The following is a 70,865-nucleotide window of genomic DNA, read 5'->3' on the forward strand; positions in this document are numbered from 1 at the left end:
GCTGAATTTCAGTTTCACGTGCTAGGAAATTGAGTTCCCCATTGTCAGTCCCCGTAATACACGAGGTTCGAAGGGATGCCGGAAAGGATGAGACCACAACTGGGGGTATCAAAAAGCACAAACTGATTTTATTTTGATGACGCCAGACAATCATCAGAACAAAAATTAAACAGATTGCCAGACAACACAAAACAATTCCCTGAGGCTTTTCTAAATCACAATAATTCCCAATAACTGCCCAGGGGTTAGGAACAGTTGAATTAACACTGGTATTGTCCATAGGGCTGATTATTAGCACAACTTTATACAAGGAAACAGTAAAAACCCTAAACCACAACTATTTATAAACTAACTTAGTAACTTTTTAGCCACTGTCACTTGACAAGCAATAAGGACAACTAAAAAATCAATTAGGATAGGGTTGATGGTGGTGGTGGTGGTGGGGGGGTTATACCAGTTCTGGAGACAGCAGGAACACAAATACCGGTCGCATGCTCATAAACTGTCTCCACTCGGGTCGACCAACTCGGAGTATGCTCAGTAAGACTCGAGAGCGGGGGGTGCAAGGCGTCTGGGTGATCAGGCCAGGCGTTCACTCGATGCGAATCCCCCGTGAGAGAGGGGCTGCCTGCCTGTTTTATTGCCTGTGAACTTATCACCCCATAGGTTGGTTTTTGCTGCAGTGGGTGGAGTAGCAGGCCTGAGCACAAGTCAGCCCATTGGCTGATCTTTCACTGCAATGGGTGGAGCGAGCAGGGGAAGATTATTAATTTACACGCCCTTATCTGGAAAACACTCCACCTCACAGACAGAGCCCCCTATACCAGCCTTAGAGGTATTACAGGCTATGGCTCCCTGCGACGGGCAGCCATTGTTGTAGTTCTGACTCGGACACCCATGAGCCTGAAAGAGGAACAGACACGCAGGGCATACTGACACTAGGGATGCTGGAGCGTTACAGCTGAAGCATTGAAGTGATGGCGCAAAAAAGCTCTTTCTCCCATCACTGAGGAGTTCCACAGTGCTCCTTCGGGTGCTGGTCTGATCCGCTGGAGCTCTCAGTCAGCGTCTCCCAGCTGGCTCCTTTCAAACTTAGTCCTGTTACCTGCGGGACAGGACAGGTCATGGGGAGGTTGACATGCAGGTTGGCCTCCATCTTGTCCCCCTATTAACAGGGAGGAGGGAGGTTTTGCTGGGCTAGTCCTGGTTGGATGAGAGAGGGGAGCTTTATCCAGCTCTACATTGCAACACTCATTCCCCTGTGTAGTTAAAGAAACAGTTGCAAGACTTTCCCCCAAACACCATTATTTCCCCAGGACCCGCTTTCCTATTTTCCAGTGTTTGTTTTTGCCATTCCCAGTACCCTTGTCTACACCAACCCCTGGAATCTGAAGAGGCCATTTATGGACCAGAAGTTGGTTGGCCTCTAGAACCTACAGACGACCTCTGTTCCAGGGAGCAAGAGTTATGGACATCCTGAGAGGATCACCTTGTTCCTGGACACCCCCCTTCATCTCCTAGGGCCGGACTGATAGTTGTGTGTCCTCATGGGTATTGATGTGAAGTGACTTTACTTTGCCTTGCATGATGGAAAAGAATGAACACAAATGAAGAAATAAATGAAGAGGTCTTGCCACATTCATTTGCTTTTCATTTTTGGAGAGTTTGTAAATTTGATTGAGAAATGGAGCTATGTTGATATAAGATACTTTGGATGTTCAGGTCACCCAACAAGGCAGAGGAGGAGAACTTAGTGTAGTGGGAGGTGGAGGAGTGTGGGTTTGGGGAACAGATGTTATCAGGGATCCAAGGGTGAAGAGCAGAGGGGGTTTAGAGAGTAGGTTCTCCAAAGATTTGGAGCTAGAGGTAAGAGGTGGGGTAGCAGTGTGGAGGTCATGGAGACGGATTCTTGGGGATCTGGAAGGGGAAGGATCAGAGACAGGCAGTATGAAGAAGAAATAAATTAATAGGTAGTAGGTTTAAAACAAACAAAAGGAAATATTTCTTCACAAGGCACAGTTAACTTGTGGAACTCCTTGCCAAAGGAAGTTGTGAAGGCCACGACTTTAACAGGGTCCAGCAATGGCTATTAGCCAGGATGGGTAGGGATGGTGTCCCCAGCCTCTGTTTGTGAGAAGCTGCGAATGGGTGATGGGAGGGATCACTTGATGATTCCCTGTTCTGTTCCCCTCTCTGGGGCACCTGTCATTGGCCACTGTCGGCAGACAGGACACTGGGCTAGATGGACCTTTGGTCTAACCCAGTATGGCCATTCTTATGTAAAATATGGAGGAAACCAGGAAGCAAGTGGACTGGAAGCAGTGGTTGCAAAGGGCATTCTGCTGCTGAAAAGTGGCAATCAAAGGGAAACCAATTGCGTGTTTCTTACAAATTTCCCTTTCAGTTCTGTCCTACTCATTGTATTCCACCTTTATATCCCCAGGCCATGCCCGTGTATACAGACACGCACGAGGAAAATCACACCCCAGCGATGAAAGAGGAAGGCTCCATGCTTGGCAGTGTTTTTAGCAAAGCATCTTGTTATCAAGGGCTGTGTCCAGACTCCATGCCTCCGTCGACGGAGGCATGTAGATTAGCCAGATCGGAAGAGGGAAATGAAGCCGCGATTAAAATAATCGCGGCTTCATTTAAATTTAAATGGCTGCCCCGATCTGCCGATCAGCTGTTTGTCGGCAGATCGGGAGAGTCTGGACGCGATGCCCCGACAAAGAAGCCTTTCTTCATCGACACAGGTAAGCCTCGTGAAACCAGGTTTACCTGTGTCGATGAAGAAAGGCTTCTTTGTCGGGGCATCGCGTCCAGACTCTCCCGATCTGCCGACAAACAGCTGATCGGCAGATCGGGGCAGCCATTTAAATTTAAATGAAGCCGCGATTATTTTAATCGCGGCTTCATTTCCCTCTTCCGATCTGGCTAATCTACATGCCTCCGTCGACGGAGGCATGGAGTCTGGACACAGCCTTAGTGGGGAAGCTTGGGATGATCGTGTTCATAAAGGGCAACTCCCGACCTCACATTCCCATAGACTTTTCGAGGTCTGGGATATGCCTCAGCCGTATACAGCAGTGGGTTGCAGATGGCCATGTAACACTCACAGGCCATCATGGCCTGCAGGAGGCTTCTGTGCTTCCAGGGTACGTCTAGACTACATGGCTCCGTCGACGGAGCCATGTAGATTTGTTTGTTCGGCAAAGGGAAATGAAGCCACGATTTAAATAATCGCGGCTTCATTTAAATTTAAATGGCTGCCCCGCTCTGCCGATCAGCTGTTTGTCGGTAGATCGGGGCAGTCTGCACGCTCCCCTGTCGACATGAAAGCCCTTTATCGACCTCCCCGGTAAACCTCAACCTACGAGGCATAATGGGGAGATCGATAAAGGGCTTTCAAGTCGGCACGGGAGCATCCAGACTAGCGCGCTGAGCCGACAAACAGCTGATCAGCTGTTTGTCGGCTCAGCACGGCAGCCATTTAAATTTAAATGAAACCACGATTATTTAAATTGCGGCTTCATTTCCCTCTGCTGATCAGCCTCATCTACATGGCTCCATCGACGGAGCCATGTAGTTTAGACACACAGCCCCAGAGTGGATAAAGGAAAAAACCTCTGTGCAGCACAGCCAAGGTAGGAAACGTGGTTCCTCCCCATTAAGAAATTCACCAACATTATAGGCCTATATACCTTTATGCCTCCTAAAATTCTGCTCCATCTCACTGGAGAGAGTCCAGCAATGAAAACGATGAGTGGGCGGAGGCACATGACTTATGAGGAGAGGCTGAGGCATTTGGGCTTATTTCGTCTACAGAAGAGAAGAGCGAGGGGGGATTTGAGAGCAGCCTTCATCTCCCTGCAGGGGGTCCAAAGAGGCTGAAGAGAGGCTGTTCTCAGTGGTGGCAGATGGCAGAACAAGGAGCAATGGTCTCAAGTTTCAGTGGGGGACGTCTAGGTTGGATATTAGGACAAATTCTTTCCCTAGAAGGGTGGGGAAGCACCGGGATGGGTTCCCTCCCTAGGGAGGTAGTGGACTCTCCATCCCTAGAGGTTTTTTTAAGTAGAGGCCTGACAAAGCCCTGGCTGAGGTTATTGGCCCTACTTTTGGCAGGGGGTTGGACTAGTTGCCTCTTGAGGTCTCTTCCAATGCTCCTCTTCTGTGATTCTAAGTCCATTAGCTCCCTCTAAAGCTTTTTAGGGGGTTTTCATGCATCTAGATAGATGGGAAACCTGAGACACCAATGTCATGGGGCTCCCGTATGGTCAAATAACAAATCAACACCATAACTGTGCCTGGACATCCAAAGGTCCATGGCCCACAAGGCTGTGATTTACCCTGCTTGCTCCTCTATTTTCTCCTTCCTCTTGCCCTCAGTCCCACTTTTCCTTCCCCACGGTCTGTCTGTAGCTCCCAGTTTGGGCCTTTCCTGCTTTCTTCCTACAATGGTCCAACTTTCCTTTCCTTGATTGTGACTCCCTCTGACCCTATGGCCAACAGCTGGGGCTGTTTTGTGGCTCAGATCACAGTCAAGAAGCTGGAGCAATGTCTACTTCTTCCTCCTCTCTGAGAAAAGCCAGCTGGGTGAGCTGGGAAAGGGGATGGAGAGGAAGAGGAGGAAGGAAATACAGTAGCTCCGAAAGCCGTAGAGTATTGGAAGGAGAAACCTAGCTCAGTTCCTTGCAACCCAGCAACTTTTCCGATGGCACATGCGGCTGCCCCTCCAGATGAGTAAACTTACACAATAGTTATGTAATGACTAGTCATTGAGACTCATGCAATATAACCATTACAACACAGGCTGCCCGCAGCATACGTCAAAATACACAAAATGCTAGAGCCGTACATCAAGTCCTCAAGCAATATTTTTTCTTACTTTGCCTATCTGTAAATGTCAATCATTTTTTTTCAATGATGACATGGTGGGGGAAATTGGCATTGGGCAACATTTGCCAAATAAAAATATACACAAGCCTATGTAAATGGTATCATATTGCATCAGGCAAGTTGCATTATTCTCACATGAAGCACTCTCTTTGCTGTCTACCGGGGCAATTGAATTCCCTGGGCCACTTTTTATGTTGACATGATGGTAATAGGCAGACTTAAAAATCCTTTTAAAAAGTAATAATACCTCTTGTCCCGCACAAACAGCATTGATGCAGTTTAATTGCTTGTAGTGTGCACCCCTGAGAACAGGTGCTGTCCTATCTCACCTGGGTTCTGCCCCCAAATCCCAGACGTGTTACATATATACATACACGTAATCTCCTTGCTAACTGCAACAGATTCTGGAGTCAGGAAGAATCGCAGGCACAGGTATGTTTGAGGATATGATGCTTTGTGCAGAAAACTGAAACAATGTTGTTTTCTGGACACGCGGGTTCCCATATGAACAGCCCAGATGATGTATCCACCCAGTGGTTACTAGACACTAGTATACCATTAGCTACGTCCCCTAAAAGGAAGTAGGATTTACTTTATCTGAGTACGACATTAGCACAACTGAAGTCCAAACCAGGTCCTTTTCAGAGTAGAATAGTAACAGCTGCTTCAAGTGAACTAAATACAGTGTTTCCTGTCTCATTTTGTCCTAACCTAAAACAGGGAAGGATAGATAGATAGATAGATAGATAGATAGATAGATAGATAGATAGATAGAAGGAGTGGGTGGGGATAGATAAATAGATAGAACTAATTCTGTCTATCCCCACCCACCCCCTCTATCTATCTATCTATCTCCACCCACCCCCTCTATCTATCTATCTATCTATCTATCTATCTATCTATCTATCTATCTATCTATCTATCGGAGGTGGCACATAGGTGATTTAGGATCCCAAGCATCTCTGAAACTCACTTAACACTTTTGAAAACCCTACACCATCTCCTGTATTTAACACCATCCCAATAGTATCTAAGCTGGCAGCTAGCAGAGGGAAATATGAATACTCTTTCCATTATACATGCACACTAAACCTAATGTCACCAATAGCTGCAGCTTGTGCTAGAGAGATTTGCTTGATTAATCATTCTTATATTTTTATTATTGTTTTATTATTCAGTAAGGGGGAAAGCAGCCATGCTCAGGCACTGGGACGGTTATTCATGTTAAAAGTCAGGTGCCGAAAAAGTTACAGCTACAGCAAGCGACAACATCTCCGCAGAGCATGTACATCACGTCTTTTATCACTAGGCAGAGAGAGAGAGAGAGAGAGTCTTTTATAGAAAACTCTTGGCAACACTAACATTCCATTCACATCGTTTCCCCCCCGTTTTTTCCCCTTGGTTCCTTTTTTGTTAACCCAGGGGTGGGGAATGTTTTGGGTCAGGAGCTGCTGACCCAGAGATAAATCAGTCAGGGGCTGTGGGCTGCAGGGAGGGGACTGGAGCACCAGCAAGGGCTCCCCAATGCTGGGGGGGGGGGCTAAGCTTTGGAGGCCAGATCCAGACAATCCAAGGGCCGCATCCGGTCATGGGGACTTAGGTTCTCCCCCCCCCCCCCCCGTGTTAAACCATCAAGACAGGATGGGGAGAGGAATCGGTTGTGCTCCAAAAGACTCCTGAATCCCAAGAAGGCTTTGAGATGAAGCCCTTCCCCAGGCGGCAGTCTGTTCCTTGGTTGCTCTGGTGGTTGCGAGTCCAGAGAGAGGCTGTCATGTGGGTTTAAGGGATGAGCCCCATGCCAGCTGGGACGGAGATGCTTGTATCATTATCATGGAGGAATATCCATCTAGCCCATGTGTCACTGAGGGGTGGGGAGCCACCGGGCCCAGCCCCCCATCTGCAGCTGGATGTGACTTTCCACTGGCAGGTAGAACAGAAGGTTTATTGGTCCACAGGGACACAGCGTAGCTCAGGCCTGTCAGCACAGGCACCGGGAGCAGCAGGCACCATCCATCTCGGGGAGAGGGGCCAGGGTCCCCCTTCAGCCCCAAGCCAGCCAGCCTCCCCCACACACCCTGAAGACCAGCTTGATCCCTCTAGCTCCTCTTTTGCCCCCTTTCCCCAGGCCAAAGGTGTGTCTCAATCTCAACTTCCTCCCAGGGTCAGGATACAGGGAGCTGGCTATTGCAGCCTGGCTATTGCAACATGATGGGCAATGCGTATTCCCTTCAGTGGTTACTTCACCACATCCTCTGGCAAGGAGTTCCACAGGTTGACTGTGTGCTGAATGAAGACCAGGACTTTAACAGGGTTCAAAAAGGAGCTCGATAGATTCATGGAGGTTAGGTCCTGCTGGGCGGTGCATATTCATAGAATCATAGAATCATAGGACTGGAAGGGACCTCAAGAGGTCATCGAGTCCAGCCCCCTGCCCTCAAGGCAGGATCAAGCTCCGTCTACACCATCCCTGACAGATGTCTATCTAACCTGTTCTTAAATATCTCCAGAGAGGGAGATTCCACCACCTCCCTTGGCAATTTATTCCAATATTTGACCACCCTGACAGTTAGGAATTTTTTCCTAATGTCCAATCTAAACCTCCCCTGCTGCACTTTAAGCCCATTACTCCTTGTCCTGTCCTCAGAAACCAAGAGGAACAAATTTTCTCCTTCCTCCTTGCCTCTGTGAGTCACCGAAATCCCCCCTCTCCATCTAGATAGTGGTTCAGCGCCCAGGGAAACTGAGGTACGCACACGGGGTTACCACAGGACAGTAGAAATCACACATTACGCAGCAAAGCAAACAAAGTGAAGCCGATCCCCACTTCCTCAACACTCTCCCTGCTTCCAGACCCAACTGAGCAGGGTCGTTCGGCCAGGGGCCTGCGGACATTCAGACCCGCTGCTCCGGGATAAAGCATCAGCTGTGACGTTAGCCCTCCCCTTCACACAGACCCACCTCCAGGTCGTAATCCTGCAGAAGCAGACTCCACCTCAGCAGCGTGGCGATGGCCTTTTTCATCTGGTGCAGCCAGGTCAGGGGAGAGTGGTCAGTGTCTACCATGAAATGCCGCCCAACTAGATACGGCTTCGTCACACCATGTCCGTTAGCACAGCTCCATTGACTTCAGGGCTGCGAGGCAGATCTGCACCATCAGAGTATCCCAGTCCTTTATCTTTATGGTGGGAAAGAAAGCAACCTAGGACCAGAGACTCAGATGGTGCAAACTGACATAGCAACACTGACTTCAGTGGTTACTTCATTCAGCACACAGTCAACCTGTGGAACTCCTTGCCAGAGGATGTGGTGAAGACCAGGACTTTTACAGGGCTCAAAAAAGAACTCGATAGATTCATGGAGGTTAGGTCCATCAATGGCTATTAGCCAGGATGGGTAGGAAGGAATATTTGGAGGGAATATGCACTGCCCATCATGTTGCCATAGCCAGGCTCCTTATAACCTGACCCTGGGAGGAAAGTGAGACTAAGAGGCACCTTTTGCCTGGGGAAAGGGGAGAAAAGAGGGTCTAGAGGGATCAAGCTGGGCTGCAGGGTGTGTGGATGAGTCTGGTTGGCTTGGAGTTGAAGGCGGGCCAGGGCCCCTCTCCCCAAAATGGATGGAATGGTGTCCCTAGCCTCTGTTTGTCTGGAAATGGGCGACAGGAGAGAGATCACGTGAGCATTCCCTGTTGTGTTCCCTCCCTCTGGGGCATCTGATATTGGCCACTGTCGGCAGACAGGATACTGGGCAGGATGGACCGTTGGTCTGACCCACTATGGCCATACTTATGTTCGGCTGGTAGAAATCATAAGATCTGGCACAGCGAGTTTCTGTTAGATGGGAATAATTAACTGGGCATGTGGTCAAATCTTCACAGGCTCTATTGTTTCTTCTCACTGATGCCGGGGAGCCTTCAATGCCTTTTACCAGCTTTCCACGTCTGCTCAGCCCATACGGCCCAGCTTCTCTCTACCTACAAGAAAGGAGTCATCACTAGGAGATGCTTCCCACCAATGGCACCGCCGTGACGGAATTCATACTCCTGGGGTTCCCCAGCCCCCCTTCGATTCAGATGGTCCTCTTCCTCACCTTCACGGCGCTGTACGGGATGATCCTGCTCGGGAACATCGGGCTGATGGTGCTGATCCGGTCTCATCCCCGCCTTCACACCCCCATGTACTTCTTCCTCAGTAACTTGTCCTTTGTCGATCTCTGTTACTCCTCCGTCATCGTGCCGAAGATGCTGGCCAACTTCCTGTTGGACAGACAGGCCATTTCGTACGCCGGCTGTGGGCTGCAGTTTTACTTCTTCTGCACCTTCGCTGACACGGAGTCTTTCATCCTGGCCACCATGGCCTATGACCGGTATGTGGCCATCTGTAACCCTCTGCTCTATACGGTCATCATGTCCCCCAGGGTCTGCATGCTGCTGGTGGCTCTGTCCTACATAGGGGGCACACTGAGCGCGCTGGTGCACACCTGCTTTGCCTTCAGACTGTCCTTCTGTGGACCCAACGTCATCAACCACTTCTTTTGTGACCTCCCTCTGCTCCTCAAGCTCTCATGCTCCGACACCTCCCTCAATGAGCTTCTGCTCTACACCTATGGCAGCTCCGTGGAAATCATCTCCGCCATCATCATCCTCATCTCCTACCTCTTCATTGTCATCTCCGTCCTGAGGATGCGCTCCGCGGAAGCCAGGCGCAAAACCTTCTCCACCTGTGCCTCCCACCTGACGTCTGTCATCATCTACGAGGGGACTTTGCTCTTCATCTACTCCCGCCCCAGCTCCTGGTACTCACCCACCTCGGACAAATACATCTCTGTCTTCTACACCATCGTGATCCCTGTGCTCAACCCCCTGATCTACAGCCTGCGGAACAAGGACGTGAAAGAGGCTCTGAGGAGAGCCTTAGACGCCAAAGTCCTTGCTCAGTCAATCTCTTGATGGCAAAGAGTCACTAGTGAGGAAGTGCAGAACAAGGAGGAGACCAGCTCAGCCAATGAGATACAATGAGAGCAACAGACATGGATACTTAGCAGGTGTAAGGGTATTGGGGCAGGCATGTGTTTTGGTCTGGGGCATTAAATTTGACCTGATGTGTATTTCTGTAAAGATTTCGGGTCACAGCATTACAGATTCTTTTGGGTTGGAATGGAATGTTTTAATCCATCTCTCCCTGACCTATGGAGGGCAGGTGTTCTATGGGACTGAGACTCAGCAGTGCTGAGTTTATTCCTCTGCTCTGCTATAAAATGGGCATGTCACTTAAACTGCCCCATACCTCAGTATTTCCTTAACAGTAATATCAAGTTAAAGAAAGTCTCTCTCTTCCCCCTGATGTGTTGTGTTGTGTGCCACAGGATTAAAGCAGAAATTTAATTGAAGAGCAATGGGGGTTAGCAGGGATACAGAATAAGGACTTTAATGAAGATAGTTTAGGGGAAAGGGAATGGCTCAAGTTTTACAGGGAGAGAGTGCGGGATTGGTATTCATCTGCAAATTTGACACTGTTTTCCTGGACTTGAACGAAGACATTAACTGGATGTCCCTTTATAAAGCCAGTCCCCTCTACCTTGAACACTTCATTGTTACATCAAAAGCTAAGTAGGGGGACACTTCCAGCACACTTGATTAGCCTCATTAGCACCAGTCCTACAATTGACAGGTACCTTTTTTGTTATAATTAGCTCAGCTTTAGTTATTCCTCTCCAGTTCATCTCGGGTACATCTAGACTACGTCTACACTGGCATGAATTTCCAAAAATGCTTTTAACGGAAAAGTTTTCCATTAAAAGCATTTTCGGAAAAGCACGTCTAGATTGGCAGGATGCTTTTCTGCAAAAGCACTTTTTGCAGAAAAGCATCCATGGCCAATCTAGACCCGGTTTTCTGCAAAAAAGCCCTGATCGCCATTTTCGCAATCGGGGCTTTTTTGCAGAAAACAATACTATGCTGTCTACACTGGCCCTTTTGCGCAAAAGTCTTTTGGAAAAAAACTTTTGCCTGAACGGGAGCAGCATAGTATTTCCGGAAAAGCACTGATGATTTTACAGGAGATCGTCAGTGCTTTTCCGGAAATTCAAGCAGCCAGTGTAGACAGCTGGCAAGTTTTTCCGCAAAATAAGATGATTTTGTGGAAAAACTTGCCAGTGTAGACACAGCCCTAGACTACAGGCTTTTGTTGACAGAGGCTTTGTCAACAGATAGGGTATGTCTAGACTACAGGGTTTTGTCGACAGAAGTTTTGTCGACACATAGTGTCGACAAAGCTTCTGTCGACAAAGAGCGTCTAGACTACATCCAGTTCTGTCGACAAAGCAAGCCACTTTCTCAACATAACAGTGTGGACGCAAAGGACAGTGTAGATGCAATAATGCCTTCTATCGACAGAACTCTGTCAACAAAAGGCGTTATTCCTCGTAGAGTGAGGTTTACATACATCGACAAAACTGCTGAGTTTTGTTAACGTTATGTTGACATAACTCAAAGGCAGTGTGGACGCAGGTATAGTTTTGTCGACAAAAGTCCACTTTTGTCGACAAAACCCTGTAGTCTAGACACACCCATACTGTCGACAAAGCTTCTGTCAACAAAGAGCATGTAGACTATATCCAGTTCTGTCAAAAAAGCAAGCCACTTTGTTGACATGAGAGTGTAGACGCAAAGGACAGTGTAGATACAATAACGCCTTTTGTTGACAGAACTCTGTCAGCAAAAGGCATTATTCCTCGTAGAATGAGGTTTACTGTCGTTGACAAAACTGTCAAATTCTGTCGACATTATGTCGACAGAACTCGGTGGTAGCATAGATGCAGGTATAGTTTTGTTGACAAAAGTCCACTTTTGTAGACAAAACCCTGTAGTCTTGACACACACCTGAGGAAGTGGGTTTTGCCCATGAAAGCACACGATATGGTATATATCTTGCTTAGTCTCTAAGGGCACGTCTACACAACAGGGCTAAAGCCAAAATAAGCTATGCAACTTCAACTACATCAATTGTATAGCTTATGTCGAAATAGCTTATTTCTGCCTTTGGCACTCTACACAGCAGGAAGTTTGAGAAAGAACTGTTCCTCCAACTTCCCTTCCTCCTCATAAAATGAGAGTTACAGGAGTCAGAGTAAGAAGTCATCCAGCTCAACATTGTAATGTAGATGTGGATTATGTGATTTTGGAATAACATCAGTTATTCCAAAAGAACACTGCTGTGTAGACGTACCATAAGGTGCCACAGGACTACTTGTTTTCAAAGTTAAAGACTAACATGGCTAATCCTCTGAGAAATCTCCTTTTACATCGTCATTTCCAATCCAGGGAGGAGGGGATTGGAGAGTAGGACATACCTTGCAAAGCAGGATGTTCTAATCTAGCCCAAAGCCCACGAGCGCAGGCACATGATGTGTCAGGCAAAGGAACACCGTGGTTTTCAGCTCTAGGTCACTTTTCTTTCTTTTCTTAATTTTTTTTTAATGATTTTTAAAAGTTCCTCCTGGTCAGAGGATGGAAACCAGAATTCTATGTGCACAAACAGCATCCCAAAGGAAAAGCCAATGACACCTCTGCATCAGAGTGGGTCCTGAGAATCATTTTTATTTATTTTCTGCCTGCTATCCACCGCTTTTTCATTCCTCCAGAAAGTGGAACAGAATATGCAGAAAGGGATCTAGGGGTCAAAGTGGACCACAAGCTAAACATGAGTCAACAGTGTGAGACTGTTGCAAAAAAGCAAACATGATTATGGGAGGCATTAATAGGAGTGTTGTGAGCAAGACATGGGAAATCATTCTTCTGCTCTACTCTGCACTGATTAGGCCTCAATTGGAGTATTGTGTCCAGTCTGAGCACCACATTTCAAGAAAGATGTGGTGAAATTGGAGAAGGTCCAGAGAAGAGCAACAAAAATGATTAAAGGTCTAGGAAACAGGAGCGATGAGAGAAGACTGAAAGAACTGGGCTTGTTTAGTTTGGAAAAGAGAAGACCGAGAGGGGCCATGATAGTGGTTTTCAAGTAGATAAAAGGGTGCCACAAAGAAGAGAGAGAAAAATTGTTCTCCTTGGCCTCTGAGAATAGGACAAGAAGCAATGGGCTTAAACTGCAGCAAGGGAGGTTTAGGTTGGACATTAGGAAAAACTTCCCGTCTGTCAGGGTGGTTAAACACTGGAATAAGTTGCCTAAAGAGGTTGTAGAATCTCCATCACTGGAGATATTTAAGAGCAGGTTAGACAGACACCTGTCAGGGATGGTCTATACCCGTGCTTGGTCGTGCCCTGAGGGCAGGGGACTGGATTTGATGATCTCTTGAGATCAGGGCCGGCCCTCAACATTTTGCACCTGAGGTGGGGAGCTCAAATGACGTCCCCATGTCCCCTTGCTTGGGCCAAAACTTTGAAAGGACTCTTGTGCCCTCCTTCCTCCAGCAGAGCACTCCACCATCTCTGTGCATCTAGAGCAAAGAGAATGCATATGCACTAGCAGCAAACACCGTTTTCTAAACTCTGGGTCCTAGTGGTGCCCCCAACAGTCTGGCACCTGAGGTGGCCGCCCCATGGTAGGGCCGGCCCTGCTTGAGGTCCCTTCCAGTTCTAGTGTTCTATGAGAACGATGAGGGCTTATTTGCATATCGCTCTATTATAAAATCTTATGGCTGCTCCTGGAAGGAGTGAAAGAAGGAAATGAAATGAGTTATGGCAGTCAACAAGTATGTGGTGACATTTACCATTAATAAAGAATGATGATGAGGAAGAAATGGCGTTTTTCTGGCTCATGCAAACCTTTCTCGGCCTGCCGAGCCACTAACAGCATCTTTCCTATCTCTCTCCTACTTTATATGGGCAAGATTATGAATTTTTGCAACACTGCTCTACTATGTGTTTTTTGCAACACGGTGATCAGAAAGGCCCTTAGGGTACGTCTAGACTACCGCGTTTTGTCGACGGAAGTTTTGTCGACAGATACTGTCGACAAAACTTCCGTCGACAAAGAGCGTCCAGACACATTGAGTTCTGTCGACAAAGCAAGCTGCTTTGTCGACAGAACTCCGTAGTCTGGATGCAGTGTTACAGGCAATAACACCTTCTGTCGACAGAGTTCTGTCGACAGAAGGTGTTATGCCTCGTAAAATGAGGTATACCAGCATCGACAAAACTGCTGAGTTCTGTCGACGTTATGTCGACAGAACTCAGCGGTAGTGTAGACGCTGGTATAGTTTTGTCAACAAAAGTCCACTTTTGTCGACAAAACTAGGTAGTCTAGACACACCCTTAGATGCCTGAACAGCCTGATGCTGGTATGAGTTTGTCAGGTCTCAGAATGAGCTCACAGACCCATGAGCCGTTCCTGTGTTTTTCTAGCAGTGAGGCTGAAAGTCAGAGTCAACCCCAGCAACAAAAGGTGCATTTTCTATTTTTTTCTTTTACGCGTGTTTGACTTGTTTTGTTTTCAAGAAAAGAGAATTGGACTTTAGAAACATCAGCAATAACGGCAGTTCCGGCCCATTTCCACTAACTTTTCTCTTTCCCCAAAAAGAACATCTGTAATGCCATCTAAGGGTACGACTGCACTGCAAGCTTATTTCGGAAAAAGCTATTGTGGAAGATATCTTCTGGAATAGTTTATTTCAAAAAAGAGCCTCCACACTACAGGGAAGCCTCAAAATGAGTCCAAAGCAGGCTCCCCTAGTCATAGAATTATAGAATCATAGAATACTAGGGCTGGCAGGGACCTCGACAGGTCATCGAATCCAGTCCCCTGTCCTCATGACAGGACCCAATATTGTCTAGACCATCCCTGATAGACATTTATCTAACCTACTCTTAAATATTTCCAGAGATAGAGATTCCACAACCTCCCTGGGCAATTTATTCCAGTGTTTAACTACCCTGACAATTAGGAACTTTTTCCTAATGTCCAACCTAAACCTCCCTTGCTGCAGTTTAAGCCTATTGCTTCTTGGTCTATCCTCGGAGGCCAAGATGAACAAGTTTTCTCCCTCCTCCTTATGACACTTTTAGATGTCACCTGAAAACTTCTATCATGTCCCCCCTCAATCTTCTCTTTTCTAAACTAAACAAACCCGATTCCTTCAGCCTTCCCTCATAGGTCATGTTCTCTAGACCTTTAATCATTCCTGTTGCTCTTCTCTGGACCCTCTCCAATTTCTCCACATCTTTCTTGAAATGCGGTGCCCAGAACTGGACACAATACTCCGATTGAGGCCTAACCAGCACAGAGTAGAGCAAAAGAATGACTTTTCGTGTCTTGCTCACAACACACCTGTTAATACATCCCAGAATCATATTTGCTTTCTTTGCAACAGCATCACACTGCTGACTCATATTTAACTTGTGGTCCACTATAACCCCTAGATCCCTTTCTGCCGTACGCCTTCCCAGACTGTTGCTTCCCATTCTGTATTTGTGAAACTGATTGTTCCTTCCTAAGTGGAGCACTTTGCATTTGTCGGTATTAAACTTCACCCTATTTATCTCAGACCATTCCTCCAATTTGTCCAGGTCATTTTGAATTATGACCCTATTCTCCAGATTAGTCACAACCCCTCCCTGCTTGGTATCATCTGCAAAATTAATAAGCATACTTTCTAAGCCAATATCTAAATCGTTGATGAAGATATTGAACAGAGCCGGTCCCAAAACAGACCCCTGCAGAACTCCACTTGTTCTGCCTTTCCAGCAGGATTGAGAACTATTAATAACTACTCTCTGAGTACAGTTATCCAGTCAGTTATGCACCCACCTTATAGTAGCCCCATCTAAGTTGTATTTGCCTAGTTTATTGATAAGAATATTATGCGAGACCGTATCAAACGCCTTACTAATGTCTAGGTATAATTCTTGTTGCTCTTCTCTGGACCCTCTCCAATTTCTCCACATCTTTCTTGAAATGCGGTGCTATTCAAGATGTGGAAGTGCCATCTTGATTCAGAGCCCCAGGAGACACTGGGGAAGAATAACTTTAGAATGGCTCTTCAGAGGAGGTATTTTGACATAGCAGCAGCGGAGCGTCCACATACCCCCTTCCAAAAGAGCTTTTTTGAAAGAGGTGTTATTCTTCATAGAATGAGGTTTACCAATGTCAGAAAAAGCCCTTCGCTATTTCAATTTTCTTTCAAAATAATGCAATTGCTGTGTGGATGCTCGTAAGTAATGGGGTAGGAAGTTGGTGCCCGAAAACAGGTAACATTAAGATAGAAGAGACCATGGAGGGAAGGAATTACACCAATACAAGATGTCCTAGGTCTCTGAATCCCATCTTGTCTGCCTAATCATAACCATCCTCTACGGGTTTACCAGACACAGCACTAGGTCTCATATCTCATAAGAACGGCAAGACTGGGTCAGACCAAAGGTCCATCTAGCCCAGTATCCTGTCTGCCGACAGTGGCCAATACCAGATGCCCCAGAGGGAATGAACAGAACAGGTAATCGTTATGTGATCCCTCCCCTGTCATCCATTTCTAGACAAACAGGCTGTGTCTACACTGGCATGAATTTCCGGAAATGCTTAAAACGGAATACTATTCCGTTTTCAGTTTTTCCAGAAAAGGAGCGTCTACATTGGCAGGCTGGAGCGGGAGCAGAATAGTTTTTCTGGAATAGCGGCTGATTTTGTACAGTAGAGCATCGTTGCTTTTCCGGAAATTCAAGGGCCAGTGTCAAAGAGGATGAACTCACAACATGCTGTCCTTTGGAAACGATATCCTTGCTCCTGCTTCTTCTGGTATTCCCTTAACTTAAAATAAAGGCCAGTGTGATAGAAAACATCTTTTTCCACCTTGTCCATGGACGAAAACAAGAAGACAATCTCTGTAGTAACCCCACAAAGCACAGAAAGGGAGTCAGAGTTTCAGAAGGGAGTGAAAATTCCCTTAGTCATACACATTTTACACTTCACACTTGGCACTACATAATAAAACTAACCCCACTATAGAGAAATGGGAGATTTAAGGCTCCTCCTCTTTCCCAGTGAAAAGATCTTTCTGTGGCAATATCTTAAGGAAGCCAAGATCTCAACTGGGGCCAGCAGGACTTGTTAGAATACAAACACATGAATAATAATAATGAAATATACCACCCCGGACTCTGTGAAAATACACTGCAATGGGCTGGGATATTAATTCACTTGCTTCCTCTCCTTATCAATAAACCAGCACTGAGATTCAATGTTTCAAGACTGGGTGAGGAGTTTATTCATTGTTTTCCTCACAGCGTCCTTCACTTCTCTGTTCCTCAGGCTGTAGATGAGGGGGTTCAACATGGGGATCACCAGTGTATAAAACACTGAGGCTATTTTATCTGTGTCCATGGAATAGCTGGAGGTGGGTCGTAAATACATAAAAAGGAGGGTGCCATGAAACAGGACCACCGCAGTCAGATGACAAGTGCAGGTGGAGAAGGCTTTGCGTCGGCCCTCAGCAGAGTGGATCCGCAGGATGGTGGAGATGATACAGACGTAGGAGAGGAGGACAGTCACTACGCTACTCACAATAACAAAGCATGCAAAGGCAAACAGCACAATCTCACTGTTGCGGGTGTCAGAGCAGGAGAGCGCCAGCAGTGGAGGAATGTCACAGAAGAAATGGTTGATGATGTTGGAGCGGCAGAATGACAGCCGAAATGTATAGTATGCGTTTGTTGTTGCATCCACCAACCCTACCCCATAGAGTCCAGCCACCAGCAGGTTACAAAGTCTCCCAGACATGGTGACTGTATAAAGCAGCGGGTTACAGATGGCCACATAACGGTCATAGGCCATCACAGCCAGCAAGAGACACTCAATATCTTGAAAAAAGATACACAAATACATTTGCACAACACAGAAAGAATAAGAAATGCTTTTCCTCTCAGCTAAGAAATTCAGCAACATTTTAGGGGCAATCACTGTGGAATAGCAAAGATCACAGAAAGACAAATTGCCAAGGAAAAAGTACATGGGGGTGTGGAGTCGGGGGTCAATCTTTATTAACAAGATCATCCCCCCGTTTCCCACCAGGCTGATAACATAAATCAGCAGGAACAACACAAACAGGGGGACCTGCAGCTCTGGACGATCTGTTAGTCCCGAGAGAATGAAATCAGTCACCACGGAGTGATTTCCCTCTTCCATCTTCTCTGAGCCAAGATCAGGCAGCGACAAGGAAGTGGGCAGGTGGATGGCTATGTACACATGTTCTTTCTCTGTACCCACATAAGTGACAAAAAATGGATGCCAGTATGACCAAAAAGAAGGGCTTAGTTCACAGAGCCAGATGTTCTCATGTGGTCATTCTAGTTGTTCCGTAGAATGCACATACTATACACGTAGAAGGAAACACAGGTTAACCATACCACCCACAGGAACACTCCCATCCACTACTCCGGGCAGCAAACAGTGACTTGTGACTCTGCTGTGAGAGATTATTGCTTAACTCAAGAAGGAGTGAGAGTTAATGAGTGCCAATCTCTCAGCCCTCTTTAGGAAAGGGGAGCTCTGTGGATTGGCATCTCATCTCAGTTTGGGGTGAAGCTTTTGTGCTGTGCTCATTAAGCTTCTTGCCATCTGAAAATGACATTATCTTTAGTCTGTAGGAAAGCGCAGAGAAAGCATTATCTTCAGTGACTTTGTAATTGACTTTTATCCAAACACAGAAGTTTTTCCTTTAGATTGAGGGGTTGTATCTGGATTCAGGTATTTAGCAATGGCGATCTTCAATTTAATATCTACCGATCACCCTGGTGTCTCTCGGTGTGTGGCTGTGATGTAGGACAACAGCACATACCTGCTGAGAAGAGACAGATGTGGAGGTGTTTCCATATCAACAGAAGCTGCCAGTCTGGTGCATTCAGGAAGTTTTATACCGAGATCTGTGATCTATGGAACATTACTCCTGAAGTATTCTGGGAATACCCAAGCCCAGAGAGACACAACACCTCATTAGTGAGCTCAGTGGACCAAAGCCACCACTGGGGTAACTCATGCCTGGGGATTGATTTGGCCCACTCTTTTTTTCTATTGTTATTAAATGATGCAATTTGTGTCGGATTTATCGACTTCGAGGCTAGGGATCTATGGCATCCTATTCCTTTCTGTTTCAGAAGGATGCTAAGTAAATCTGAACAAAAATGGAAAAGGTGTTTTGTTAGTGGTGGAGGCCAGAAATACCAGCCAGGTCGCTGATTTCACATCCCCCATTCTCTGGCTAGGGCTGGACTTCCAGACTGCACTGCATGCCCTCTGCCACATGAGGATCTCCCTTCTTGCTGAACTGCCCTGGAACATCACCAGTTCCACAGCCATGGTTTGGGGAGTAGGCAAGCTTGATAAGTTGGTGGAAAGCTGATACTTTCCATGGAAAAGATAACTCCATAGAACAGGGGACAATTCAATTTCTGTGCCCTTCAGTGCTGGGATCTGTCCTGTACAGGATGCTTCTTGGATCACACCTTGTGAGATGGGCTATTTATAACTCTGGCTGCTCCTGGGCATTGCACATAGCAATTCTCTTCCTTCACTTCCCAGGGTTTGGCAGTTGCTGAAATACAGCTTAGCTCTGCCTGCCCAACCTCTCACATGGTGATGTTCCCAGAAGCGGCCACTTGACCCTGCCCAGCAGCCTTGCTAAGGTAGAAAAAAGAGAATGTGGATTCTCCTGTGTTTTGTAGTGATGTCACACAGGCCGAGAGGTCCTACCCAGACATGCTACATTGCTCAGCTTGTGCCCACTGAGGATGCTCAGAGCTTCTCTGCACTGAGCTAGGTCTGGTGGCGGTGGATAGACAAGCTCATTGATATAACCATCACATGGACTCTGCGCATTAGACCCGGTCCCCTGCCTGTGTACATGGATGTCTCTCCATTGGCCAGATCCCCTGTTGGTGTAAATCTGCACAGTTCCATTGTAGCCAAAGGGCCAGATTTTCAATGGCTGTGACCCTGAGCATGTTTTCAACCACGAGTGGGGGAACAGCTCAAGAGACAGCGGATTTACCCTTTCACATCAAGCCTAGATGGGATTCAAAAATAGACGTGCCAGCTGTAATTAGTGGGTGACTTTCCATGTCGTGTGTTCTCAGTTAGGATGTTAAGGAATGGTTAATTGACTAGTAAAGTAGTTGATGGGATTTTGACTACCATAAATTAGTGTATATAACCCGCATTCATGTATAACCTGCACCTGTGCATAACCCGTGTTTTTTTCCTGAACGTGTAAAAAAAGTTTTAGATAACTCACAGACGTGTATAACCCGTGGGTTATATACACTACTTTAAGGTAATTGCACATACCAGGATAAACTGCATCTCTGAGTGGGAGGAAGAGAGAGTGCAGCACAGGCGAGCTGGCTGGCTTGTGGGAGGGAAGCCACACTCGCACCCAGGCTCTGCACAGCTGCAGTCAGATGCAACCCACCCTCCTCCAGGCAGGGGGAATAGACAGCGCAGTGCAGGCAAGTAAAAATAAACTTGTATACCCAGCGGACATGTATAACCCATGGGGAGAAGGGGGGTTGTAAAAACGTGTATTACCCACGGGTTACATATGCTAATTCACAGTTGTCAATAAGCACTTCCACATTCTCCTTTTGAAATGTACAAGAACCCCCACTGAGTCTCTAGTACATTTCAAAGGAGGAATGAGGAACTCCGCATGCATCCCAGGGCCAGAGGGAAGTCCCGGTGACTCTGGGCTGCACATGGAGTCCCAGCTTTGAAATGTACAAGATAGGGGCAGAGTCCCCCGCTCACTCCAGGCTCCATGCTGCACTGCTAATTTGAAATGCCACACAATCTGGGGTCAGCTGGGGCCTCCCCAGCTGATCCTAGCTTCCCTGCAACATTCAGCAGAACCCGGGATCAGCTGCAGAGACCCCAGCTGACCGTGGGCTCCATGCGTGGCAGCGCCCACACAGCTGATCCTGGGCTCAGCTGTGTGGCACTGCCGCTTTGAAGTGTCCTCTCTTGCCTCCCTTTGCTGCCTCCATCTGATAGAGGCAGCGCGGGAGGAGGGTAGGAATTGACTAGTTGACTGACTGTCCATCAATGGTCATCTAGAACCTCACCTGGTGTAAATCAGTGCTCATCTAGACTATGCTAAAGTGTCAAAAGAGGAAAAGTGGAAAAGGGTATGAGGGGTGAGAAAACCGTGTCTTGACTACTTTCACTTTCAAAAGCTCCACTTCCGAAAGTGGGATCCCATGGAATCTGCATATCCTCTTTCAACACTATAGCGTAGTCTAGATGAGTCCTCAGTGTAGTGCCACTGAACTCCTGGCTGGTGAAAAGAAACTTCAGCACCACGGACAGCTCAGTGCTGGCAGAACTGGGGGAGTGAGCAGCCACTCCTGGCTGGCTGTGGGGCCTGGTTCTATCTTTGCCCTGAGGTAAAGATGAAGTGTCAAAGAAGGATGGGGACACCGGGCAGTACCTTAGGGCCTCCTTAGATCTGGTTCAGTCCTTAGCTTGTGCGCACTGAGGATACTCACAGCATGTGAGCATTGTGCTAGGTCTGATGGACGTGGATAGACAAGCTCAATGGAGTAACCATCACATGAGCACTGCCCATTAGACCAGGTCCCCTGCCTGTGTGCATGGAGGTCTCTTTATTGGAGTCCTTGACCAGATCCCCACTCAGTGTAAATTCACACACCTCCGCTGTAGCCAAGGGGCCAGGTTTTCAATGGCTGTGAACCTGAGCACGTTTTCAACCAAGAGTAGAGGAACAGGCCAAGAGACATGGTGGATTTGATACCGCTACCCTTTCCTCTTCAAGACTGAAAGAGTTTCTAAAATAGATGTGAGAGCTGCAATTACTCGATTCCATGTCATATGTTTTCAGAAGGATCTAATAGAAATCAGGAACCTTCAGAAAATCTGTGTAACTTGACATAATGTCATTTAAGTTAGTGGTCTCCTAGAACCTCACCTGATGTAAATCACTGTAGAGCCACTGAACTCCTGGCTGATGAAAAGAAACTTCAGCACCATGGACAGCTAAGCACTGGCAGAACTGGGGGAGAGAGCAAGTGTTCCAGGCTGGCTTCTGGGCCTGAACCTTCATTGGCTCTGAGGTAAAGGAGAAGCATCAGTGAAGGCTGGGGACTTTGGCGGTTGTGCTAGCAGCAACCACTCGTCCCTCTCCAGCAATCTGGTCATGCTAGGGAAAGAAAATGTTCTTCATGCCCCTTCCCTCTTGGGATGTTGCACATGAGGTCGGGGCTTCACTGAAACCTTCTTTGTTCCTTAGAAATGCCACTGAGGATTTGGAGAGGGGAATATTTACTTGTTTAAACCTCTCCCCTTGCTGAAGGGCTGTGTTCTTCCCTTACAGAACAAGAGCAGAGGGACCTCAAATTTAGCAAGTGTCACTGATGGAAGAGCCCTGGCTCTGCTGAGTTTGATCCCTGTCCTTGGCATCCTTGGACGGGCTTTTTCATGAGCTGTCTGGGATTTGGAGCCCAATCCAGAGCAGAACTGAACTCCTTTGTGGCCCACTCCACCACTGGATCCCCAGGTTTTATTCCAGTTGGGTGGACTAGGAGCCATTGCTTTGTCCTTTTTGGTAGTGGGAGGGGTGGGAATGAAAAGTTTCATGGTGATAGAATCCTTTCACATGCTCATAGAATTTGAAGGATGTGACTGTGCACTCTAGGGGTTGTTCACGTGAAATGTGTTCTGCTTGTGCTGCCGATTACACAGGGCTTTGGGTGTGGCTACAGCTTTTTAGTATGCCTCACAGTGAGCCTCTCACATTTTGGTGTCATATATTTTGATGGTTGATGTAGTTTTGTCTTGTATTTGGAGTGTGTAGCCTCTGGAGGGGCTCGATTTCCTTTTGTGAGGTCTTTGCATTTTATTTTTAGTCTGATGTCTTTTTAAAATATGGCTTGTAACGCACAAAGACTGCGATCATGCAGAAATCATTTCCTGTCTGTTCTGTTAACTGGTCGTTACTGACTTTAATTTAAGCAGCAGCAAATGGGTTCAAGATGAAAGTGTCCATTGCAGGAGACAGGCCTCATGTTTGAAGTGCCAATAAAATAAGGGATAAGCTGATTCAGCATACAGTATTTGCAGTGTGTCTTCAAATAGGGAATCCACTAAGTTCCCCTGAATAGTTAAAAATTTAGGACTGGCGTCTGTGAGAGACCTCATCAGCCCATGTGTGAGACCTATATGGTGAATCTGAAGAATGTTGCACAACTGTATAAAATTGGGGGGCGGATTTGTCCCTTTTGTAACTGTAGATTTTACTCCATTGTTCCTATATTGGAAAGGGAGGCAGAAAGAATTTAAGAGCCACATTTTTATATTTGCCCAGGTGTACCATGAACTAGACACTCCTTTTGAGACTGCTGCTTCTGAACTGTTGAAATGAAAAGAGGCAATTCCCCTTTCTACAGACCCTAAGATTTTTTCAATTTCAAACAGTTCCTGTATTCTAAAAGAAATGTGTTGCTTTTATCAATAAATGTGGAAAATAAAAATAGAGTTGCAAAGGCATGGTCATTTTTAAAATGGTGTACTTATTGTAATTGGATTATATAGAAGTTCAGGAGTGAAGTGTTTATCTACCAGTACTATGATCATTAGCAAATATGGGAGCACCTTATCAATTCCGTAATGTTGTCTACAGAAGCTAAGATCATCCAGGCTAGGAGTTCTGAGTGTCTACTGCCTTAGTCCTTTAGTTTAAAGATATAGAAAGGGTCTTGAAATCAGTGCTTTAGATTGTGAACATGAGGTAGAACAATCATGATGCAAAAGACTCTGGAAATGGGTGAATTTCTTCTGAAATAATAATTTATAGTTAAAAGCAATGCAGCTTTGGTTGACCTGAAATGATTCATACATGTGTTTCAAATTCTATTATAGCTTTGTCCCAAAACCATGAAGGGTGTGTCTAGACTACACAGTTTTGTAGACAAAAGTGGACTTTTGTCAACAAAACTACACCTGCATCTGCACTACCACCGTGTTCTGTCAACTTAATGTTTTGACAATGGCGGTAAATCTCATTTTACGAGGAATAACGCCTTTTTTTGACAGAGTTTGGTCGCTATTGCAATCAAACTGTGCTTTTTGGAAAAAGAGGGTCTACACTCTCTTTCAAAAAAGCGGCTTTCTTTTTTGACAGAACTGGTTGTAGTTTAGATGCTCTTTTTCAACAGAGGCTTTGTCGACAGCATCTGTCGACAAAGTCTCTGTCAAAAAAAGCCAGTAGTCCAGACGTATCTAGAATGTGTGTTGAGAGGGAGATTTAAAGCAGCAAAATGTAGTGGGTGGTGGTGGGAGAGTTCTCTTTCTTTCATTTTTTGGCCCAATATGAGGATGTTCACTTCTGAGGTTAGCGATAAAGATTCACTTCATGCTTCAAAGATGTGCGCTCAGCTTTCCAGTTTTCTGGGCCAGGGAACAATCTGCTATTCAGCTCAGAGATACTCACAATCTCTCTTTCCAAAGTTGCTCAACTAATTAAATAGCCAATGGAATAAAAACATGAAGTTGAGCATCTCATTGTCTAGATGGGTTCTCCTATAACCAGTCTATAGAATCATTCTCCTTTTTTTGACTCTGTGATTCTTTCGGTGTTTTATTCACAATGCAAGAGCTCCTGCAGGGGAGATTGGGGACAGAGTTACACTACTAGCTACATGGAGACCGCTGTGATAAATGAACCAGTATTTATTTTGCCAGCATGTTGAAGATGTACTTAGTCAATGGGAGAGCATTTACCCATCAATGGCTGTATGATCCTTCCCTCAGAGTCTGTGTTCCATCATGAATTCTCATCTGGGCTGGTTTACACTGATGCTGTCAGGTGATTGAATTTGCACTACTTCTGTTATGCAACCCTCCCATTAACACAGTGTGGGGTGGAGTCTGTTGTAAGTCCAAGTGAGTTATAGCCACATGAAGAGGTGTAATGTAAATAGACTTACAGCACTGGCATTGAATGTCGCTGAGAAAGATCCAGGATGAAATAAAGGGCAGTGTCCAGAAATGTCTCACAGGGAGGGATCAGTTCTGAGTCCAGTTCTGTTTAATATTGTCATCAGTGCCACTGATACTGGCATAAAGAGTCCCTCGATAAAGGTTATGGATGACACCCAGCTGGGAGAAGTTCCAAATGTCTTGAAGGGTAAAATGAAAATTCAAAGTGATTCTGGCAAACTGTCTAAATGACTATAGGTAAATAGGATGATGTCTAATTAGAACAAATACAAAGTGTTCCATAGGAAGGAACAGTCAGTTACACACACGCAAAATGGGAAATTCCTGTCCAGGAAGGAACACTGCAGAAAGGGATCTAGGGGTTATAGTGGTCCACAGGCTATATATGAGTCAAAAGTGTGAAACTGATGCAAAAAACCCCACATTATTCTGGGATGTGTTAGGAGCAAGATACAAGAGGCAATGCTTCCGCTCTACTCCAGGCAGAGTATGACACAACTGCAGTATGTTGTCCAGTTCTGGGCACCGCATTCAAGAAATCTGTGGACAAGTTTGAATAGTCCTGCAAAGGGTAACAAACATGATGAAAGATCTAGAAAACATAACCCGTGAGGGCAGACTGAAAGAACTGGGTTCATTTAGTTCTGAGAAAAGAACGCTAAGAGGGGACGTGGGAAAAGATTTCAAGTGTGTAAAAGGGTGTTACGAAGAAGTAAAAAACATTAATTTCCTTAACATCCAATGACAGGAGAAGAAGCAATGGGCTTAAATTGTAGGAAGGAATGTTTAGATTTGCCATTAGGAAAAACATCGCCATTGTCACAGTAGCTAAACATGGGAATAAATGGCATAAGGGGGTTGTGGAATCTCCATCTCTAGAGATTTGTAAGAATAGGTGAGACAAACAGCTGTTGGGAAAAGTCTAGTTAATGCTAGGTCCTGCCCTGAGTGCAGGCACCTGGACTAGATGACCTCTTCCACTTTTATGAGTCTATGAATGTAGGAGTGAGGAAGAACTTGAAGCTTTCCTGTTGATGGGGTATAATTATCTGGTGTCTGACATGACTGAACTTTATTTTTAAATGATGTTGTGGAGAAAACTCACCATTTCCACACTATTGTTTATTTGGTTTAGTGCAGACTCTCACAGATCAGGCACCCACACTGTACTCTCTCTTGGGAATGTTACCCTCGCTCTTACTTGTTTTGCTGTGCCTTTAATTTACAATAAAGCTTAAAGTGATGGAAATCACCTTTGTCTCCTTGTCACTTGGTTTGTGTCCATGCACAATCTCTACTACTACCCTCCAGAGCACATAAAGAACCACAGAGTATTAGGAGGGTGGAAGAATTCTCTTTGGTTCAGCGATAAAAATCACACACTTCAAACTTGCAACTAATCATAAAACAAACCCCAGTGCCAAGAAATGCCTGGACTGAGCTGAAAATACTCAAGAAATCCTTTTGAGTTTATTCATTGCTTTCTTCAGAGCGCCCTTCACCTCCCTGTTCCTCAGGCTGTAGATGAGGGGGTTCATTAATGGGATCACCACTGTGTAGATCAGAGAGGTTATTTTGTCAATGTCCATGGAATAGCTGGAGCTGGGTCGGAAATACGTAAAAAGGAGGGTGCCATGAAACATGCCCACAGCAGTCAAGTGAGAAGTGCAGGTGGAGAAGGTTTTGCGCCGGCCCTCGGCAGAGCGGATCCGCAGGATGGTGGAGATGATACAGACATAGGAGAGGAGGATGGTCACAACACTGCTCACTACTGTGTAGCACATGGAGGCATACATCACAATCTCATTGATGCGCGTGTCAGAGCAGGAGAGCACCAGAAGTGGAGGGGTGTCACAAAAGAAAGTATTGATGATGTTGGAACGGCAGAATGAGTGCTGAAATGTATGGTATATGCCTGTTGTTGCATCTGCCAAAGCCACTCCATACACCCCAGCCACGAGGAGGTTACAACGCCGCCTGGACATGATGACCGTATAGAGCAGCGGGTTACAGATGGCCACATAACGGTCATACGCCATCACAGCCAGCAAGAGACACTCAGCATCTTGCAAAAAGAAATATAAAAACATTTGCACAGCGCAGGCAGTGAAAGAAATGCTGTTCCTCTCTGCTAAGAAATCCTGCATCATCTTGGGGACAATTGTCGAGGAATAGCAAAAATCACAGAAAGATAAATTGCCAAGGAAAAAGTACATCGGGGTGTGAAGTCGGGGGTCACTCATGATTAAAATGATCAGCCCCCCATTCCACAACAGGGTGATAACAAAAATCAGTAGGAACAACACAAACAGGGGGACCTGCAGTTCCGGACGATCTGTCAGTCCTGTGAGAATGAACTCAGTCACCACCGAGTGATTTCCCTCTTCCATCTCCTCTGAGGTGAGATCAGACAGCAACAGGGATGTGGGCAAGTGAATGGCTCTGTACACCTGTCCCTTCTCTGTACTGAAGTAAGTGATGAAATATGGGTATCAGTTTGCCCTGTGCACAGAGACAGATGGTCATAGCTGGTCATTCCAGGTATTCCATAGAATGCACACACTGTACAAATAAAAGGATATGCAGATTAACCATGACTCTTTTTCTTTAATCCGGAAACAGTGAGTTGTAACTCCACTGTAGGAGAATCAGGGTGAAAATCATCTCAGCCAGATGAGTTTATTGCTTATCTGAAGAAGGAGTGAGATTAATGTGTGTCAGTCTCTCTGCCCTCTTTAGACAAGGAGAGCTCCGTGGCTTGGCATTTCTGTTTGGGGTAAAGCTTGAGTACTTCAGTCTGTAGGAAAGCACTATTTTCAGTGACTTTGTAATTGCCTGTTTTTCCAGGCATAGAGGTTTTTAGACTTTAGTTTGAGGGGTTGGATCTGGGCTCAAGTATTTAGCACTGGGGATCTTCAATTTAATTCAATACCTGCCGATCACAGAACATTACAACTGCAAGGGATCTTTAGAGGTCATTGAATCCAGTCCCCTGCCCTCAAAGCAGGCCTAGTATCCCTGACAGATTTGCCCTAGATTCTGAAATAGCCTGCTCAAGGATTGAACTCACAACGCTGGCTTTAGCAGGCCAATGCTCAAACCACTGAGTTATCTCTCCCCTCCATCTTTCAATGTGTGGGTGGCTGGCTGTGGTGCAGAAAAACGGCACGTACCTGCTGAGATGAGACACACATGGTGGTGTTTCCCCATAGACAGAAACGACAAGTTTGGCACATTCAGGAAATTTTATACTGAGCTCTGCGACTTATGGAACATTATTCCTGAGGCACATGGGAATACCTGAGCTCAGAGAGACCCAACACCTCTTTAATGAGCTCAGGGAACTAAAGCCACCATGGGGGTAACTCATGACCTGGGGATTAATTTGGTCCACTCCTTACTCCTCTTGTTATTACATGATGCAATGTGTGTCAGAGCTATTGAGTACAAGGCTAGGGATCTATAGCATCCCACTCCTTTCCATTCCAGATGGGTGCTAAGTAAATCTGAACAAAAATAGAACATGTGTTTTGTTGTTTGTGAAGGCCAAATTTGGTTGTTGGGCTCAGAAATACCAGCGGGGTCCCTATGATACCACATCCCCCCCATTATCCGGCTTGGGCCAGGCTTCCAGACTGCACTTCATCCCCTATGCTTCATGATGGCCCCCCTCTTGCTGAACTGCTTTGGAAGATCAGCAGCATCTCACAGCTGTGGCTTGGGGAGGAGGCGAGTTTGATAAGTTGATGGAAAGCTGACTCCATAGAAAAGGGCAAAAGTCAATTCTTGCACCATTCAGTGCTGGGATCTGTCCTGTACAGGGTCCTTCCTGGATCTCATCTAGTGAGATGGGCTACTTACGACAGTGGTCGCTCCTAGGCATTGCACATAGCAATTCCCTTCCTTCACTTCCCAGGGTTTGGCAGGTGCTGAAATACAGCTGAGCCCTGCCTGCCCAACCTCTCACATGGAGATGTTCCCAGCAGCAGTCACTGGGCCCTGCCCAGCAGTCTTGTTAAGATAGGAAAACAGAGAATGTGGATTGTCCCGTGTTTTGTAGTGATGTCACACAAGCCGACAGGGTTGCTTTAGACCTGCTGCATTTCTCAGCTTGTGCCCACTGAGGAAGCTCAGGGCCTTCCCATACTGTGCTAGGTCTGGTGGACATGGATAGACGTGCTCAGTGGTGTAACCATCAGACAGACATTGCCCATTAGACCAGATCTCCTGCCTGGGTACATGGAGATCTCTCCATTGGAGTCCTTGGGCAGATCCCCCAGTCGTATGAATCAGCACAGCTCAGGTTGATGCGAAAGGGGCAGATCTTCAGTGGCTGTGAACCTGAGCTCATTTTCAACCATGAGCAGTGGGACAGGCCAAGAGACATGGTGGATTTAATTCCACTTACCCCTTGAAATCAAGCCTCGATGGGTTTCTAAATGAGAAGATCCAGCTGTAACTACTGCATGAGGTTCTATGTTGTGTGGTCCCAGAATCTCATACTAGAAATCACAAATCCATGAAATTCTTCCTCACTTAATTGAAGTCAACCCATTAACCCAGGTGATTTAAGGTGACAGAGCTTTATTGATGCTGATGGTTTAGATCCCTGGCTGGTGCAGCACCATGGACAGCTCAGTGCGGGCAAGACTTAGGGTATGTCTACACTACCCTCCTAATTCGAACTAGGAGGGTAATGTAGGCATACCGCACTTGCAAATGAAGCCCGGGATTTGAATTTCTCGGGTTTCATTTGCATAAGCCAGGCGCCGCCATTTTTAAATCCCGGCTAGTTCAAACCCCATGCCGCGCGGCTAAACGCGGCACGGAGTAGCTAGTTCGGATTAGGCTTCACACCCTTAGGGAGTGAACACAAAACCTTGGCTTGCCTGGATCCGACCTCTGTAGCTTAAGATCCCCAACATTGGGAAGATCATGCTGCTGCTAACCCCCCCACACACTCCATTTTCTCCCCTGAGGGCTGGAGCAAACAAAAAATTGACTATGCTGGGCCCACCTAGGCTCTGATGTACGAGAATATGGGGAGTATTTCTCTCCTTCTCAAAGGGGGGCAACTGTGAGATTTTTTTCCTGCTTCTGACTTGTGTTTGGCCCTTCACTGATTTTTCTATGGGCCAGTGGCTCCTGACCCAAAGAAGGTTCCCCATCCTCCTCCAGAACCTCACATGGTGTAAATCAGCGATGTGCCTTTGAACTCCTGCCTGGCTAAAACAAACTTTAGCACTACAGACCTCAGTGCTGGCAGAACTGGGGGAGTGAGCAGCCACTCCTGGCTGGCTGTGGGGCCTTAACCTCCATTAGCCCTGAGGTAAAGGTGAAGCATCAGTGAAGTCTGGGGACACAGTGCAGTAGCCCAAGCAATTGAAGCACTTTAGTTAAAGGGACATGGTGCTGTGTGGCTGCTGTTCCCAAGGTCCCTGGGCTGGTATTTGGAGTAGTGTTTGGGACAATGAGGAATAGGCCTAGAATTAGACAGTGGTAAAGGAGATCTGTCGTACGTAGTGGCCCAACTGGAGATGCTGGCAAGGCAAATATATTGCCTCCAGGTAGGATTCTCTGGGGTATAGCCCAATTGCAGGGCAGAGACTCTTTAAAGCCTAGAGACACCCAACCAGAAGGGGTGTTTGGGAAAGGCAGGTGCCCTGCTGTTACAGCCCAATAAATAAGTAAACGGGTCCATTGGCGATTGTGCTAGCAGCAACCACTTATTCTGCTCCAGCAATCTGGTCATGCTAGAGAAGAGAAAATGCTCTTCAAGTCCCTACTCTCTAGAGATGTTGCACCAGGTGGTGAGGAATCCGTGAAACCTTCTTCATTCCTCAACAAATCCCTGTGAGGGTTTGGAGAGGGGAATATTTAAACATCTCCCATTCCCGAAAGGCTGTGTTCTTCCCTTACAGAACAAGAGCTGGGGGGATGTCAAATTTAGTAAGTGTCATTGATGCAAGAGCCCTGGCTCTGCTGAATTTGACCCCTGTCCTAGGCACCCTTGGAAGGGCTTTTTCATGAAACATCTGGGATTTGCAGTTAGATTCAGACCTCTCAGAGATCAGACCAGAATTGAACAGGATTTTAATCCAGATTGACTCCTGCCCGGCCCACTCCACAGCTGGATCCCCAAGAGATGTTTCATTTGGGAGGCAGATGAAACATACCATTGCTGTGTGTTTCTTTGGAGTTGAGAAGGGTGGGAATGAAGAATTTCATGGCAATATGATACCTTCATATTCCCATGGAATTCAGAGGGTTTTACTGTGCAATCGAGGGGCTGTTCCCACAAATTGGTTATGATTGTGCTGCCATAACAAGGTTATGGATGTGGCTACAACTTTTTGGTGTGCTGTACAGGCAGTGGTCCTCTCACATTTTTTATGTCATATATTTCAATGGATGATGTGTTTTTGTGTTGTATATCAAAGGGTGTAGCCTGTGGAGGGGCTTGATTTCTTGGTGTGAAGTCTTTGCATTTTATTTTTTTCTTTTCAGGTCTTTAAAAATATGCCTGGCAATGTATTATCTGAAAATTCATATTTTGTTTATTGGTATCATCCTAAGCAATCATATGTTCCAATATGGTATGTGTGGTTAAAAGAGGACACTGTATGCTATTATTAACTCACATTACAAACCGTTGTCGGCAAACAGGTCTGTCTAAAGCAAGGAATGGGTGCTGTGGTAAATTCTGTATCAAGGCACTAAATAGCATCATTGAGGACGAAGGGAAATAAAGGAAACTCAAAAATATGAGGAAAAAGGATCCATAAAGCTCCTTTGACATAGACATTTTGTCTCCTGGTAACCAGCTGGTAATGTGTCTGAAAGAGGGGCCAGAACTATAAAAGAAAGGACTGGATATCCTGAAGCCCTTCTCCCTCTCTCTTTACTGCCTCTGAAGGGTGAAGAAACAGCAGTCACTACACCACCTCTAACATACTGAGAAACCAGAGTGGTGTCACAGAATTATAGAATACTAGGTCTGGAAGAGAGCTCAGGAGTCATTGAGTCCAGTCATCTGCTCAAAACACGATCAACCCCAAATCCGTGATCCCAGCCAGGGCTTTGTCATCCCAGGACATAAAAACCTCTATGGATGGATATGCTACCTCCTCCTTCGGTAACTCATCCCAGTACTTCACCATTCTCCTAGGGAAATAATTGCTGTTGTTTCAAACAATCCCTGCATTCTAAAAGAAATACGTTAATTTTTCATCAACTAATGTGGAAAATAAAAAGAACATTACAAAAAAAGTATGGTCATTTAAAAAAATGTTGTTTTTACAGTACATTGAATTATATGGAAGCTTGGGAGTGAAGTATCTATCTATTTTACTGTGAGCATCAACAAATATAGGAGCACCTTATCAATTCATTAATGTTGCCTATAGAAGCTAAGATCACCCATTCTGGGAGTTCTGAGCGTCCAATCCCTTAGTCCTTTTGTACTAAGTTATAGAAATGGACTTGAAATGAATGTCTCCATAACATATTTTCAGATTGTCAACATTAGGCGCAATGACCAGCATGTAAAAGACTCTAGAAATGGGTGAATTTCTTATTAGGGAATTATGTACTGTTAAAAGAAATGCGGTATTGGTTGACCTGAAACTATTCATAGACATGTTGCAAATTCTAGAATAGCGTTGCCCCAAAACTATGGAATGTGTACAGGAGGAGGGGAGAAGATTTAGGTCACAAAGCAGCCAAAGGTAGGAGGTGGTGGGGGTTTCATCATCCCTTTTGCCCAGTATTGGGAAGTTCACCTCTGAAGTGGCCAATCAAGATTCACTTCCTGCTTTTCTTGAGTGCTGGGAACAGATATGCACTTGGGTTTCCTGTATTTCCTGAAAGAATCCCAGCCAGAGAGCAAGCTGCTATTCACCTTTGAGAGGCTTTCAAACTCTCCTTCCAAAGTTGTTCTACCTAATTAAATAGCCATTGGAATAAACACAGCAAGTTGAGCATCTCACTGTCTCGATGGGTTCCCATGGTAACTACTCTACAGAATCATTCTCCTTTTCTTCGTCCTTTGATTCTTCCCATGTTTTATTCACAACGCAATTGCTCTAACAGGGGAGACTGAGGCCATATCTACACCACTGGCTAAATTGAGACCACCGGCATGTTAAAAATGTGCTTAATCAATGGGAGAGCACTTACCCATCAATGTCTGTACTTCCCTTCCCTCAGAGTCTGTGTTTCGTCACAGATTCATATTGAAGCTGGTCTACAATGATAGTGACAGTAGATTGAATTTGCACTACTTTTGTTAGGCAACCCTCCCATTAATACAGCATGGGGTGCACTCTTTAAATCAAGCTGAGTTATATGTGTGAAGTGGTATGACTTAGATAGACTTGCAGGATTGGCATTGACAGTCACTGAGAAAGATCCAGGACAGAATAAAGGGCAGTACCCAGAAATGTCTCTCAGTGAGGAATCAGTTCGGAGACCAGTTCCGTTTAATATCGACAAATGGAAAATGCTCCCGTAGGAAGGAACAATCAGTTACACACACACAAAATGGGAAACTACTGTCCAGAAAGGAGTACTGCAGAAAGGGATCTAGGAGTCATAATGGCCCACAGGCTATATATAAGTCAACAGTGTGAAACTGATTCAAGATACATTATTCAGGGATGTGTTAGCAGGAGTGCTGTAAGCAAGATACAAGAGGCAATGCTTCCGCTCTACTCCTTGCTGATCATGACGGAACTGGAGTATGTTGTCCAGTTCTGGGCACCACATTCAGTAAAGCTGTGGACAAATTTGAATAGTTCAGCAAAGGGTAACAAAGTGATGAACGGACTAGAAAACATGACCTGTGTGGACAGACTGAAAGTACGGGGTTCATTTACTCTGAAGAAGAGAAGGCTGAGAGGGGACATGGGAATAGATTTCCAATAAGTGAAAGGGTGTGTATCAGGTTCACTCACTTTTTCTTTTTTTTTCGCTCAACTCTTCTCTCCAAGTTGGCCGTTGCTATAATCTATTCAGCTGAGTGCAGACTGTCACAAAGTAGGCACCCTCACCACGCTCTCTCTTGGGAATGTTACCGTTGCTCTTTATTGTAAGCTTAGGGCACAGCAAAACAAATAAGTTCATTGTGATGGAAATCAACTTTCTCCTCCTTAAGCATGAACACAGTCTCTGACATCTACTTTGACAACTGACAATCTCTACATCTACCCTACAGTGCACATAAAGAGCCATAGAGTATCAGGAGAGAATGCAAACATGCTTTGTTTCAGCTATAAAAATCACACACTTCCCTCTTTCACCAAGATCATAAAACCAACCCCACTGACAAGAAAACTTTGGAATGAGTTTAAAATATTCAAGAAATTCTTTGGAGTTTATTCATTGCTTTCCTCAGGGCGCCCTTCACCTCCGTGTTCCTCAGGCTGTAGACGAGAGGGTTCAAGACGGGGATCGCCAGTGTGTAAAAGAGTGAGGTTATTTTGTCGGTGTCCATGGAATAGCTAGAGGTAGGTCGGAAATACATAAAAAGGAGAGTGCTATAAAACATGGCCACTGCAGTCAAGTGAGAAGTGCAGGTGGAGAAGGCTTTGCGCCGACCCTCGGCAGAGCGGATTTGCAGGATGGTGGAGATGATACAGACATAGGAAAGGAGGATGATCACAATACTGATCACTGTAGTGTAGCACATGGAGGCAAACAGCACAATCTCATTGATTTGGGTGTCAGAGCAGGAGAGCGCCAGCAGCGGGGGGGTGTCGCAGAAGAAATGATTGAGGACGTTGGAGTGGCAGAATGACAGACGGAATGTATAATACGTGCTTGTCGTTGCATCCGCCAACGATACTCCATACACCCCAGCCACCAGCAGGTTACAAAGCCACCTGGACATGGTGACCGTATAGAGCAGCGGGTTACAGATGGCCACATAACGGTCATACGCCATCACAGCCAGCAAGAGACACTCAGCATCTGCCAAAGCGATGAAGACATGCATTTGCACAGCACAGCCAATGAAAGAAATGCTTTTCCTCTCGGCTAAGAAATTCTGCAGCATCTTGGGGGCAATTGTGGAGGAATAGCAGAAATCACAGAAAGACAAATTGCCAAGGAAAAAGTACATGGGGGTGTGGAGTCGGGAATCAGTCATGATTAACAAGATCATCCCCCCATTCCACACCAGGGTGACCACATAAATCAGTAGGAACAACACAAACAGGGGGACCTGAAGCTCCGGACGATCTGTCAGTCCTGAGAGAATGAACTCAGTCACCACCGAGTGATTTCCCTCTTCCATCTCTGCTGAGCCGAGATCAGGCAGCTGCAGGGAGGTGGGCAGGTGGACGGCTCTGTACACGGGTCCCTTCTGTGTACTGAAGTAAGTGACAAAAAATGGATGCCAGTGTGACCTGAAAGAAGGGCTTAGTCCACAAAGCCAGATGTTCACAGCTTGTCATTCCAGTTGTTCCATGCAGTGTGTACACTGTACACATATAAGGACATGCAGGTTAACCATGACAAACACACAAACACTCCTGTTCACTAATCCGAGATTATTGAGTGTCAATTTCCCTCCCTTCTGTAGGCAAGGGGAGGTCTGTACCTTGGCATCTCAGTTTGGGATAAAGCTTGTGTGCTGTGCCCATGACACTTTTTGTCACCTAAAAATGGCACATTCTGTAGTCTATAGGAAATCCCAGAGAAAGCGCTATCTTCAGAGACTTTATAATTGCCTCTTTTTCCAAACGCAGAGCTTTTTCCTTTCGTTTTTGAGGGGTAGGATCTGGGCTCAGGTATTTAGTGCTGGGGATCTTCAGTTCAAAACGTACTGATCTCCCTGGTGTCTCTATGGATGTGTGGCTCTGATGTAGGAGAACAGCACGTACCTGCTGAGAAGAGATAGATGTGGTGGTGTTTCCCCCCTCAACAGAAACTGCCCATCGGGAGCATCCATGACGTTTTATACTGAGGTCTGTGAGCTACAGAACATTATTCCTGTAACAACTGGGAATACCTGAGCCTAGAGAAACACAACATCTCATTAACGAGCTCAGGGAAACAAAGCCACCACTGGGATAATTCATGCCCTGGAAATTAATTTGGTCCACTCCTTCCTCCTATTGTTATTAAATGATGCCATTTGTGTCAGAGTTATTGAGTTGAGGCTAGGGATACATGACATCCTGTTCAAGAAGGGTACTAACTAAATCTAGACAAAAATAGAAAGTGTGCATTGTTATTTGTAGAGACCAAACTTAGTTCAGCTCAAAAATACCAGAGGGGTCCCTGTGATACCACGTCCCCCCATCCTCTGGCTTGGGTCAGTCTCCCAGACTGCACTCCATGCCCTATGCTGCATGATTGCCTCTCCTCTTGCTGAACAGCTCTGGAACATCACCAGTGTTCCACAGCCATGGCTTGGGGAGGAGGCGAGTTTGATAAGTTGGTGGAAAGCTGATCATTGCATGAGGAATAACAGTTATTCCAAGAGAAGGGTTTTCTCTCAGAATAACGCATCTACATGGGGCAACTAATTTTGCAATATCCCGAATCCAAAATGGCGGCTGGCTGCGAATATGCTAATTAAGCACAGGATATTTAAATCCCATGCTTCATTAGCAATTTTGGTATGTTCCATTTGCATCCCTAGTCCGACCTATGGAGCAAGTGTAGACATACCCTTACAGAACAAGAGCAGAGGGACGTCAAATTTAGCAACTGTCATTGACGGAAGAGCCCTGGCTCTGCTGAATTTGACCCTTGTGCTTGGCACCTTTGGAAGGGCTTTTTCATGAGCTGTCTGGGATCTGGAGCTAGATCCAGACCTCAGAGAGATCAGACCAGAATTGAACAGGATTCTAATCCAGGTTAATTTCTGCCTGGCCCACTCCACAGCTAAATCCCCAGGGGACATTCCAATTGGGAGGCCGATTAAACACGCAATGCGCCATTGCTGTGTATTTCTTGGAGGCGGGACAGGTGCGAGTGAAGTATTTCATGGCAATAGGATACTATCACATTCCCATGGAATTGAAAGGGTTTCGAGGGGTGTGATAGGGCGCCTCAGCCCTGCACTGTAGAACAGACTGTGGGCTGGGCCCAGCTGGCTGAAAGCACCCCTCCCCCATGGCCTTGCCGGGGATGCTCACTGGTGAGCTGGAGTATAAAGAGCCCTGAGTCAGCTCACTCGGGCTGGCTCGCAGCAGGGGAAGGACCTGCTGATCATACTCCAGAGCTGGAGGAGGAAATGCAGCCGCCCCTGCCATCGTTGCTGCCACAGTCCAAGAGACGTTCCAGGGGTACAGCAACGGGGAGACACGCGGGGTGGTAGGAAGTGGCCCAGTGTGGGGAGTTGAAACTCTGGATTCTCAGCGTGTTTCGGAGCAGGAGCCCTCGCTGAGCAAGCAGTGGACCGAGCCTTCTTGGCAGTGCTCCTAAGTAGAGGTAGCTCCTGAAACCTGTGGACTAGGCATCCAGGATGTATTTATCCCAATAGAAGGGAGTACTTCACAGACCTGATCACAGGGCCATATTGACCCTGATAGAGGGGCACCACAAGGACTAGCATCTGGGCCATATTTACCCCAACAGAAGAGAGTGCCACATGGACTAGGCCCCAGGGCCATACTTACCCCATTAGAGGGGAGTGTTACTAAGACTGGGCCTCTGGACCATAGTGACCCTTATTAGAGGGCAGGGGGAGCTCTATAGGGACTTAGACTGCTGAGCCACACTAACCCCATAAGAGGGGGATCTGGGATTCAGACTCCAGCCATGGGGCCATGCAGACCCTGATAAGTGGCTCCGTGGGGGGATTTTGACCATGGGAGTCCACACGAGGGGAGCCCACCCATCCGCAAGGAGCAATCAAGGAGCATTCCCACAAATTGGTTATGATTGTGCTGTCTCGACAAGGTTATTATGGGTGTGGCTACAACTTTTTGGTGCGCTACACAGGCAGTAGACCTCTCGCATTTTGTGTGTCATATTTCAATGGCTGATGTGGTTTTTTGTCTTATATTTCAGAGGACGTAGCCTGTGGAGGGGCTTGATTTCTTGGTGTGAAGTCTTTGTGTTTTACTTTTTTCTTTTGAGGTCTTTTATAAATAGACCTGTAAATGTATCACCTGAAAACTCATAATTTGTTTATCAGTATCACCCTGATAAATCACGAGTGGCAATACGGTATGTGAGGTTAGAAGAGGACACTATATGCTGTTATTAACATATGTTACAAACGGAAGTCGGCAAACAGGTCTGTCTGAACGTAAGCAATGTGTGCTGTGGTGAATTCTGTATCAAAACAGTAAATAGCGTCATCGAGGAGGAACGGAAATAAAGGAAGCTCAAAAATATGAGGAAAAGGGAACCATAAAGCTCCTTTGACATAGACATTTTGTCTCCTGGTAACCAGCTGGTAATGTGATATTTATATCCCGGGCTTCATTTGCAACTCTGGTTGCCTCATTTGCCTACCTAGCTCGAATTAATGAGCTAGTGTAGACATACCCACAGATGTGTGACAAATTTTAGAATAGCTTTGCCCCAAAATCATGGAGTGTGTATGGGAGGAGGGGAGAAGATTTAGGTCACAAAGCAGCCAAAGGTAGGAGGTGGTGGGGGTTTCATCATCCCTTTGTAATTTTTTGCCTAGTATTGGGAAGTTCACCTCTGAGGTGGCCAATAAAGATTCACTTCCTGCTTCTGTCGAGTGCTGGGCACAGATGTGAGGTTGGGTTTCCTGTATTTCCCGAAAGAATCCCAGCCAAGGAGCAAGCTGCTATTCAGCTCTGAGACTCTCTCAAACTCTTCTTCCAAAGTTCTTCTACCTAATTAAATAGCCATTGAAATAAACACATGGCTGCGTCTAGATCAGCAAGTTTTTCCGCAAAAGCACCTGCTTTTGCAGAAAATCTTGCCAGCTGTCTACACTGGCCGCTTGAGTTTCTGCAAGAACACTGACGATCTCATGTAAGATTGTCAGTGTTCTTGTGGAAATGCTATGCTGCTCCCGTTCGGGCAAAAGCCCTTTTCCGGAAATGTTTTTGCGCAAAAGGCCCAGTGTAGACAGCTGAAAACTCTTGCGCAAAAAAGCCCTGATGGCAAAAATGGCAATCGGGGCTTTCTTGTGCAAAACCGGGTCTAGATTGGCATGGACGCTTTTCCGCAAAAAGTGCTTTTGCGGAAAAGCGTCCATGCCAATCTAGACGCTCTTTTTCGCAAATGCTTTTAATGGAAAAACTTCTCCGTTAAAAGCATTTGCAGAAAATCATGCCAGTCTAGACATAGCCATGAAGTTAAGCATCTCAGGGTATGTCTACACTACCACCCTAGTTCGAACTAGGGTGGTTAATGTAGGCAACCGAAGTTGCAAATGAAGCCCGGGATTTGAATTTCCCGGGCTTCATTTGCATCTTGCCGGGCGACGCCATTTTTAAATCCCGGCTAGTTCGGACTCCGTGCCCGCGGCTACACGCGGCACAGACTAGGTAGTTCGGATTAGGCTTCCTATTCCGAACTACCTGTCCACCTCGTTCCACGGTGGAGTACAGGTAGTTCGGAATAGGAAGCCTAATCCGAACTACCTAGTCCATGCCGCGTGTAGCCGTGAGCACGGAGTCCGAACTAACCAGGATTTAAAAATGGCGACACCCGGCAAGATGCAAATGAAGCCCGGGAAATTCAAATCCCGGGCTTCATTTGCAACTTCGATTGCCTACATTAACCACCCTAGTTCGAATTAGGATGGTAGTGTAGACATACCCTCACTGTGTAGAGGGGTTCCCCTAGCAACCAGTCTACAGAATCATTCTACTTTTTTTCATCCTTTGATTCTTCCTGTGTTTTATTCACAATGCAAAAGCTCAGACAGGGGAGACAGAGGCCATATCTACACCACTGGCTAAATCGAGACCACTGGGATAAACAAAGCAGAATTTATTAACCAGCATGTTGAAAACGTGCTTAGTCAATGGGAGAGCACATGCCCATCAACGTCAGTACTTCCCTTCCTCAGAGTCTATGTTATGTCACGGATTCTTATCAAGACTGATCTACAATGATGCTGTCAGGTGTTTGAATTTACACTACTTCTGTTACGCGACCCTCCCATTAATACATCACGGGGTGCTCTCTCTTTAAATCAAACTGAGTTATATCTGCGTGAAGTGGTGTAACATAGATAGACTTGCAGGATTGGCATTGACAGTCACTGAGAAAGATCCAGGAGAGAACAAAGGGCACTATCCATAAATGTCTCACAGTTAGGGATCAGTTCGGAGACTAGTTTTGTTTAATATCGACAAATGCAAAGTGCTCCTGCAGGAAGGAACAATCAGTTACACACACACAAAATGGGAAATTACTGTCCAGGAAGGAGTACTGCAGAAAGGGATCAAGGATTCGTAGTGAACCACAGGCTATATATGAGTCAACAGTGTGAAACTGATGCAAGAAACCCCACAATATTCAGGGATGTGTTAGCAGGAGTGCTGTAAGCAAGATACAAGAGGCAATGCTTCCACTCTACTCCTTGCTGATTATGGCAGAACTGGAGGATGTTGTCCAGTTCTGGGCACCACATTCAGGAAAGCTGTGGACAAATTTGAATAGTCTGGCAAAGGGTAACACAAGTGAGAAAAGGTCTAGAAAACATGACCAGTGCGGGCAGACTGAAAGTACAGGGTTCATTTAGTCTGGAGAAGAGAAGTCTGAGAGGGAACATGGGAATAGATTTCAAATAAGTGAAAGGGTGTTACAAAGAAGAAGGAGAAATATTACAGTAATGTCTCCAATGACAGGACAAAAAGCAATGGGCTTAAATTGTAGCAAGGGACATTTAGGTCGGCAATTACGAAAACCTTCAACATTGTAACAGTAGTGAAACATGGGAATAACTGGCCTGGGAGGAGGTTGTGGAATCTCCATCTCTGGACATCTTTAAAAGCAGATGAGATGAACACCTGTTGGGGAAGGTCAAATTAGTGGTTGGTCCTGCCCTGAGGTCAGGTACCTGAACAGGATGACCTCTTTCAGTTCTATGATTCTATGAATCTCAGAGCGAGCAAGAACACGTAGCGAACCTGCTGATGTGGTATAATTATCTGATGTCTGTATGATTACATTTCTTTTTAACTGGTATTTAACTCACCATTTCCATGCTATTGACTATTTGGTTCAGTGCAGACTGTCACAGAGTAGGCACCCACACTGTGCTCTCTCATATTTTGCTGTGCTCTTAACTTACAATAATGCTTATTGTGATGGAAATCACATTTTTCTCCTTGCACATGGACAGAAACCAAGTGACAATCTGTACATCTACCCCACAGAGCACATGAAGAGCCACAGAGTATCAGGAGGGCGCACAAACTACCTTTGGTTCAGCTATAAAAATCATACAATTCACATTTGCCGCTAATCATAAAACCAACCCCAGTGCCAAGAAAAGTTTGGACTGAGTAAAAAGATTCAAGAAATCCTTCTGAGTTTATTCTTTGCTTTCTTCAGGGCGCCCTTCACTTCCCTGTTCCTCAGGCTATAGACGAGGGGGTTCAACATGGGGATCACAAGCGTGTAGAACACTGAGGTTATTTTGTCGGTGTCCATGGAATAACTGGAGGTGGGTCGGAAATACATAAAGAGGAGGGTGCCATGAAACATGCCAACTGCAGTCAAGTGGGATGTGCAGGTGGAGAAGGCTTTGCGGCGACCCTCGGCAGAGCGGATCCGGAAGATGGTGGAGATGATACAGACATAAGAGAGGAGAATGATCACAATGCTGGTGACTACAGTGTAGCACATAGAGGCAAACATCACAATCTCATTGATGCGGGTGTCAGTGCAGGAGAGTGCCAGCAGCGGGGGGGTGTCGCAGAAGAAATGATTGATGACGTTTGAGTGGCAGAATGACAGCCGGAAAGTATAGTATGTGCTTGTTGTTGCATCCGCCAATGACACCCCATACACCCCAGCCACCAGCAGGTTACAAAGCCGCCTGGACATAGTGACCGTATAGAGTAGCGGGTTGCAGATGGCCACATAACGGTCATACGCCATCACAGCCAGCAAGAGACACTCAACATCTTGAAAAAAGAAACATAAATACATTTGCACAGTGCAGGCAGTGCGAGAAATGCTTTTCGTCTTGGCTAAAAAATTCTGCAGCATCTTGGGGGCAATTGTCGAGGAATAGCAGAGATCACAGAAAGACAAATTGCCAAGGAAAAAGTACATGGGGGTGTGGAGTCGGGGGTCAATCTTGATTAAGAAGATCATCCCCCCATTCCCCACCAGGGTGATAATATGAATCAGTAAGGACAACAGAAATAGGGGGACCTGCAGCTCCGGACGATCTGTCAGTCCTGAGAGAATGAACTCAGTCACCTCCGAGTGATTTCCCTCTTCCATCTTCTCTGAGCTGAGATCAGGCAGCAACAGGGATGTGGGGAGATGAATGGCTCTGTAAACCAGTCTCTTCTCTGTAATGAAGTGATGAAAAATGGGTACCCGTATGATCTGAAAGAAGGGCTTAGTCTAAAGAGCCAGATGTTCCCAGTTGATCATTCCAGGTCTTCCATTCAATGCACACACTGTACAAATACAAGGATACGCATGTTAATCGTACCACACACATGAACTTTCCTGTTCACTAATTCAAGCAGCAAACAGTGAATTGTGACTCCGCTGAAGGAGAATCAGGGTGAAACCATCTGAGTGGGATGAGATTCTTGCTTAGCTCAAAAGGGTGAGATTAATGTGTGCCAATCTGCTTGCCCTCTTTAGGAAAGGGAAGTTCTGTGGCTCGGAATGTGAGTTTGGGGTAAAGCTTTTCTGTTGTGCTCATGACACTTTTTGGCACCTAAAAATGGCACCCTCTTTAGTCCTAGGAAAGCCCAGAGAAAGCGCTTCCTTTAGTGACATTCTAATTGTCTGTTTTTTCAAACACTGAGGTTTTTCATTTAGTTTGAAGGGTTGGATCTGGGCTCAGGTATTTAGTGCAGGGGATCTTCAATTCAATAGCTGCCAATTACCCTGGTTTCTCTATGGGTGTGTGGCTGTGTTGTAGGACAAGGGAACGTACCTCCTGTGAAGAGACAGATGTGTGGTGTTTCCCCATTGACAGAAACTGTCGCGTTCAGGAAGTTTTATAGTGAGATCTGCGATCTATGGAACATTATTCCTTAAGCACCTGGGAAAACCCGAGCCCAGGGAGACACAACACCTCATTAATGAGCTCAGGGAACCAAAGCCATCATGGGGGTAACGCATGCCCTTGGGATTAATTTGGCCTACTCTTTCCTCCTCTTGTTACAAAATGATGCAAATTGTGTCAGATTTATCTACTTCGAGGCTAGGGATCTATGGCATCCCACTATGTTCCGGTCCAGGAAGGTGGAGCTGTGATCCGTTCCATTAAGTAAATCTGAACAAAAATGGAAAATGTGTTTTGTGGTTTGTCCATACTTAGTTGTTCAGTTCAGAAATATGAGAGGGGTCCTTGTGATATCACATCCCCCCATACTGTGGCTAGGTTCAGGCTCCCAGACTGCACTGCATGACCTATGCTGAATGATGGCCTTCCCTCTTGCTGAACTGCCCTGGAACATCACCTGTGTCCCACAACAATGGCTTGGGGAGGAAGCGAGATTGATAAGTTGGTGGAAAGCTGACACTTTCCAAAGAAAAGATATCTCCATGGAAGAGGGGAAAATTCAGTTCCTCCACCCATCACTGCTGGCATCTGGCCTGTACAGTATCCTTCCTGGATCTCATCTTGTGAGATGTGCTACTTATAACACTGGCCGCTCCTGGGCATTGCACATAGCAATTCTTTTCCTTCACTTCCCAGGGTTTGGCAGTTACTGAAATACAGCTGAGCCCTGTCTGTCCAACCTCTCACATGGAGATTTTCCCAAAAGTAGCCACTTGGCCCTGCCCAGCAGCCTTGTTGAGGTAGGAAAAAAGAGAATGTGATGTAGTGATGTTACACAGGCCGACAGGGCCTCCTTAGAATTTCTACATTGTTCAGCTTGTGCCCTCTGAGGAAGCTCAGCCCTTCTCCGCACTGAGCTAGGTCTGGTGGATGTGGACAGACATGCTCAGTAGTGAAACCATCGCACAGACGCTGCCCATTAGACCAGGTCCCCTGCCAGTGTACATGGATGTCTCTCCATTGGAGTCATTGGCCAGATCTCCAGTCGGTGTGAATCAGGACAGCCCCATTGTAGCCAAAGGGCCACGTCTTCAATGGCTTTGAACCTGACCATGTTTTCAACCACGAACAGGGAAACAGGCCAAGAGTCATGGTGGATTTAATACCACTTACCAAATCAAGGCTGGGTGGGTTTCCAATTGAGATGTTCTACCTGTAATTAGAGGGTGAGGCTCAATGTTGTGTGTTCTCAGAAGGTTGTACTAAAAATCAGGAATCAATGGAAAATCTCTGTAACTTGACATAGAGTCATAGATGTCAATGGTGTAGAACAGACATGGGGAAGCTCAGGTCTGAGGGTTGCATGCAGCTGCACCCCTGAGGACTGGAGCACACAAAACCTACGATCCTGGCCTCCCCCGCAAGGCTCTGATGTCCGAGGGAAATGTGGGGTGTCTCCTCAATTGGGGGCCACAGTGAGGTGGTTTTTTTTTGCTTTTAATTTGTGTGTGGCCCCCGACTGATTTTCTGTGGCTCCCGGTCCAAAGAAGGTTTCCCACCCCAGTCTAGAACCCCACATGGTGTAAATCAGCGTCGTGGCTTTGAACTCCTGGATGCCTAAAACAAACTTTAGCACCACGGACAGCTCAGTGTTGGCAGAACTGGGGGAGGGAGCAGGCGTTCCTGGCTGGCTGCTGGGCCTCAACCTCCATTTGCCTTGAGGTAAAGATGACGCATCAGTGAAGTTTGGGTACATGGTGCAGTAGGCCAGGAACCTGATGCAGTTTGGTTAAAGGGACATGGTGCTGTGTGGCTGCTGTTCCTAGGGTTCCTGTGCCGGGATTTGAAGAGACAGTCGGGCCACTGAGAGAGTGGCCTACAATTAGATGGGGTAAAAGGGTTGTTAAATACTTAGTGGCCCAACTGATTATGGTTGTGGCTAGAGCTAGGGTCAGAAGGAAGCTGGAAAGGCAAAACCATTTCCTCCAGGTAGGATTCCCTGGGGTACGGCCCGATAGCAGAGCAGGGATACTTTAAAGCAGTGGTCACCAACCAGTAGATCGTGATCTACCGGTAGATCTCAGAGGCTCTAAGAGTACCTCTTGAGCCGTCTCTGAACTGTGCACCTGTGCAGTACATTTACATTAGATTTCCTCATTTGAGGAGCAGCTACTCACCGAGCAACTGCACAGGTGAAGAGCTGTGAGGAATGGTGGGATTTTTTTTAAAGTAGCAGTATAAGGATTGGGGATAGCAAGTGATGGAGAGGAGGAGAATAGAGAGGGCGGGGCTTCAAGGAAGGGCAGGGCAGTAGCTCTTGGCTTGGTCTGTCATTTAAAAAGTGATCTTGGGTATAAAAAGATTGGAGACCACTGCTCTAAAGTGTAGAGACACCGAACCAGAAGGGGTGTTTGGGAGAGGAGGGTGCCCTGCTGTTACTGCCCAATAAATAAGTAAATGGGTCCATTGGAGTCTGTGCTAGCAGCAAGCACCTGTCCTTCTCCAGCAATCTGGTCATGCTAGGGAAGAGAAAACGCTCTTCATGCCCCTGCCCTCTAGGGCCATTGCACTAGGCAGTACAACTTCACTGAAACCGTCTTCAGTCCTCAACAAATCCCAGTGAGGGTTCGGAGAGGGGAATATTTACTTGTTTAAACCTTTCCCCTTGCTGAAGGGCTGTGTTCTTCCCTGAGGGTATATCTACACTACAGTGTTATTTCAAAATATCTTATTTCAAAATAGTTAATTCGAAATAAGTTATTTCAAAATAACGCGTCTCCACACAACATGCATTTCAAAATAGCGGTTTGGCTGAGTAGATACTAGTAAAGTTATTTCAAAATAAGGGCTGTTATTTCAAAATAACTTTGCTGTGTAGACAAACCATTACAGAACAAGAGCAGAGGGACCTCAAATTTAGCAAATGTCATTGATGCAAGAGCCCTGGCTCTGCTGAATTTGACTCCTGTCCTAGGCACCCTTGGAAGGGCTTTTTCTGGGATTTGGGACTAGATCTAGACCTCACAGAGATCAGACCAGAATTGAACAAGATTCTAATGCAGGTTAACTCCTGCCTGGCACACTCCATAGCTGGCTACCTGGGGGATGTTCCAATTGAAAGGCAGATTGAACATGCTATGAGCTATTGCTGTGTTTCCTTTGAGGCGCGAGGATGGGAATGAAGAGTTTTATTGCAATAGGATATTATCACATTTCAATAGAATTTGAAGGGTCGTTCAAATCAAGAGCCGTTCCCACAAATTAGCAATGATTGTGCTACCTAGACAAATTTATGGTTGTGGCTAGAAATTTTTGTTGTGCTGTACATGCAGTGGGCCTCTCACGTTTTAGGGGTCAAAAATTTCAATGGCTGATGTGTTTGTGTCTTGTGTTTCAGAGGGCAAAGCCTGTGGAGGGGCTTAATTTCTTTGTGTGAAATCTTTGAATTTGTTGTTGTTGTTGTTGTTGTTGAGATCTTTTAAAAATCCCCCTGGGAATGTATCATCTGAAAACTATAATTGGTTTATTGGTATCATCCTGATAAATCACGAGTGGCAATACGGTATGTGAGGAAAAACGAGGATACTGTATGCTATTATTAACTCATGATACAAACTGTTGTCAGAAAACAGGTCTGTCTGAAACCACGGAATGTGTGAATTCTGTATTGAAGCAGAAAATAGCATCATTGTGGTAGAAGGGAAATAAAAGAAGCTCAAAAATATGAGGAAAAAGGAGCCATAAAGATCCATTCACATAGACATTTTGTCACTGGTATCTAGCTGGTAATGTGACTGAAAGGGAGGACAGGAGTATAAATGGAAGGACTGGATATCCCGAGGTCCCTCTCCCTCTCTCTTCACTGCCTCTGAAGGGACAGAGAAACAGCAGTCACTGTATCACCACTAATGTACTGGGAAACCAGAGTGGAGTCTCATAGACAGAGGAGGAGATGGCTTTCTTCTCTCCTAACGTGTCTGCTAGCACCTTGGGGGAGGACACCTGGGCTATGAAAATAACACATAACTAAGGCTCTGGGGTCTACCTCTAGGAGGTTCTGGAACAAGGGTATCACATGCTGCTTTTCAATACAACCACACAAAGTACTAACCTCTAGGTCACAGGGCACAGCTATGCCCAATAGATTGTGTGTCCTGTATGTCCAGCGCCCTCCTGGAGAACACCAGTGTGTGTAAAGTCTGTCTTTTTATTGACAGAAAATGACAGGTGGAAATCCTGGTCCCAGGTAGAGGTTCCTAAAGACTTTGATACCAAAACAAAGTGGCTTTGATAAAATGATCCAACACATTTATTGACTACAGAAAGAAAGATTTTCAGTGATTACCAATAATAAGACATAAAGATCTGAACTGGTTACAAAGAAATAAAAGGTAAAATGTCAGTAACACCTAACTGAAGAGACTAAATTAATTCAAAGCAAAGATTTATCTCACCACCTCCTTTTCCAGTCTTGCAGGCTTGTGCCTTTGAACCAGAATCCTCCCCCGTTCCAATATGCCTCTCCATTTCCTTCAGATGGTATTGATGCCAAGAGCAGGGAAAAAAGGAGGAAGACTATACTTCTTGAGTTAGGCTGAAAGAATTGAATATCCATTATTTTACATTTGTCCATATATGCTCTGCATTAGTAGTGCTTTGAAAAATGCTTTTCCAAACAGTTGGAATGAGAAGAGGCAATTACAGATTGTACATTGTTGTTGTTGTTTCAAAATATGTTAATTTTTCATCAAGGAATGTGGAAAATGAAACAGTAATTGCAAAACATAAAGTCATTTTAAAAACACTGTATTTACAGTGCATGGAATTACATGGAACATCGGGAGTGAAGTATCTATCTACTTAACTGTGAGCATCAACAAATATGGGAGCCTCTTATCAATTCATTAATGTTGCCTATAGAAGTTAAGATCACTCTGTCTGGGAGTTCTGAGGGTCCAATCCCCTGGCCACTTAGGGTGTGTCTAAACTACATGGCTCCGTCGATGGAGCCATGTAGATTAGGCTGATCTGCAGAGGGAAATGAAGCCGCGATTTAAATAATTGCGGCTTCATTTAAATTTAAATGCCTGCTGCGCTGAGCCGACAAACAGCTGATCAGCTGTTTGTCGGCTCAGTGCACTAGTCTGGACGCTCCTGGGCTGACCTGAAAGCCCTTTATTGACCTCCCTGTTATGCCTCGTAGGATGAGGTTTACTGGGGAGGTCGATAAAGGGCTTTCATGCCGACAGGGGAGCATCCAGACTGCCTCGATCTGCTGACAAACAGCTGATCGGCAGAGCGGGGCAGCCATTTAAATTTAAATGAAGCCGCGATTATTTAAATCGTGGCTTCATTTCCCTTTGCCAAACAAACAAATCTACATGGCTCCGTCAACAGAGCCATGTAGTTTAGATGTACCCTTAGTTCCAAGATATAGAAAGGGCTTTGAAATCAGTGCCTCCAGAATCTATTTCTCACATTGTCAGTATTAGAGAAGACTGAAAGATGTGGGTTCATTTAGTTGGGAAAAGAGAACACTATGCAAAGTAGGCATCCACACCATGCTGTCTCTTGGAAATGTTACCCTTGCTCTTACTTGTTTTGTTGTGCCCTTACCTTACAAAAAAGGACATTGTGGAGGAAATCACCATTCTTCTCCTTGTGCATGGACACAAACAATCTCTATAACTAACACACAGAGCACAGAAAGAGCTAAGAGGATGTGCAAACCTCCCTTTGATACAACTGTAGAAAGCACACATTTCACTCTTGCAATGACATCATAAAACCAATCCTACAGCAACAAGGGGACTAAGAAAAAAAGATTCAAGAATTGCTTAGGAGTTTATTCATGGATTTCCTTAGGGCCCCCTTCACCTCCCTGTTCCTTAGGCTGTAGATGAGGGGATTTAACAGGGGGATCACCAACGTGTAGAACACTGAGGCTATTTTGTCTATGCCCATGGAATAGCTGGAGCTGGGTCGTAAATACATGAAAAGGAGGGTGCCATGAAACATGATCACTGCGGTCAAGTGGGAAGTGCAGGTGGAGAAGGTTTTGCGCTGGCCTTCAGCAGAGCGGATCTTCAGGATGCTGGAGAGGATACAGACATAAGACAGGAGGATGATGACAACACTGGTCACTATAATGTAGCACGTGGATGCAAACATCACAATCTCACTGCTGCTGGTGTCAGAGCAGGAGAGCGCCAGCAGTGGGGGCATGTCGCAGTAGAAATGATTGATGATGTTGGAGTGGCAGAATGACAGCCGGAATATAAAATATGTGTTAATGATTGCGTCTACCAATGCCACAGCATAGCATGCAGCCATCAGTAGGTTACAACGCTGCCTGGACATGGTGACCATATAGAGCAATGGGTTACAGATGGCCACATAACGGTCATAGGCCATCACAGCCAGCAGGAGACACTCAGTTTCTTGAAAAGCGATATCGAAATACATTTGCAAAGCACAGGCAGTGTAAGAAATACTTTTCCTATCAGCTAAGAAATTTGCCAGCATCCTTGGGGAAATTACAAAAGAATAGCAGAAATCACAGAAAGATAAACTCCTGAGGAAAAAGTACATGGGGGTGTGGAGTCGGGGGTCAGTCGTGATTAACAAGACCATCCCCCCATTTCCCACCACGGTGACAACATAAATGAGTAGGAACAAAAGAAACAGGGGGTGCTGAAGCTCTGGACGATCTGTCAGTCCTGTGAGAATGAATTCAGTAACCTCTGAGAGATTTCCCTCTTCCATCTCCTCTGAGCCGAAATCAGGCAGCTACAGTAAAATGGTCTGGAGATGGCTCAGGCAACTTATCCAATCTCTGTGATTTAAATAAGTGAAGAAAAAGGAGTCCGGGTTCACAATGGATACCAGTACGAGCACAGAGAAAGACTGATGTTCCCAGCTGGTCAGTCTAGGTGTTCCATACAATGCCTTCCATACACATACATAGACACACAGGTCAATCGCGCCCTCCACACACAGACTCTTCTGTTCATTTATCCGAGCAGCATACAATGACTTGTGAGAGAATCAAGGTGAAAACCGTCTCAGTGTGATGAGATTATTCCTTAGCTCAAGAAGGGGTGAGAACAAATGTATATCAGTCTCTATCGTCTCTTTGGGCAAGGGGAGCTCTGTGGCTCGGCGTTTCGGATTGAGGAAAAGTTGGTTCACAGTCCTAATTATGAGTCTCAACATCTGAAAATGGCATTTTCTTTAGTTGGTAGGAAAACCCAAGGAAAGAACTGGATTCTGTGACAATGTAATTGCCCCCTTTTGTCCAACCAAAGGGTTTTTTTTAATCCTTTAGCTCATTTGGTAGGAGCTCAGGCTGAAATTTGTGGTGCTGACGTTCTTGAGTTCCATAGCTGCTGACCACCGTGTTTTCTGTACGGGTGTATGACTGAAAAGAGAAAGAAACTGCCTGGAGCATGTGGGAAGTTTTATACTGAGATTTGTGATTTATGGGAGAAGCTTGCTGAAGCAAGTGGGAATACAGACTCTCAGGAGGTCATCACATCTAATTAATGTGCTCAGGGAACCAAAGACACCTTCAGAGTGACTCAGGCCCTGGGGATTAATTTGTCCCACTCTTGCCTCCCGTGTTATTCAGTGAGTCAAACTGATCAACAAAGAAACAGTTTGTTTTTTGGTTTGTGAAGACCAAATGCTTTTGTCCAAAAACATAAGTTTGGCTCACAAATGCCACAGGAGTCCATCAGATACCATATTGCAACATTTTTGGCCATGCTCCCGGCTCCGGGTCTGAACTCCACCCCTACACTACATGATGGTCTCCTCTCTTGCTGAAGTGTCTTTGCATGAGAGAGAGAATTCTATGAAAGAGGGGACAATTCAATTTCTCTGCCCCTCAAAACTGGGATCTTTCCAGTATACGATTCTTCATAGCCAGGGATTTCATCACCCAGTTCTAACACCGGCAGCTTCTGTGCATTTGTCATGATTATGAGGGTTGGCCAGCAGCCTGGGGATTAAGGGGTTAACTACACCTAGCCAGGTGGAGTGACCAGTAGGAATGTAGGTGGGACTTTCAAACTGGGACAAAGGAATTTGGGTTTTTTTCCTTTCTCCCTTTTGTCTCTCTGGGGGTATGTCTACACTACCCCGCTAGTTCGAACTAGCGGGGGTAATGTAGTCATCCGCAGTTGCAAATGAAGCCCGGGATTTGAATTTCCCGGGCTTCATTTGCATAAAGCCGGCCGGTGCCATTTTTAAATGCCGGCTAGTGCGAACCCCGTGCCGCGCGGCTACACGCGGCACGGAGTAGCTAGTTTGGATTAGGCTTCCACGAGGAGTACAGCTAGTTCGGATTAGGAAGCCTAATCCGAACTAGCTACTCCATGCCGCATGTAGCCGCGCGGCACGGGGTTCGAACTAGCCGGCATTTAAAAATGGCGCTGGACGGCTTCATGCAAATGAAGCCCGGGAAATTCAAATCCCGGGCTTCATTTGCAACTGCGGATGACTACATTACCCCCACTAGCTCGAACTAGCAGGGTAGTGTAGACATACCCTGGGTGTGTTCTCTGCAGCTACAGAGAGGGACAAGCATGTCTCTCTCTTTCCAAGACACCATTCTTCATTTTCTGTAAGTAGGGTAAAACTTAGGTACCCCAAAGCCTTATCTACCAGGCTTTGGTATAAAACTTCCCCCAAAATCTTAAAAACCTAGATCTTGGGAACAAAACTTCCGCTGCCACCACCCAAATGTTGATAAAGAAATCAGGGGAAAGATCATTTGGGAAATCTCACCCCTAAAATAAAAATCAGGGCACACAATTCCAGGTTAATAAAAAGAAAAGAAAGAACTTTTATTATTACAACAATATTCCTGTTGCAAGTATAATGACTAGATAGGACGGTAACAAAATATACTCCTGGAGAAACTCCATGGGCCTAGAACTTAGTTACAAAGAAAAGCCAAAAGCCACATCTTTTAAACAGTGCCAGATCTCAGATCCCATACCCAACCCTTAAAACAATAAAGCCTAACGAAACTACCTAAACTTTACCCTACTTACAGAAAATGAAGAATGGTGTCTTGGAAAGAGAGAGACATGCTTGTCCCTCTCTGTAGCTGCAGAGAACACACCCAGAGAGACAAAAGGGAGAAAGGAAAAAAACCCAAATTCCTTTGTCCCAGTTTGAAAGTCCCACCTACATTCCTACTGGTCACTCCACCTGGCTAGGTGTAGTTAACCTCTTAATCCCCAGGCTGCTGGCTAACCCTCATAATCATGACAGCATTGCACATAGCAATTCTTTTCCTACTGGTCCCAAGTTTTGGTAGTTCCTGAAATAGAGATGGGCCCTACCTACCCAGCCTCCCACATGGAGAGTTTCCTCTTATCCTTGCCTAGCAACCTTGTTGAGGTTGAGAAAAGAGAATGTGCATTCTCCCCTGGCTTGTAGTGATGTCACATAGGGAAATTGGGCCTCCTTACACCTGCGACAGTCCTCAGTCTGTGCCTACTGAGGATGCTCATGGCCTCTCTACCCTGTGCTATGTCTGATGGACATGGACAGAAATGCTTAATGGTGTAACCATAACAACGGCACTGCCCATTAGACTAAAATCCGGGCCTGTGTACATGAATGTGTCTCCACTGGAGTCATTGGCCAGATCTCCAGGCGGTGTAGATCAGCACAGCTCCATTGAAGCCAAAGGCTCAAATCTTCAAATGGTGTGAACCTGAACATGTTTTCAACCATGAGCGGAGGAACAGGTCAAGAGACATGGTGGATTTGATACCACTTACCCCTGAAACAGGTCTCATGGTTGAGGTGCCAGTAAAGTATGAGGTAAGCTGATGGCAGCATCCTGAATTTTCAGTGTATCTTCAGATAGGGAATCCAGCCAGTTTCCCTGAATATTTAAAAATTCAGGCCTGGAGTTTATGAGAGATGACATCAGTTCATTTGTGAGACCCACATGGTGAATCTGAAGAGTGTTGCAGAACTGTATAATATGAGGGGTGGATTCACCCCTCCCTTATCTGTAGATTTTACATGACTGTTCCTTCTGTGCTTCTTAAAGTTTGCACATTTACTTTCTCTGTGCCTCAGCTCTTCATCTGAAAATTAGAAATGATACTGCTCCTCCTAACATGGAATAAGCAACAATAAATACGATAAAGATTTTGAGGTGCTTGGAGGCACTCCATTGTTGAGGGCCATGTAAGGAGCTACAAATATTTATGAACCCTGCACTAAGGGAGGCAAGTTCAGTTACTCCCAGTCAGACATGGCCAAAGGGAGGCAGAAATAATTTAAGATCCACATATTCATATTTGTCCAGATGTACCAAGAACTAGTAAATGCTTTGGAAAACACTACTTCTAGGCATCTGAAATGAGAAAAGTCACTTACACAGTGTACAGAAGAAAATATTTTTTTTATTTCATGCAATACCAGTATTCTGAAAAAAGATGTTAATTTTTCATCAATGAATGTGGAAAATAGAAATATAGTTGCAAAAATTTATGGTCATTAAAAATGTATTTATGGTGAATATGGAGGCTGAATAACACATGTATCTACCTTTACAATATGCTTCAACAAATACGGGAACACCTTATCAATTCATTAATGTTGCCTACAGAAGCTAAGATCACCCAGTTTGACAGTTCTTTGGGTCCACTCCCCTAGTCCTTTAGTTCCAAGATTAAAAATGGACTTGGAATCCAAGTCTCAGTAACCCATTTTTTTGGTTGTCAGCATGAGGTGTAACAACCATGATGCAAAAGACTCTAGAAATGAGTGAATTTCTTATGAGGCAATAATGTACTATTCAAAGCAGTGCAGTTTTGGTTGACCTGAAACTTTTCAAAGACATGTTAGAAATTCTACAATAGCTTTGTCCCAAAACCATGGATGGAAGGTGGGGAGAAGCCAAAGGTAGGAGGTGGGGGGAGCGGGTTGCATCCCCCCTTTGTAATTTTTTGCCCAATATTGGGAAGTTCACCACTAAGATGGGAGATTAAGATTCACTTCCTACTTCTATCTAGTTCTGGACAAAGATGTGGGCTTGGATTTCCTGTATTTCGCGAAAGAATCCCAGATTGGGAGCAATCTGCTATTCAGGTCAGAGATGCTCTCAACCTCTCCTTCCAGAGTTGGTCTACCTAATTAAATAGCCAATGGAACAAAACCATGAAGTTGAGCATCTCACTCTTTAGATGTGTTCCCCAAGTAATCAGTCTATAGAATCATTCTTTTTATTCTTCCTGTGTTTTATTTACAACATAACAGCTGTAACAGAGGAGACTGAGGTCATAGCTATACCACTGGCTAAATCTGGACTGCTGGGATAAACAAAGCAATATTTATTAACAAGCATGTTATAGACGTGTTTAGTCAATGGGAGAGCACTTGCCTATCAATGTCTGTACTTCCCATCCCTCGGAGTCTGTGTTCGGTCACAGATTCCTATCGAGGCTGGTCTGCACTGGTGCCGTCAGGGGATTGAATGTGCACTACTTCTGTTACACAATGCTCCCATTAACACAGTATGGTGTGGAGTCTGTCGTAAGTCAAACTGAGTTATATGTGCATGAAGTGGTATAACTTAGATAGACTTACAGCATTGGCATTGACAGTCTCTGAGAAAGTTCCTGGACAGTATAAAAGACAGTGTCCAAAATGTCTCACAATGAGGGGTCAGTTCTGAGTCAGGTTCTGTTTAATATCATCACCAGTGCTACAGAGAATGGCCAGATAAAAGTTGTAAATGACACCCAGCTGGGAGAGCAACTATCTTGAAGGGTAATGTGAGAATTCAAAATAATCTGGACAAACTGTCGAAATTATTATAGGAAAATAGGATGAAGTTCAAGAAGGACAAATGCAAAGTGCTTCCTTGGAAAGGAACAATCAGCTCCCTTAGGAAGGAACACACACAAAAAGGGAAATTACTGTTTAGGAAGGAGTAGTGTAGAAAGTGATCTAGAGGTCATATATAGCCTGTGGGCCACTATGAATCAACAGTGTAACACGGATGCAAAAAACAAACATGGATAATTTAACTTGCTTTTTAACTGATGTTGTGGAGAAAACTCACCATTCCTATGCTATTTGTAGTCAGTCCAATGCAGACTGTCAGGGTATGTCTACACTACCCCGCTAGTTCGAACTAGCAGGGTAATGTAGGCATACCGCACTTGCAAATGAAGCCTGGGATTTGAATTTCCCGGGCTTCATTTGCATAAACTGGGCGCCGCCATTTTTAAATCCCTGCTCGTTCGAACCCCATGCCGCGCGGCAACACACGGCACGAACTAGGTAGTTCGGACTAGGCTTCCTAGTCCGAACTACTGTTACTCCTCGTGGAATGAGGAGTAACGGTAGCTCGGACTAGGAAGCCTAGTCCGAACTACCTAGTTCGTGCCGCGTATAGCCGTGTGGCACGGGGTTCGAACAAGCAGGGATTTAAAAATGGCAGCGCCCAGTTTATGCAAACGAAGCCCGGGAAATTCAAATCCCGGGCTTCATTTGCAAGTGCGGAATGCCTACATTACCCTCCTAGTTCGAACTAGGAGAGTAGTGTAGACATACCCTCAGAGAGTAGGCACCCACACCGTGCTCTCTCTTGGAAATGTTACCTCTGCTCTTATTTGTTTTGCTATGCCCTTAGCTTACAATAAAGGATATTCTGATGGAAATCACCTTTCTCCTCCTTGCGCATGGACAGAAACTAAATGACAATCTCTACAACCACCCAACAGAAAACATAAAGAGCTGCAGAGTATAAGGAGGGTGTTCAAATCTCCCTTTGGTTCAGTTATAAAAATCACACACTTCACACTTGCAAACACATCATAAAACTGACCTCAGTGCCAAGAAAAGTTTAGATTGAGATAACAAGATTTAAGAATGGGTCAGGAGTTTATTCATTGCTTTCTTCAAAGCGCTTTTCACCTCCCTGTTCCTCAGGCTGTAGATGAGGGGGTTCAACATGGGGATCACCAGCGTGTAAAACACGGAGGCAATTTTGTCTGTGTCCATGGAATAGCTGTTGGTGGGTCGGAAATACATAAAGAGAAGAGTTCCATGAAAAATGCCCACAGCAGTCAAGTGGGAAGTGCAGGTGGAGAAAGCTTTTCTCCGGCCTTCAGCAGAGCGCATCCTCAGGATGGACGAGATGATGCAAATATAGGAGAGGAGAATGGTCACAATGCTGCTCGCTACAACGTAGCATGCAAAGGCAAGCATCAAAATCTCATTGATGTGTGTGTCAGAGCAAGAGAGTGCCAGCAGCGGGGGAGTGTCACAGAAGAAATGATTGATGATGTTAGAGCGGCAAAATGATAGCCGAAATATATAGTAGGTGCTTATAGTTGAATCCATCAATGCCACTGCAAACACCCCAGCCAGCAGGAGGTTACAAAGCCGCTTGGACATGGTGACTGTATAGAGCAGCGGGTTACAGATGGCCACATAACGGTCATACGCCATCACAGCCAGCAAGAGACACTCAATATCTTGAAAAAGGAAAGATAAATACAATTGCACGGCACAGGCAGTGTAAGAAATGCTTTTCCTCTCCGCTAAGAAATTCTGCATCATCTTGGGGGCAATTGTCGAGGAATAGCAGAAATCACATAAAGACAAATTACCAAGGAAAAAGTACATGGGGGTGTGGAGTCGAGGTTCAATCGTGATTAACAAGATCATCCCCCCGTTCCCCACCAGGGTGACAAAATAAATCAGTAGGAACAAAACAAATAGAGGGACCTGAAGCTCTGGATGATCTGTCAGTCCTGAGAGAATGAACTCAGTCACCACGGAGTGATTTCCCTCTTCCATCTCCTCAGGTGGATGGCTCTGGAAACCTATCCTTTTTTTGTACCAAAGTTAAGTGATGAAAAAGAAGGACTTAGTCCACAGAGCCAGATGTTCACAGCTGATCTTTCCAGGTGTTCCATACAATGCACACACTGTACAAATACAAGGACATGCAGGTTAACCATACAACCCACATGAACACTCCTGTTCATTAATCCAAGCAACAGTGACTTTCGGCCCTGCTGTGGAAGAATCAGGGAGAAACCATCTCAGTGAGATGAGATTATTGCTTAATTCAGGAATAAACAAGTGTCAATCTCTCTGCCCTCTTTAGGCAAGGGAAGCTCTGTAGCTTTGCATCTCAGTTTGTGGTTAAGCTTTTCTGCTGTGCTCATGATACTTTTTGGCACCTAAAAATGGCATGTTCTTTCGTCTGTAGGAAAGCCCAGAAAAAGCGTTACCTTCAGTGACATTCTAATTGCCTGTTTTTTCAAACACTGAGGTTTTTCCTTTAGTTTGAAGGGTTGGATCTGAGCTCAGGTATTTAGTGCTGGGGATCTTCAATTCAATTCCTTCTGATCACTCTGCTGTCTGTATGCATGTGTGCTATGATGCAGGAGAACAGCACGTACCTGCTGAGAAGAGATAGACGTGGTGGTGTTTCCCCATTGACAGAAACTGCCAGATTACCATATTCAGGAAGTTTTATACTGAGATCTGCGATCTATGGAATGTTATTCCTCAAGCACCTGGGAATACCCGAACTCAGAGAGACACAATACCTCATTAATGAGCTCAGGGAACCAAAGCCACCATTGGTGTAATTCATGCCCTGGTGGTTAATTTTGCCCACTCCTTACTCCTAGTGTTATTAAATGATGCAATATGAGTCAGAGTTATCGAATTCTAGACTAGGGATCTATGGCATCCCATTCCTTTCCATTCCAGAATGGTCTCTAAAAATAACAAAAACATTTTCCATTTTTGTTCAGATTTACTTAGTATCAAAGTTTGTTGTTCAGCTCAGACATACCAGTGGGGTCTCTATGGTAGCACATCCCCCCTGTTCTCTGGCTTGGGGCAGCCTCTCAGACTGCACTGCATGCCCTATGCTGCATGATGGCCTCCCCTCTTGCTGAGCTGCCCTGGAACATCGCCAGTCCCACAGCTGTGGCTTAGGGAGCAAGCGAGTTTGTTAGGGTGATGGAAAGCTGATACATTCCATGGAGAAGATTACGCCACAGAAGAGGGGAAACATCAATTCCTTCACCTTTCCGTGCTGGGATCTGTTCTGTACAGGATCCTTCCTGGCTCTCATCTTGTGAGATGGGCTACTTATAACACTGGCTGCTGCTGGGCATTGCACATAGTAATTCCCTTCCTTCACTTCCCAGATCTTTTCAGTTTCTGTAATACAGCTGAGCCCTGCCTGCCTGACCTCTCACAAGGAGATTTTCCCAACGGCAGCCACTTGGCCCTACCCAGCAGCCTTGTTCAGCTCTGGAAAAGTGAATGTGGACTCTTTCCTGGCTTCTAGTGATGGCACACAGGCCGACAGATCCTACCTACACCAGGTACATTGCTCATCTTGCGCCCAGTGAGAATGCTTAGGTTTTTCCCACACTTTGCTAGGTCTGGTGGCCGTGGAAAGACATGCTCAATGGTGTAACCATCACATGGACACTGCCCATTAGACCAGGTTCTCTGCCTGTGTACATGGAGGTCTCTCCATTGGAGTCACTTGACACATCCCAACCCAGTATAAATCAGCACAACTCCATTGTGGCTAAAAGGTCAGCTGCTCAATGGCCATGAAGCTGAGCACGTGTTCATCTATGAGCAGGGGAACAGGCCAAGAGACATGGTGGATTAAATACCACTTACCCCTTCAAATCAAGGCTGAATGGGTTTGTAATTGAGATGTTCTACCCGTAATTTGTGGGTGAGGTTCAGTGTTGTGTGTTCTTAGATGATCGTACTAAAAATCAGGGATCTACAGAAAACCTGTGTATATTGACATAGAATCATAGATGTCAGTGGTCTAGAACAGGCCTGGGGAACCTCAGGCCTGGAGGCTGGATACTGCCCCTGGGTTAACTGGATCCAGCCCCTGATGCTCAAAATTCCCAAACTTTGGGGAACCCTACACAGGTGTTAAACCCCTCCCCTGTTCACCTCTGGGGCTGGAGCACACAAAATCTAGTAGGTTGGGCCACCTTAGGCTCGGATGGACAATGTAAATACGGGGAGTGTTTTTCTCTTGCTCAATCAGGGGCCACAGTTAGGGTTTTTTTTTCTGCTTTTAAGTTGTGTGTGTTTCCGGACTGATTTTTCAGTGGGCTAGTGGCCCCCAACTCAAAGAAGGTTTCCCATCCCAGTCTAGACTTCATAGTATTAATCAGCGTTGTGCCTTTCAACTCCTGCCTGGCTAAAACAAACTTCAGCACCATGGACAGCTCAGTGCTGGTAGAAGTGGGGGAGTGAGCAGGCGCTCCTGGCTAGCTGTTGGGTCTCAATGTCCATTTGCCCTGAGGTAAAGGTGAAGCATCAGTGCAGTCTGGGGACACGGAGTGCAGGAGGCCAGGAAATTGATGCAGTTCAGTTACAGGGACATGGTGCGGTGAGACTGTTGTTCAGAGGGTTGCTAGACTGGAGTGGCAATTGGGCCACAGAGAAAGAGTCCTATAATTAGACAGTGGTAAAAGGGATCTGAAGTACTTAGTGGCCCAGTTGGAGAGTTAGGGTCAGGGGGGCACTGGTAAGACAAAAACATTTCCTCCAGGTGGGATTCCCTGGAGTGTGGCCCGATTACGGGGCAGGAACTCTTTAAAGCCTAGAGACACCCAACCAGAAGGGGTGTTTGGGAGAGGCAGGTGCCCTGCTGTTACAGCCCAATAAATAAGTAAATGGGTCCGTTGGAGATTGTGCTAGCAGCAACCACTTGTCCAACTGCAGGAATTTGCTCATGCTAGGGAAGAGAAAATGCTTTTCATGCCCCTGCCCTTTAGGAATGTCGCACTGGGCAATATGGCCTCACTGAAACCTTCTTCTGTCCTCAACAAATACCAGTGAGGGTTTGAGAAGGGAATATTTACTTGTTTAAATCTCTCCCCTTGCTGAAGGGCTGTGTTCTTCCCTTATAGCACAAGAGCAGAGGGATATCAAATTTAGCAACTGTCACTGACAGAAGAGCCCTGGCTCTGCTGAATTTGACCCGTGTCCTAGGCACCCTTGGAAGGGCTTTTTCATGAGCTGTCTGGGATTTGGAGCTAGATCCAGACCTCAGAGAGATTAGACCAGAATTGAACAGGATTCTAATCTAGGTTAACTCCCATCTGGCCCACTCCACTGCTAAATCCCCAGGGGACATTCCAATTGGGAGGCAGATTTAACACACCATGCGCTGTTGCTGTGTGTTTCTTGGAGTCAGGAGAGGCGGGAGTGAAGTGTTTCAGGGCAATAGGATAGTATCGCATTCCCATGGAATTTAAAAAGTTTTGCGTGGTGTGACGGGGAAGTGGGTGCCCTACTAGTGCAGCCCAGTAAATTGGTCCATTGGAGACTGTGCTAGCAGCAACCACTTTTGTTGCTTCAGTAATCTAGTTATGCTAGGGAGGAGAAAATGGTCTTTATGGCCCTTGCCCTCTAGGGATGTCACACCGGACAGTACAGCTTCACTGAAACCTTCCTCATCCCTCAGAAAATGCCAGTGAAGGTTCAGGGAGGGGAATATGTTCTTGCTTCAACCTCTCCCATTGTTGAAGGGCTGTGTATTTCCCTTACAGAACAAGAGCAGAAGGATGTCAAATTTAGCAAGTGTGAAGGACCCAAGAGCCCTGGCTCTCCTGAATTAAACCCCTGTCTTAGACACCGTTGGAAGGGCTTTTTCATGCACCATCTTCTATTTGTAGTTGGATCCAGACCACACATAGCTCACACCACAATTGAACAAGATTCTAATCCATATTAACTCCTGCCTGTTCCACTCCATAGCTGGATCCCCAGGGCACATTCCAATTGGGAGGCAGATTAAACACACCATGAGCTATTGCTGTGTCTTTCTTTGGAGGTGGGAGCAGTGGGAGCGAAGAGTTTCATGGCAATAGAATACTTGGAATTTAAAGAGTGTTGTGGTGCAATCGAGGAGCCGTTCCCAGAAATTGGTTCTGATTGTGCTGCCTAGACAAGGTTATGGGTGTGACTACAAATTTTGGTGAGCTGCACAGGCAGTGGTTCTCTCACATTTTCAATATATATTTCAATGGGTGATGTGTTTTTGTCTACTATTTCAGAGGGTGTAGCCTGTGGAGGGGCTTGATTTCTTTATGTGAAGTCTTTGTGTTTATTTTTTTATTTTGAAGTCTTTAAAAAGTACACCTGCCAATGTATCATCTGAAAATTATAATTGGTTTATTGGTATCACCCTCATAAATCACGAGTGGCAATACGATATGTGAGATTCGAAGAGGACACTGTATGCTATTATTAATAAAGGTTACAAACAGATGTTGGCAAACAGGTCTGTTTGAAAACAAGCAATGTGTGCTCTGGTAAATACCATATCAAAGCAGCAAATAGCATCATCGAGGAGGAAGGGAAATAAAGGAAGCTCAAAAACATGAGGAAAAAGGAGCCATAAACATCTTTTCATACAGACATGAAGGCTGTGTCCAGACTGGCAAGTTTTTCTGGAAAATCAGCAGCTTTTCCGGAAAAACTTGCCAGCTGTCTACACTGACGGCTTGAATTTCCAGAAAAGCACTGACGATCTCGTGTAAGATCGTCAGTGCTTTTCCGGAAATACTATGCTGCTCCCGTTCGGGCAAAAGTCTTTTTCCGAAAGACTTTTGCGCAAAAGGGCCAGTGTAGACAGCATAGTACTGTTTACTGCAAAAAAGCCCCGATCGCGAAAATGGTGATCGGGGCTTTTTTGCAGAAAACCGGGTCTAGATTGTCCACGGATGCTTTTCCACAAAAAGTGCTATTGCGGAAAAGTATCCTGCCACTCTAGATGTGCTTTTCCGAAAATGCTTTTAACAGAAAACTTTTCCGCTAAAAGCATTTTCGGAAAATCATGCCAGTGTAGACGTAGCCATTTGTCTCCTGGTATCCAGCCGATAATGTGTCTGAAAGTGGGGAGAGGACTATAGAAGGAAGCACTGGATATCCCGAGGCACCTCTCCCTCTCTCTTCACTGCCTCTGAAAGGACAGAGAAACAGGAGTCACTACACCACCACCAACGCACTGAGAAACCAGAGTGGAGTCACAGAATCATAGCACCCTAGAGCTGGAAGAGACCTTAAGACTCATCGAGTCCAGTCCCCTGCCAAAGCAGGACCAACCCCAGCTCATTAATCCCAGGCAGGGCTTTGTCAAGCCAAGACATAAAAACCTTTAGGAATGGAGATTCTGTCTCCTCCCTAGGAACACATTCCAGTGCTTCCCTACCGTCGTAGGGAAATAATTTTTCCTAATATCCAACCTAGACTTCCCCCCCTGTAAGTTGAGACCATAGCTCCTTGTTTTTTCATCTGCCAATGCTGAGAACAGCCTCTCCCCATCTTCTTTGGAACCTCCCTCCAGAAAGCTGAAGGCTGTTCTGTCACACAGACAGAGGAAGAAATGGCTTTGTTCTCTGCTATCATGTCTTCTAGAACTTTGGAGGAGGACATCTGGGCTATGAAAATAACTTACAGCTAAGGCTCAGGGCTCTACCTCTGGCATATTCAGGTACAGGGGTATCACATGCTGCCTTTCAATACAACCACATAGACACTTACCTGTAGGTCACAGGGCCTACCAATGCCCAATAGAATGTGCATCTGGTACTGTCCAGCACCTTCCTGGACAATACCGGTGTGTGTAACATCTGTCTATTGAAGAAAATGACAGGCACAAATCCTGTGCCCAGGTAGAAGTTCCTCAATTTTTTTAATATTCAAAACACAGTGGCTTTGATAAAACAATCCAACACATTTATTGATTACAGAAAGAACGATTTTCAGTGATTGCCAATACTGAGACATAAAGATCAGATTTTTTTTACAAAAAATAAAAGGTAAAATGTCAGAAAACACCTCACTGAAGAGCCTAAATGAATTCAAAGCAAAGATTTGTCTCACTACATGCTTTTCTAGCCTTATAGGCTGGTGCCTTTGAGCCAGAATCCTCCCCTATTCCTTTGCTTCTCCATTTCCTTCACATGGTGATGATGCCATGAGCAGGGAAAAAAGGAGGAAGAGGAGCTTTGGAGTACTAGCCTTCTCCACTCATAGGCAGGAATGAAAAAATTCAATTTTATGTGTCCATATCTGCCCTGAATTAGTAAATGCTTTGAAAAATACTCTTTCCAAGTAGTTGGAATGAGAAGAGGCAATTACAGCTAGGACATACCAGGCATTGTTGTTTCAGACAATTCCTGCATTGTAAAAGAAATATGTTAATTTTTCATCAAGGAATGTGGAAAATTAAACGATAGTTGCAATAACATATAGTCATTTTTAAAATGTTGAATTTACAGTGTATGGAATTACATAGAAGCTCGGAAGTGAAGTATTGATCTACCTTTATTGTGAGCATCAACAAATATGGGAGCACCTTATCAAGTCTATGCAAAAACTATGTCCACACCATTCTGTCTCTTGGAAATATTAACTTGGCTCTTACTTGTTTTGCTATCCCTTAACTTACAAAAAAAGGCCATTGTGATGTTAATCCCCTTTCTCCTCCTTGTGCATGGACACAAACAATCTCTATAACAATCTCTATAATAATCTCTATAACAAGCAATGTGTGCTCTAGTGAATACCATACCGAAGCAGCAAATAGCATCATCGAGGAGGAAGGGAAATAAAGGAAGCTCAAAAACATGAGGAAAAAGGATCCACAAACATCTTTTTGCATAGACATTTTGTCTCCTGGTATCCAGCTGGTAATGTGTCTGAAAGTAGGAAGAGGACTATAAAAGGAAGCACTGGATATCCTGAGGCACCTCTCCCTCTCCCTACACAGACCACAGAAATGCCAAATTGTTGAAGTAGGGTGTGCAAAATGTCTATGATTCAACGGCAGCTATTACACACTTCACACTTGCAACTGCATTACAAATCCAACCCCACCGGAAGGGAAGACAGTGTTACAAAGATTCAAGAATTGCTGAGGAGTTTATTCATGGCTTTACTCAGAGCCCCCTTCACCTCCCTGTTCCTCAGGCTGTAGATGAGGGGGTTCAACATGGGGATCACCAGCGTGTAGAACACTGAGGCTATTTTGTCGGTGCCCGTGGAACTGCTGGAGGTGGGTCGGAAATAAATGGAAAGGATGGTGCCATGAAACATGGCCACTGCAGTCAAGTGAGAAGTGCAGGTGGAGAAAGTTTTGCGCCGGCCCTCGGCTGAGCTGATCTTCAGGATGGTGGAGATGATAAAGACATAGGAGAGGAGGATGGTCACAACGCTGCTCAATATAATGTAACAAGCGGATGCAAACATCACAATCTCAGTGCTGCTGGTGTCAGAGCAGGAGAGCGCCATCAGGGGGACCATGTCACAGTAGAAATGGTTGATGATGTTGGAGTGGCAGAATGTCAGCCGGAATACAAAATATGTGTTAATGACTGAATCTACCAATGCCACAGTGTAGCAAGCAGCCATTAACAGGTTACAACGCTGCCTGGTCATGATGACCGTATAAAGCAGTGGGTTACAGATGGCCACATAACGGTCATACGCCATCACAGCCAGCAAGAGGCTCTCAGTTTCCTGAAAAGTCATATCAAAAAACATTTGCAAAGCACAGGCAGTATAAGAAATGCTTTTCATCTTAGTTAAGAAACTTAGCAGCATTCTCGGGGAAATGACAAAGGAATAGCAGAAATCACAGAAAGACAAACTCTTGACGAAAAAGTACATTGGGGTGTGGAGTCGGGAGTCACTCATGATTAATAAGACCATCCCGCCATTTCCCACCATGGTGGAAAGAAAAATAAGTAGAAACAAAAAAAACAGGGGCAGCTGTAACTCTGAACGATCTGTCAGTCCTGTGAGAATGAACTCAGTCACCTCTGAGTGATTTCCCTCTTCCATCTCCTCTGTGCAGAGATCAGGCAACTACAGTGATCTGGGCAGGAGATGGCTAACACAACCTATCCCCTCCCTGTGATTTAAATAAGTGAAGAAATAGGATTCCAGGTTCATAATGGGTCTCAGTATGAGCACAGAGGAAGTCTTAGTCGTCAGAACCAGATATTCACAGCTGGTCAGGCCGGGTGTTCCATACAATGCACACACTGTACACATACAAGGACTCACTGTTCAATCATGCTCTTCACAGACAGACTCTCCTGTTCATTAATCCAAGCAGCAAACAGTGACGTGTGACTCTGCTGTGGGAGAATGAAGGTGAAAAGTGTCTCAGTGTGATGAGAATATTAGCTCAAGAAGGGGTGAGAGGAAACGAATATCAGTCTTTATTGTCTCTGTGGGCAAGGGGAGCTCTGTGGCTCAGCATGGCAGATTGGGGAAAAGGATACTCACAGTGCTAATTATGCATCTCAGCATCTGAAAATGGCATTTTCTCTTGTCGGTAGGAAAACCCAGTGAAAGAATTCCGTGACGATGTAATTGCCCCTGTAACCAACCAAAAAGGGTGTTTTATCCTGTAACTCATTTGGTAGGAGCTCAGGATGAGATTTTTAATGCTGACATTTGTCAGCTCCCTATGTGGTGATCACCTTGGTGTCTGTCTGGGTGCATAATTAAAAAGAGAAAGAAATGGCCTCTCTGGAGTGGATGGGAAGTTTTATACTGAGATCTGTGACCTGTGGGACACGCTTGCTGAAGCAAGTGGGAATACCAACTCTTAGAAGGTCATCACACCGAATTAATGTGCTCAGGGAACCAAGGACCCATTCAAAATAACTCAGGCCCTGGGGATTAATTTGTCCCATTCGTGCCTCAAGTGTTTTTCAATGAGTCAACCTGATCAACAAAAGAATGGTTTGTGTTGTGCAGAGGCCAAATGCTCTAGGCCAAAACCATAATATTTTTGGCACAAATGCCACTGGGGTCCCTCAGATACCACTATCCAACATTCTCTGCCATGGGCCAGGGTCCTATAATGGATTCCATCCCTATGAGGTAAGATGGTCTCTCTTGCTGATCTGCCTTGTAAGATGAGACAAGTTTGATATTTCCATTGACAGCTCATAATTTGCATAGGAAAGATAAATCACACAAATGGTGTGAACCTGAGCACGTTTTCAACCATGAGCAGGGGAACAGGGCAAGAGACATGGTGGATTTAACACCACTTAGCTCTTGAAGTCAAGACTGGCTGCACTTCTAACTGAGAGGATCCAGATGTAATTGGTACATGAGGTTTCATGTCATGTGGTCTGTCATCATCATGAGGGTTAGGCAACAGCCTGGGGACTAAGAGGTTAACTATGTCCCCTACATAACTACGTAGATTCAGCCAACAGGAATGCAGGTCAGAATTTCAAACTGGGACAAAGGAATTTTGGGGTTTTTTCCTCCTTTGGCCTGGGCAGTTCTCTCCAGCTATTGAGGGGGACAGACACTATGTCTGTCTCCAAGAAAAGACTCTTTCTTTACTATCTGTAAGTAGGGTAACGTATTTTTCAGTGTGTCTTCAGATAGGGAAAAATTCTCAGTTCCCCTGAATAGTTAAAAATTCACCACTCCCTTACCTATCTATTTTAGGGGACTCTGTCAAAGTGCTTAGTCAGGAAGAACGGCAGCCATTTTAATGCAAATTAAGCACAGAATATTTAAATCTCCGCTTCAATTGCAATATCGACTTATCTAAAAAATCTTTGGACTGAGTTTAAAAGATTCAAGAAATCCTTAGGAGTTATTAATGGCTTTCCTTAAGGCGCCCTTCACTTCTGTGTTCCTCAAGCTGTAGATGAGGAGGTTTAACATGGGGATCACTAGCATGTAGAACATTGAGGCTATTTTGTCAGTGTCCATGGAATAGCCAGAGGCGGGACGTAAATACGTAAAGAGAAGTGTGCCAAGAAACATGGCCACAGCGCACAAGTGGGAAGTGCAGGTGGAGAATGCTTTCTGCCAACCTTCGGCAACAGATCCTCAGGATGGTGGCGATTATATAGATATAAGACAGGAGGACGGTCACAACACTGCTCACCATAATGAAGCATGCAAAGGAAAACATCACAATCTCATTGATGCATATGTCAGAGCAGGAGAGAGCTAGAAGTGAGGGGATATCACAGAAGAAATGCCTGATGATATTTGAGTGACAGAACGACAGCTGAAATGTCAGACACGTGTGTACCATTGCATCCACCAACCCCACAGCACACACCCCAGCCACTAGCTGGTTACAAAGTTGCCTGGACACGGTGAACATATAGAGCAGTGGGTTACAGATTGCCACGTAATGGACATCTGCCATCATAGCCAGCAAGAGACACTCAATTTCTTGAAAAAAGAAACATAAAGACATTTCCACTGCACAGGCAGTGCGAGAAATGCTTTTCGTCTTCGCTATGAAATTCTGCAGCCTCTTGGGGGCAATTGTGAAGGAATAGCAGAGATCAGAGAAAGACATTCTGGAGGAAAAAAGACATGGGTGTGGAGTCGTGGGTCGGTCATAATTAACAAGATCATTCCCCCGTTCCCCACGAGAGTGACAACATACATCAGTAGGAACAACACAAACAGGGGGACCTGCAGCTCCTGATGATCTCTCAGTCCCGAGAGAATGAACTGAGTCACCACCGAGTGATTTCCCTCTTCCATGTCCTCTGAGTGGAGATCAGGCAGCTACACTGATGTGGGCAGGTGGATGGGTCTGTAAACCTTTCCCTCCTCTGTACCAAAGTAAGTGATGAAATATGGGTACCCGTATGACCTGAAAGAACAGCTTGTCCACAGAGCCAGATGTTCACAGCTGGTCATTCCAGTTGTTCCATACAATACGCACACTCTGCAAATACAAGGATATGCAGATTAATCATACCATACACACGAACCCTCCTGTTCACTAATCTGAGCAGCAAACAGTAAGTTGTGCCTCCGCTGTAGGAGAATCAGGGTGAAACCATCTGAGTGGGATGAGATTATTCCTTAGCTCAAGAAGGGCTGAGATTAATGCGTGTAAATTTCTCTGCCCTTTCTAGGCAAGAGGAGCTCTATGGCTCGGCATGTCAGTTTGCTTGTGTGTTGTGCTCATGACTCTTTTTGGCACCTAAAAATGGTACATTCTTTAGTCCACAGGAAAGCCCAGGGAAAGTGCTTCCTTAAGTGACTTTGTAATTGCCCGTTTTTCCAAATGCTGGGGTTTCTCCTTTAGTTTGAGGGGTTGGATCTGGGCTCAGGTTTCTAGTGCTGGGGATCTTCAATTCAATAGCTGCCGATCACCCAGGTTTCTCTATGGGTGTGTGTCTGTGATGTAGGACAACAGCAAGTACCTGCTGAGAAGAGACAAATGTGGTGGTGTTTCCCCTTTGACAGAAACTGCCAGTTTGGCACAGTCAGGATGTTTTATACTGAGATCTGCGATCTATGGAACGTTATTCCTGAAGCAATTGCATTTCTGAGGGCATAGCCTGTGGCAGGGCTTGATTTCTTTGTGTGAAGTCTTTGTGTTTTATTTTTTTCTTTTGAAGTCTTTTAAAAATGCACCTTCCAATGCATCATCTGAAAATTCATAATTGGTTTATTAGCATCACCCTGATAAATCATGAGTGGCAATCCAGTATGTGAGGTTGGAAGAGGACAGTACGCTATTATTAATTAACATTATCAACAGATGTTGGCAAACAGGCGTGTCTGGAACCAAGCAATGTGTGCTGTGGTGAATACCATATCGAAGCAGCCAATAGCATCATCGAGGAAGAAGGGAAATAATGGAAGCTGAAAATATGAGGAAAAAGGAGACACAAACATCTTTTCACATAGACATTTTGTCTCCTGTTAATCAACTGGTAATGTGTCTGAATGGGGGGACAGGACTATAAACAAAAGATCTGGATATCCCAAGGCCCCGCTCCATCTTTCTATACTGCCTCTGAAAGGACAGAGAAACAGCAGTCACTATACCACCACAAATGCACTGAGAAATGAGAGTGGAGTCACAGGATCATAGAATCCCAGGGCTGGAAGAGCCTCGTGTGTCATTGGGTACATCTAAACTACATGCCTCTGTCGGCAGAGGCATGTAGATTTGTTTTTTTGGCAAAGGCAAATGAAGCCGCGATTTAAATGATCGCTGATTCATTTACATTTACATGGCTGCCGCGCTGAGCCGACAAACAGCTGATCAGCTGTTTGTTGGCTCGCGCGCTAGTCTGGACGTTCCCCCTGTCGACATCAAAGCCCTTTGTCGGCAGCCCCGGTAAACCTCATTCCACGAGGAATAACGGGGCTGCCGACAAAGGGCTTTCATGTCGGCAGGGGAACATCCAGACTAGCGCGCTGAGCGGACAAACAGCTGATCAGCTGTTTGTCGACTCAGCGCGGCAGCCATGTAAATGTAAATGAAGCCGCGATCATTTAAATCGCGGCTTCATTTTCCTTTGCCTATGTGTCTAATCTACATGCCTCTGCCGACAGAGGCATGTAGTCTAGACACAGCCATTGAGTCCAGCCCTCTGCCCAAAGTAGGACCAGGTCAATCAATCCAGCCAGGGCTTTGTCAAGCCAGGACATAAAAACCTCTAGGGATGGAAATTCCACCCCCTTCCTAGTGCTTTCTCACCTTCATAGAGAAATAATTTTTCCTAATATCCTACCTAGACTTCCTCCACTGTAAGTTGAGACCATTGCCCCTTGTTTTGCCATCTTCCAATACTGAGAACAGCCTCTCCCCATCTTCTTTGGAACCTCCCTCCAGAAAGTTGAAGGCTGCTCTGTCACACAGACAGAGGAAGAAATGGCTTTCTTCCCTCCTAACATATCTTCTAGCACTTTGGAGGAGGACACTTGGGCTATGAAAATAACTCACAGCTAAGGTTCAGGGCTCTACCTCTAGGAGATTCAGGTAAAGGGGTATCACATGCTGCCTTTCAATAGAACAACAGAAAGCACCTACCTGTAGGTCACAGGACTAGCTATGCCCCATAGAATGTGCATCCGATACTGCCCAGCACCCTCCTGGACAATACTAGTGCTTGTAACATCTATCTATTTATTGACAGAAAATGACAGGTGCAAATCCTGCTCCCAGGTAGAGGTTCCTCAATTTTCTGATACCAAAATACTCTGGCTGTGTCTAGACTGGCAAGTTTGGAAAAACTTGCCAGCTGTCTACACTGGCCGCTTGAATTTCCGCAAGAACACTGACGATCTCACGTAAGAAATCAGTGCTTCTTGCGGAAATACTATGCTGCTCCCATTTGGGCAAAAGTCCTTTTGTGCAAAAGCTTTTGTGCAAAAGGGCTCAGTTTTGTTTTGCGCAAAAAAGCTCCGATCACGAAAATGGCGATCGGGGCTTTTTTGCGCAAAAGGGCGTCTAGATTGGCACGGACGCTTTTCCGCAAAAAGTGCTTTTGCGGAAGTGTCCGTGCCAATCTAGACACTCATTTCCGCAAATGCTTTTAACGGAAAACTTTTCCATTAAAAGCATTTGTGGAAAATCATGCCAGTCTAGACGTAGCCAGTGGCTTCAGTAAAACAATTCAACACATTTATTGACTACAGAAAGAAATATTTTCAGTGATTACCAATAATGAGACATAAAGATCCGAATTTTTTACAAAAAATAAAAGGTAAAATGTCAGTAACACCTCACTTAAGAGCCTAAATGAATTCAAAGCAAACATTTGTCTCTCCACCTGATTTTCCAGCTGTATAGGCTAGTGCCTTTTTGTCAGAATCCTCCTCTCTTCCTGTGCTCCTCTGTTTCCTTCTCAGGGTGATGATGCCATGAGCAGGGAAAAAAGGAAGAGGAGGAGCTTTGGAGTACTAGCCTTCTCCACTCATTGGCAGGAATGAAAAAATGGATATTCAATTGTTGTTGTCCGTATGTGCCCTGAATTAGTAAATGCTTTGAAAAA

The 70,865-nt window shown here is 45.5% G+C and overlaps 7 protein-coding genes across 7 annotated transcripts; 1 reads left to right on the forward strand and 6 right to left on the reverse strand.

The window, feature by feature from the left end:
* The first annotated feature begins 8,896 nt into the window (after positions 1–8,896).
* LOC102460630 (olfactory receptor 5I1-like) lies at positions 8,897–9,844 on the forward strand. The gene has a single exon (XM_075928818.1). It carries the CDS (start codon positions 8,897–8,899, stop codon positions 9,842–9,844), a length of 948 nt encoding a protein of 315 aa, XP_075784933.1.
* Positions 9,845–17,087: 7,243 nt separating this feature from the next.
* LOC102460379 (olfactory receptor 5W2-like) lies at positions 17,088–18,026 on the reverse strand. The gene has a single exon (XM_075926077.1). It carries the CDS (start codon positions 18,024–18,026, stop codon positions 17,088–17,090), a length of 939 nt encoding a protein of 312 aa, XP_075782192.1.
* An 8,273-nt stretch (positions 18,027–26,299) lies between these two features.
* On the reverse strand, positions 26,300–27,238 carry LOC102460141 (olfactory receptor 5W2-like). Its single transcript, XM_006111820.2, has one exon. It carries the CDS (start codon positions 27,236–27,238, stop codon positions 26,300–26,302), a length of 939 nt encoding a protein of 312 aa, XP_006111882.2.
* A 6,965-nt stretch (positions 27,239–34,203) lies between these two features.
* LOC102459902 (olfactory receptor-like protein OLF2) lies at positions 34,204–35,142 on the reverse strand. The gene has a single exon (XM_006111819.2). It carries the CDS (start codon positions 35,140–35,142, stop codon positions 34,204–34,206), a length of 939 nt encoding a protein of 312 aa, XP_006111881.2.
* Positions 35,143–41,315: 6,173 nt separating this feature from the next.
* On the reverse strand, positions 41,316–42,254 carry LOC102459669 (olfactory receptor-like protein OLF2). Its single transcript, XM_006111818.2, has one exon. The coding sequence runs from the start codon at positions 42,252–42,254 to the stop codon at positions 41,316–41,318; it is 939 nt and encodes a 312-aa protein (XP_006111880.2).
* Positions 42,255–48,825: 6,571 nt separating this feature from the next.
* Positions 48,826–49,764, reverse strand: LOC102459424 (olfactory receptor 8U9-like). The gene has a single exon (XM_006111817.2). The coding sequence runs from the start codon at positions 49,762–49,764 to the stop codon at positions 48,826–48,828; it is 939 nt and encodes a 312-aa protein (XP_006111879.2).
* Positions 49,765–55,902: 6,138 nt separating this feature from the next.
* Positions 55,903–56,841, reverse strand: LOC102459186 (olfactory receptor 5AP2-like). The gene has a single exon (XM_006111816.2). It carries the CDS (start codon positions 56,839–56,841, stop codon positions 55,903–55,905), a length of 939 nt encoding a protein of 312 aa, XP_006111878.2.
* Positions 56,842–70,865: the final 14,024 nt, after the last annotated feature.

The sequence above is a fragment of the Pelodiscus sinensis genome, chromosome 4 (genome assembly GCF_049634645.1).
Source record: "Pelodiscus sinensis isolate JC-2024 chromosome 4, ASM4963464v1, whole genome shotgun sequence".
Lineage (NCBI taxonomy): Eukaryota > Metazoa > Chordata > Testudines > Trionychidae > Pelodiscus > Pelodiscus sinensis.

What these genes read in the sequence shown, in the direction of transcription:
- LOC102460379 (XM_075926077.1), bottom strand. Translation starts at nt 18,026, where the DNA reads ATGGAAGAGGGAAATCACTCCGTGGTGACTGATTTCATTCTCTCGGGA.
- LOC102460141 (XM_006111820.2), bottom strand. Translation starts at nt 27,238, where the DNA reads ATGGAAGAGGGAAATCACTCGGTGGTGACTGAGTTCATTCTCACAGGA.
- LOC102459902 (XM_006111819.2), bottom strand. Translation starts at nt 35,142, where the DNA reads ATGGAAGAGGGAAATCACTCGGTGGTGACTGAGTTCATTCTCTCAGGA.
- LOC102459186 (XM_006111816.2), bottom strand. Translation starts at nt 56,841, where the DNA reads ATGGAAGAGGGAAATCACTCCGTGGTGACTGAGTTCATTCTCTCAGGA.
- LOC102460630 (XM_075928818.1), top strand. Translation starts at nt 8,897, where the DNA reads ATGCTTCCCACCAATGGCACCGCCGTGACGGAATTCATACTCCTGGGG.
- LOC102459424 (XM_006111817.2), bottom strand. Translation starts at nt 49,764, where the DNA reads ATGGAAGAGGGAAATCTCTCAGAGGTTACTGAATTCATTCTCACAGGA.
- LOC102459669 (XM_006111818.2), bottom strand. Translation starts at nt 42,254, where the DNA reads ATGGAAGAGGGAAATCACTCGGAGGTGACTGAGTTCATTCTCTCAGGA.